This window comes from Uloborus diversus, chromosome 4, assembly GCF_026930045.1.
Source record: "Uloborus diversus isolate 005 chromosome 4, Udiv.v.3.1, whole genome shotgun sequence".
Taxonomy (NCBI): domain Eukaryota; kingdom Metazoa; phylum Arthropoda; class Arachnida; order Araneae; family Uloboridae; genus Uloborus; species Uloborus diversus.
The window spans coordinates 97,957,432-98,029,520 of NC_072734.1; the positions used below are offsets into that span (position 1 = coordinate 97,957,432).

A 72,089-nucleotide genomic window follows, 5' to 3' on the forward strand; every position below is an offset into this window, starting at 1 on the left:
TCGGTTACGAGATCGAACTCGATAACGGGTGGATCTATGTTCTACATGGGGTCTTCTATCACCCCCTGCATTCACAAGCAGGGGGGAACTATGACGCAAGTTGCGCCATCAAAAATTTTTGGGTTTTTTTAAATATTTTTTTTTTTATTTTATTTATTTAAATTTATTAATTGATTTATTTTTAATTTAAATTATATATTTTATTTATTCTGTTTATATTTTATTTCATTTATTTATTTAGTGTACGTATGTCATTAGCGTAGCATAGAACTTTTCAAATAAAATAACAAAAATAATTAAAAATAAATAAATAAAAAAATATTTAAAAAAAATAAATAAAATAAAAATTAATTTAAAAATTAAAAAAATAAATTAAATAAAAAATATTTTTAATAAATAATGAAATAAAAAAGAGAGCTAAAAATAAAAAAGGGAAAGTTGGTTGAGAGAAATTTAGGGGGGGGGGAATTTGCGCCATTGAATTCGGGGGGGGGAGGATGGGCACCCCCTGTTCACAAGGATGCAGTTACTTACCGCCAGGAATATTTAATTTCCATCAAATTGAAAAATGTCGCTCTGTTAAACTTACAACCATATTATATTCTCAACTTCGTTAGAAAAACGCTTTCTAAGCAAAATTCTCCAGATCTTTCCTTAGATATAAGATTATGGATTGTGATGGATCGCCTCGTTTACGAGCTTTTGAGTCACAATTTCTTTCTAGTGACCGATAAGAGCTTCAATTTCGCTTTACAATGCTATTTGTTTTTGAATTTTGTTTCGTCTTCGATTGTTACCCAAACGTTTGGTCTCCAGTTTTGACCAAAATTTCCTTCCATGTGCTGATTATGTTATTGACTACAATCTTTGCGAATGCAACTTGAGTATGGAAAATTAATTATGACATTTTCGAGATAAAAGCATCAGCCGGTTATGATGTATCGCATAATTACTCTTCTGAGTACATGCCTAGATGATTCTAATCAATAAATAATCGCAAGTTATTGAATCATTGGAATTCATTTCGCCTTTGAAAACGTTTTCCATGAAAACAAGGGCGCTCCGAACTTAAATTTTTTGGTAAGACGAAAATCCTCAACTTGAAGAATGGAATTCCAAATTTCGTCGAATTATGATAATTTTACCGAATTATCAGACAAAATTTTATGAAAACGGAATTTTTTTGAAAGGTCCCGTGACCTCCCAAGAACTTCCCGTCTTTCTACGTTATCTTGATTATTATTTTTTATATACATATAAAATCGTTTATGAGTTAATATCGGCCAAAGTGCCAATTTGATCATGGAAATTTTCGATTTTTAAGGACGCGCAGAAATTAAAGTTAATAGGGAAATTTAACTACACATCAGTAACGTATTTTTTTTTTAATTAGGGGAAGGTCAAACTGAACATTTAACACCATTTTAGCGGGGGGGGGGGGTGTATTCGACTGTTACAGATCTGATGCAAATGTTACAGATCTGACAAACATAACAAATTTTTATACTTAATGGGCATGATACATTACCTGTGCAATTTATATGATGTATAGCAATTTATGTAATTTTTGCATAAATTTTAATGTATACTGATAGCCATTGAATTATACTATCATAAAATCTCACGTCAAAAATTTCAATTTAAAAATGCTTTTTAAAACTGAAATTATTAATAATAGATTCAGGAAGAAAGAACTCATAAGTTAATAGGTAAAAAAAGGGAAAAAAAGAAAAGAAAAATTATTTAAACAAGCTTAGCAAACAAAACTGTTCAAGACAGTCAGAGTTTGGGGAGGGGGGGGGGGGTATTTGCACAAGTTAACAGATATACTTTTTAAAAACTAAATTATAGTTTTTGTGGCTGTAGTTGCGAACAAAGGTCTGAATATTATGTAAAAGAAAAGAGGGTGAAAAAACGGAAATGATTTTGTTAGAGAACTCAAATTTTTTGGTAAAAAATCATGTTATGTTTCAGAAGCCTATTTTAAGAAATTAAATTACTTTTCAATTATGAGGTAGTCAACAAACTCATTCACAAGGAAAGAATAATAAAAAGCATCGGTAACGCACGCATCAGTTCAATAACAAATGGTTTCTACTTATATGCTACCGACATGACGAATTTTCCGAATTTTTGTACGTTGAACATGACTCATTAAAGATTCGAAAATTTAAACGCGTTTTTATTTTCATGGTAGAAAATATATTTTCAATTATGCAAAAATAGTTTGAGAAATCAATTTATTTTTCATTTTAATTTGCTCTTCCGACGTAATCCTTCATTCGTACTTCTCAACAGATAAGTAAAGACTGAAAAATTCTTACCTGTTATACAACTGAAGTGAAAACTTTCTATTGGAACTAAAACGTCACCCATAAGGCTTCATCCGCGCAATCCATTGGAGCAAAATAGATGTTTTTTTTACAAAAAAATAACCATCCCGGAAATGTGCACCCCAGACACGATATAAAAATTTGGGACAAGCATAAATTGCTTTTTTTTTTAATCGACGTAAATTCATTTTTTCTAAAGCACGGAATGCAGTTCTCATAGATAAACATAAAATACGTTACTTAATTCTGTATTTGTTTCTGCTACAATGTTTTATAATGCACAGGATTTTTTTTTCTTTTCTTTTCTTTTTTTTTGAAACTTACTATTTGAACGTGGGATGGTTACCGACATGATTTTGGTGCAACAAAAACAGTTACAGTGTCATATATTAAAGTAAAACCGCAAAATTTTGTCATCATGGAAAGCATGTGGAACAAAGTTTACTTTATGAAAAAAAAAAAAAAAAAAAACTTTTTTTTTTTGGGGGGGGGGATAATTTAGGAACTAAATTTAGCACTTCTGATATTCAATATGTAATCCAGCATTTTATAAAAAGTAGAAAAATAACATTCTTTTCATAACACAAATTGCTTCAAACGTATTTGATTTATTCCCCAAATTTTGTGACTTTTCAAATTTGATGCAAGTCCACATTTTTTAATAGCTAAGCATACCTGCTTTATTCTAAAAATAATAATCCATTAACTTCGGATTTAAACTTTAGGTAAATCATGATGAGGGAGTTTTACAGCTTTTAACAGCTATAATTTCGTTGTTCTCGTGGTCTACACCATCTCGTACCACAGTTACTTTTAACGCGCCACTCATTCGATCAAACTCATAGGCTGTCCAGCTTACCGTCTCATGTAATCCCAGATGTGCTCGATTAAATCAAAGAATCGCACAGGCCAGAGAAGATGATAATGGGGAAGAAGAAATCCCTTGACACTCTTGTTGTGTGACCTACTTTTGTCCTGTTAAAAAATGGCTCCTGGTAGCCTCGTCAAGAGTGCCAATATATGTGATTGAAGTATGACACAAACGTACTAATAGGTTGCCATAGTGCTGTGGATTTATATTAGGGGTGAGCTAGTTTCGTATACCATAGCACCCCCATAATGTCACTCAGGTCTGGGTGCGGTGCGCTGCTGAATCACAAATGCACTCTTTGGGTGTCGATGTCACCTCTACTTGGAGCTGTGTCAAATTCGACAAGATTGGACTGTAAACGAATGGATCCAGACAATCATTAGCGAAGAATCTATAGTGCATTCTGCGGACAGTGACAGTAAGCAAATATAGTGACACTTGGCGATACCGTTGTCTGCTTGGCACTGGGGTGTTGAAAACTTAACCAATCAGTTAAGCGAAATGTTCATGAACAGAATCGCCAATCCAATAAGTAATTCATGAAAGCGGCAATGTTGGCGCCAAACAGCAACCCTCTTTGTTTACTTCTGCTATCACTTCTCCACGAATGAACTATAGATCAAATTTGGACAATGATGATAATTGTGTACGCTTGTGGAGGAGAACCCCTTGTAAACAAAGAGCTTTTCAATTTTTTTTTAGTTTATTAGTCCTTTTTGGCGCTGGCCTTATTAGAGACCCCTATTCCTAAGAAGGTCTATTTGCTTTTTCTTATTTTTTTTATGAGTCATTTCATGAACGTACAAAGATTGCTGCCAATTGAACCATAAACGAACTCTATATTAGTCCCTCAACCTAAGGTTGACCTTATTTGGGAGACTTTGCTTAGTGGACTATAATAGCATTTATACTTTATTTGCTGTAAAATGAAGACACACTGGAGCAGCGGCGAACGGAAACAAACCATTTTAGGTAGGAGCAGGGCCGTGCCGTCCCTATGTGCAAGGTCGTGCGCTGCACGACGGCGGAAGAGCCGAATAAGCACCGAGCTCTGTTAGGGTAAATTTATGATATTGAGGTAAAACATAAATTTCTTTTAAAAAGTTCTTGAATTAAAATTTTTTAATAATTACTACTAATTGGTATGCCCCTTCTCCCCTCCCGACCCTATTTCTTTTCTTTTAAATTATTATTTTTATTTTTCCTAGTTTTTCTAAGATTAAGAAAGTTTTATAAATGCTACTCCTCCGAATCTCCCTCCCCTCCCCACACCTCGGTATTACGGAGCATCTCAAATTTCGATTCCAAAATCAATTTCGCAAAATTTCCAGGAAAGGTCCCGATTACCAAACAACATCGCTTGAAACTGATTTCGAAAATCACCTAAAATTGCATTTTTGGAGCTTTAATTTCGAAAAATTGCTGACCCTAATGTTACTAAACGTGGTCTTACAATCGCGTTTTTTGGACTTCAATTTCAGAAAATATTCGGGCAAGGACTTCTGAAACGCTTTTCTTTAATATTGCAGAAATTTGAACTTAAGAAAAATTTAAGTGGAATATTTTCTCAACCTCTCTTTTTAATATCATAGATTTAATATCATAGAATCAAGCTTATGTTTTTAGGACTTAAATTTTGAAAAAAAATCCAGGGGAGATCTCCACACTCCTCTTCCCGTAAAAATCTTCAAAGTTATCTACAACTGCGTTTTTGGAAGTTAAATTTCGAAAAATTGAAGGGGAGAGGAAAAATTTATTTATTTCTATTAAAAAAAAGAGAGAAAAAAAACGATCTGGGAGATTTTCAGAGTTACATCCCTTATTCTAACTTTGATAAATATGACCTAGTCGCGTTTTAAGGCTTCAACTTCTGCAAAATTCCGCGGAGCCCTCGTACCCTTTCCCCTCACCAAAGACCGTCTAAAAATGCGTTTTTAAAAGTACAAGTTTCAAAAATTTTCCGGAGAGAACGGCCGGACCTGTCTTTTTAAAGGAGACTTTTTTTTTACAATGCGCTCCCCTAAAACGTTTTTCTAGTTGCGCCACTGCTCCTGTTGTCATATTTTGACAGGCATAAAATTTTTATCAATTATTTATCCCTTAGAAATTAGATATTTAAAGTGGTGTTTTAACTTGATATTTAAAATACTTTCTTTTTCCAAAACGCATTTTTAGCACATCAAAGGAGCTGTGAACTCGAAATAATTTCGAGGTATAACGAGTAAAAAATTACACCATATTTCAAATTTAACCATTCAAACAAATATTTTTAAAATAATTTAAATGTCAAACGCATTCTTTTTAATTTTATATTTGTCTACAAAACCTCACTGCAGGTGTTCACTATATTTTCTCCGAAAGCCAGTGTATAAAGGCTCTCAGGGGCTTCCGTGGCTCTGTGGTAGAAGCTTCGTCTTCTAAGCTGCAGGTCGTGGGTTCGATTCCCGCCGGTACTCTGGGTGTTATTTTCTTCTCTTGTGTTGTAAACCTTTCCTGAGTGTCTCCGGAGGCAAGGCGCTTGGCACGCAGTCCTCTATGTATATAAAGCTGTTCAGTTTCTAAATAAATAAAGGCGCTCAAAAGACATTTGCCTGACGATGCCGATCAGGCTTGGCGCGAGCCAGCGTAGGAGGGACTGAGTTCAAAATTCGTCCGGCATGAAATTTCACGTTCGCAAAATTAAACAATCAGTTTGCTCCTATCTAAATCCGGCACTGCCAGGTTTCCCCTTCCGACGACCCGGCAATGAAAATATTACCCCCCCCCCCTCCCCAATAGTGCATTGTACTATTGGCTTCACCCTTCCCACGACATTTTACATTCACTTCACTTCACTCTCCGGGGGACCACTGTACTTATCACTAAGTGATTTAACCAGTTTAGGACCCCCGGAGCTTTATTTTAAACATTCAACATATACATTTCAAAATACAACATATAACAATGCACACATACAAACAAACATGATCACATGTCTTAAAAAGGATATCGTTTTACGTGCTATTAATAAAAATTAGTAGCATCGTATTTAGATCCGTTATTCCGAATTTTTCCGGGGAGGAGGGGTGAGACTTGCCTATTCTGATCTCTCCCTCCCTTCCTAAATGACGGGCCTGACCGTATTGAAACCAAGTGTACAAAGAGAACTCAAAGGATTATTTCAGCTCCTATGACTTATTTCTACATTGCGAAGATAAATTTTACATGATCTTGGAAAACCTCCATTGTTTTACAAACCTAATTTCAAGCCAAAATTAATTCTTATGCATCGGGTTTTCGTTGTTGCTTGTAGTTTTTTTTTTACATTTTAGTTTGGGTATCTGATTTCAATTTCTTGCTAAATATTTAAAAAAATTAAAAAAAACTCTCTTAACCTTAGCACAGATTGGCATATGTCTGGAAGTTCCAGCAAAAATATTCATTGTAATTATGAAAATATTTGATTTGAGGAAATAAAATATCGTTCAATGTTAAAATACAATTTTTTCATAAGCAAATATTTTTTGAAAAACAACTGCCTATCCTAACGTAAGGTGGAAAACCCAAAATACAGGTGGGGGTGGGGAAAACAGCAGGGACCCCGGCCAAATACCCTTGCGGGAATCAAGGCCTGTTGACAAGTGTCTTGTAAAGTCACCGAATGCTGCTATGCTTTCCGAGATCACATTCCTCGCAACCTGCTGTCGAATATCTGCGATTTGGAAGCCCAGCAACCTCCACCAGATGTCGCTAGCCATCAAGCCCACTTTCCCATCAAACTCCACCTCGTTCGATGCTGCGCCCCCATTGGCCGACGACTTGCCAACGAACACAACTGCCGGCGCCAGTCCTCCCATGTCCAGGCGCCTTGCTCGGAGGGGGGTGCAGGCTGGAACGATCATCGCCTCCTTTTTTGTTCGAAGAGTCAGGAGTTCCCTCCCAAGTAGTTTAGTAGGAATTGCCAACCGCCTGTTTACAGTTGATGTATTCCAGTTCGTTTTTTTCTGTTGCCAGAGTAAGCTACGTTCTAGGTGTGTGTGTTCGATGTTCTGTGAAACGAGATAGAATTCGACATCGAACTCGTGTTCCCAGATTAGATGCTCTGAAGAATCGTAGGCGGTAAAAGTGAGTTTCATATTTTGCTCTTCTCTCAATACTATTCTTCTTTTCTCTATCTTTTTCTTTTTGGTGGACGCTCATAAAAGCCGATACTAGATATCGTAATTACAGTAAATTCAAGACTACACTTAAAAATTCTTTTCATCATGTTTGGTTATTTTTATTACTCGACAGCGAACAGCAGATACTAACTTGTTGTTATTCATCAACATTGTAAGAGTTGTTGCTAACGACCGAGTTTTTGATTATTCATTTTCTGGAAGGGGGGGGGGGGCGAGAGAAGTGCCCCACATGTCAAATACCCTCCAGGGAGTACTCACATATTCTGATGTTTGCTATTTATGAACTTCGTTTTTTTTTTGGAGGGGGGGGGGGGGGAGATTTATTTATCTCTGCGATCAATCTTATATTTTAATTTTAAAATTATATTTGCATAGACAGGATCTGATTTCTGACAAAGAAATACAGGAAAACTTATACTTCGTTAACAGTCTGAAATCGATCTACTTTGTTAAAGTTTATTGGATGGAAATAATAAACTAAAGGAATTGACAGCTGATCCCACGCGAATTCCCATGAAAAGAAGCCTATTTTTAAAGCAAATGTGATTTATTTCAGACCTTTTTCACTGCAATTAGGAAATTTCTCATGAGTCTCCTTTGATGTGCTTGTAATCACACATGTTTGAATAATCATCCCCCCAAGTTGATGAGTAGCATTGGCAATTAATGGAATAGTATTTAACTTATAGTTTAATTGTAGTAAAGTTTGTTACTGCAGATATTTTCTTTTCCATTTTCCCAAAAGTTCAAAATGACTTTTACAATTTTCTTATTAACTCAAAAATTGTTTGTATTGCAGCAGATATTTATTGTAATATCTAATTTATTTTTCTGTTAACCAATTTTAAATACTTAAATTTATTGAATAATTTGTTTTTACATACTTATGGTTTAATTAGTAAGATAATGGTAGAAATCTTATCTGACCGAGTAATAATATGATGAAGTAATTTTAGCTACTTGACGACAATACAGTAATACCTTTGCGGTCTAGTCATGGAACCGGTCCATTGACGGCAACCTTCCCCTATTTTTAAAATGTTAAGCACTTGACATATTTGATAATTATACATCTTTCTGTGTATTTTCTGTTGTTTATTATACATCTTTCTGTGTTTTTATGTTCTCTCCACTGTGAAAAAAAATATTAAAAAAAAAACGAAACGTTCCTGGAAGTAATGGGCAGATACTGTACCTAGTTTCTGCTAGAAAAATATCTGGCAAAAAACAGGAGAGTTTCCAGTAATCATATTGAAATAAACCTGGAATCATTCTGCTGAATTCAGGGACATTCCCAGACACAGCCAATCTTGTTTCTGAAATAGATCAAGAATCTTCAGACAAAACATAGACATGTGTATTGCAATAGCTAGGCACCTTCCTGATTTACCTACCAGGAAAGCTCTTAAAGCAAATATGGCCGCAGCTAAGGCAGCATTGCAGGTTAATACTGAACAACATATTTGCCTTCAATTCTATATCAAAGATGCAATATCCATTGACTGCACTTCGCCCTTATTTTGGGACCAGTCAATCTGGAACGGCCGTAACTGCACTGTAAAAAGAAAAATCAGATTCATCCCTCAAAAATAATAGGCAGTGATGTGCCCAAGATCTGCCAGTAACATATCTGTCAAAACACAGAAAAGTTTCCAGCTAAAAGTCAGAAACCTTCTTGAAATAAGCCTGGAATCTTTCTGAAGAATTCAAAAACCTTCCCAATAGCAGCCCAAGGCAGTCACGTGTTTGGAATAAATCAGAAAACCTACAGAGTGATAGCTTGGCACCATCCCTATGTACCAGGAAAGATCCTGAAAGATTTTAGCTATAGTACGACAAAAGCTAATGCATATTTGCAGGCACACCTCATTTGCCTGCAATTCTTGCAAAGCTACTTGACCTACCCAGAGACTGGACGAAACGTATTTTTACGTTCTTAGAATGAATTGGAATAAAAAAAAGTTTATGCTTTTCGAATAAATCAAGAATTTTCCAAAAAAAAAAAACCGCTTTTGGGCAATTTCACGGTGTCGGACGTAAGAATTGCACGAAATTCACTTTAAAAAACCAACACATTTGTTGGTTAACAATTTTGAAACAGATCAAAATATTTTTTTAAATACTTACTACTGTATGTAGAACTTTTTAGCATAAAAATAATTTCTGATACAAAATTTTATTTTACGAAAAAAAATATTTAACTCATGGTGTCGGACGTATGAGCTGAATCTGAAAAATGAGACTAGCAAAACTAAAATCTAAGATTCAGGTCAATGACTTAATCTGCAACAATGAAACTACTTTTATGTCAAAAAGCAATGATGAAGTATTAATATTTCATAAATATTTTTTTAATTTTAGAGGTATTAATTGCCAAAATAGCGACTTCGGTATTGGTGTTGGACATAATATGTACAAAATTACCATGGTGTCGGACGTAAACAAAAGTGTTTAAAACCTATTTAAATTACTTTTAATTTTGCTTTAAACCTTGAGTAATATGTTAATGACAATAAATGAGATGTTTAGATAATTACAACATTAAATATCAAATATTTTTCATAAATTTTGATTATCAGCCACTTCTAATTGGGATAGGTGGAAAAAAATTCTTAAAAATATTTTATTTTGTATAGAAAATTTTATCTTCCTCTTTTCGCCATTTAAAAAGTGCCCTTCTGTCCTATACATCACAGATATTTAAATCGTTTCACCATTTAACAGAGGAATGCATCCTGGGTAATGCATCCAGACTCATAGTTAACCGCAACCCAGTTGTGTACTTTAAGTTGTGCAAAATCTTCAAATTCTTCCAATGCATCCTTGTCGGATAATTCTTTAGAACAACCATCCTAAGTGTTTTTGAGGAAGAAGTGTCTGAGATAGTAATTTTATTCAATTAAATTGCTTCGACTCCAAGTGCATGCAGTACTACAAGGGTTTTCTCAAATATTGTTACAATGTTGCTGAATTATGCATGGTCTCTTCTGATGATATGTAAACTTTAAGTTCACTGCCGATTAATGAAGAAGCCACAGATGCATAATTCTTGTGGCATACTGCTCAACACTATTCCAGCTTGTCTAGTACAATGAACCTTTGGTTGCAGTGGTGGTCTGATTTGGTTGAGACCCCTCACCCCCCACCCCGCCTCATTTTAATTCCAGCTTTTACATTATGCCTCTTTTTTTTGTTATCTTACCAACTATGCTGTCTACAGCCCCTTCCCCAGGGAACAAACACTGCAAAGAAATTCCGGATTAATTTTGTGTTGAATTTCTGCTCAAATAAATGTAAATTTTGTTAATAGGTATAGCTTTGCTTAAATTGTAAGTTGGGTATATCTGAGAAAACTTGTATATTTTTAGTTCTTGAGTATTTAGTTTTAAGATATTCCACAAGGTAACTTATAAATTTATGCACAGCGACTTTAGTATGATCCAAAGTATCAAAAATTACTTCAAAATTTTGAAAGAATTCTTTGGAAATTCCCGCATGGGATGTGAAGATCGTGACTTGGGCATGGCATGTGCCCAGTTTGCCAGATTGGACTTTGTTCTGCTGTAAAATTGTTGCATTTTGATATGCTTTAAATAAAGAAAAAACAATTTCCTTATAAAACTATTCCTTATAAGTTCAGTGCTTCTAGGGGAAAAAAATACGTAACAAATTGGACCAGTTGTGGTTAATCAATTATCAGTTTAATGATTTAAAAAATGTTTTAAAGTAAGAGTACCTATTAATAAAGACATTTTAATGACTAAAGTATAAAGAAATGTTATTATTGCTGTCCTCTATCCCTTCTATTTTAAATCAAAGAAAATTCTGTAATCAGAACAAGGTAATAAATTTAAAAACCTGGGTGTCGGACGTAATTATTTTTTTACGTTCGACACCATAAAATAACAAAAAACTATTTATTTGAATTTCGCTTGGATTGCACATTTTCAATAGTAACTGATGTTCTGATTTGCAGGTAAAATGTTTTGTAAAATATCCCATCCTAATTTATACAGCACGAACTTTTAGGCAATATAGTGTCGGACGTAATTTTATCAAAGTGCCTGTTATAAATAAGCTTTTAAAGACAAAAATATTTTGTTTAGGTTTCAATTTTTGTACTACATTTGTTCTAAAGTGTTGTGGCAGGAATCTGAATCAGTTACAATTTGAAAAATATTGAAACTATAGTTTGAAATACCAATTCCAACAAGATATTAAAAAATCCATCATGGCAGCATGTCGAAAATACCTTTGTTCAAAGACTTCATAACCTTTTGTGGTAATTTTATTTATTTTCATATAATTCAACTCATAAGCTTCAAAATGATACCTAATTTGTGAGAAAAAAAGGATTTTGAAAAATTGGTCATCAGTTCTCCATTTCCGTGGAATTGCCCTTTTTGGAAAAAAAACAAAAAAAACTTCACACTTTTCAGATTTACCAGCAAAGCCTGCCAAAGCATTTTGAAAATATGGCTAAAGCTAAGGCAGAATTGCAATCTAATGCCAAACAGCTTATTTGCCTGGAATTCTTGCAAAATTGCTATATCAAGAGACTACACTTCCTTCGCCCTCATTTCGGGTTCAATCAATTTAGACGGAACATGATTGAATTAAAAGTGAAACAATTTGAAGAACGCTGAGTATATTTTGGCACTGGTAGCTAAAATTATTTTTTTGCGGCAGGGAAGTCTGCCATCATGCAACTTGTAACAATTCAGGAAACTCTTTTGCAGATATACTTGCATTCCCAAGAAACTGGTGAAATCCCGGAACGTTGCCCGGAAGTGACGTTTCGGATTTGTCTTACCATGTGATGCATCAAGTAACCATTTTTTAAAAATGTTTTTCGATACTTCACACTTTTTGATTGAAAGGAGGGTTGACGCGTAAATGATAAGAGCTTGTGACCCATTGAAGAAAACATTGGTGAAAAATTATAAATAATATTGATTTGATCAGTGGCGCACACAGGAATTTTGCAAGGGGAGTGTCCAAAGTCGAAAGGCTCACTCTTATATCATACCCCAATACGCCGTCAAACATATTGATATGATTTTATCGATTCCCGAGAACGAAAAACAGCAAAAAATAAACTATGGACAAAATATTTTACATTATTTAATGAAATAACTTTAATAGGTAACCACAGAGCAAAATAGTTTGCACTTCACTTTTCATCATTAACAAGAAGTTCCGTCTAGAACTAGACGAGCCTACTTTCCCGTATACCCATACTACTTTCTAGTACCTGATCAATATTCTCAAAAATAGCTAAAATCGCAAATTGTTTCAAACATATTTCTTTTAATATTTTAAGCTGATTTCTAGGAATAAAATATTCCTTACTTTTCTTCAAAAAAACGAACAAATAAAATAGCAGCACCTTTTAAACAAAGCAGCTAATACACTTCTTTCCATTAAAAAATTTTTTTAACAGCTTTCAAAACGAAAAAATAATAATAAGTTCATTAAAATAAATACATCATATAGCAAAAAATCGTTTCTTTTTCCCCTGTTGCCGAAAATAATTTTTTAAACGAATTAATGCACTTACCAAAATAAAAAAAAAACAATAAAATGTCAACTTAAAGAAATAATTTTCATTGTCAAAAAAAAAAAAATCGTCTGCGCATATTTTTCGAGTTTATTCACCGAAAACTAAATACCTAAATTAAAACTTTAGCGTGAAAATAAAAACAAATCATATCAACAATAATTATTTCACAGTTAAAACCACAGCAGCGGAGTCGGAGTCGGAGTCAATCTCATTTTGGGATAAAAGAATCGGAGTCGAATATCCAAGAATCGGAGTCAGTCATTTGTCCTCCGTGTATAAATGTTTGCCAAAGCTACGAAGACAGAGTCGAAGTCGGGGAGTCGGAGTCCGATTAATTGTCGGGAACAGGAGTCAGAGTCGGTGTCAGGTCCCCCTAAATTCTCGGAGTCGGAGTCGGGAGTAGGTCGTCAAGAGCTATTTCCAACAAAGTTTGTTTGAAGTAAATCCGCCTTCAAGTACGGAATCTACATTGACTTTCAGTTTCCCCGTAGGCGCTAATGTTAAGGGATTTGAACTGTTCAAAATTGAACGGAAAATTGTTCAAATCAAAAATATATCTTATATACAAGTTTTTTATCAAAAGCTTTTTCCTACAAAGTTTGTTTGAAGCAAATTCGCCTCACAGTTCGGAATTGCTTTGAATTTCCCCGTAGGCGCTAATGTTAAGTTTTTTTGAACTGTTCAAAATTGAACAAAAAATAGTTCAAATCAAAAAGTGAAATATGGGAATGAGGTGTCCTCGCCGAGATCTTTCGAACAAAAAAAAGTTTGTTCGAATCGGACTATTCATTCAAAAGTTATTAGGGGGGGACAGACAGACAGACCGACAGACAGACAGACCGACAGACAGACCGACAGACATTTTTCCCCATCTCAATACCCTACTTTCCAATTTTTAATTTTTCAATATTTATTTAATTATTTTATTTATTTTTGACTTTTTTTTGTTTTTCACGATATTTTTAAGATGCATTAAGCCTTCTTTCATGCTTTTTTCTTCTTTTTCTGACTTTTACTGGGAAAGTAGGCTAAAAATGGATTCAAGTTCATAGAATCTTATTTAAATCTGTAATTATAAAACTAAAAACATGATTATTAGTGTAATCTTTACTAACAATAAAGCTGAAAGTCTCTCTGTCCGGATCTCTCTCTGTGTCAGGATCTCTGTCACTCGCATAGCGCCTAATAGATCGTTCGGCCAATTTTCATGAAATTTGGCACAGAATTAATTTATAGTATGGGGGGGGGGGTGCACCTCAACGCGATTTTTAGAAAATTCAATTTTGTTCTTTTCTATTCCAATTTTAAGAACATTTTCCCGAGCAAAATGATCATAAGATGGACGAGTAAATTACCAAGTTATCATAACGTGGAACCGTAACATGGGCAAGCCAATTGGTGAGAAATACACCATACATTATTTGTAAATATATTAGGCGAACCAAAAGACCTTTTAAGTTTCCACCACGGGCAAAGCCGTGCGGGTACCACTAGTCATTTATAATAGCCATTCTACTATTATATACAATATTTTTAAAACTCTTTTTACATGAGGATTTTATTTTTTCACTTACTAGAACTAAAATTATTGCTAGCATTGTTTGAAACTATTCTACGTACAAAATACATATAATTTTAATCAATCGGGGGAAAAAGCAAGACTTATGGGAGGGGTCCGGACCCCTCCCTTGTGTGCGCCACTGGATTTGATTATTCCTATTAACTCGTAAAGGGCTGGCTGCTGACTAAAACAGTTCCAAAGTACTGAAGAATGATGATTTAGAGAAGCTTTATTTCGTTTAACAAAGTCACTATACGAAGTGTGAGACTATAGAACTCACAGGAAGGGAAGGACATAAAAATAGCATCTTAAATTAGAAATTACTGAAAGAGTAACAAATTAAAGTAGCATTAATTTTTGAATGAAAGCACAATTCAAACTGAAAAATACATTTGCAAAAGTAAGTGAAAAAAGGTTAAAATAAAATGAAGAAAACAGTAAAAAGTTATGACAAACTGAAAGTTATTCAGCTTGGTGACATTCGATTTTTAAATGAAATTGAAAATTTTAATCTCCATTCTGTACTGTTATTGTTGACATTTAAGAAAAGATATTTGTATAAATGGGTAAATAATTTTAGAGCACAATATGCTATCAAGAATCGGCAAAACGTATATATATACGTTTAGGGGCCATTCATTAATTACGTAAGGATGATTTTAACAATTTTTAACCCCCTCCCCCCATGTAAGGGTACGTAATATTTTTCAAACCCCTCCCTCTTACTTTTACGTAAGATTCTATTTCGTTTCTCAAATAATAAAATTACGAATCTTACATCACTGAAATCGAAATTAAATTCACTATTATTAAATTAAACCCTTTTGTGTAAAGAAATATTAAAACTTGCAATACATAGTGCGATTCTTTTATTACATTTCAGACTATTCATTCTTTGTAAAAGAAATAAAAGGGCGCAAATGAAATATAATCCCTGTCAAACCATTTGGCCGCGCGATTTCTAATGTAAAATATCGACTTGGAAAATATTACATAAGAATGGGTTTGAATCCCCCCCCCCCAAGTAAGGGTATGTAGGGATTTTTTCTTTCAACCCCCTCCCCCTCGGGACCTTTACGTAATTATTGAATGGCCCCTTAATGCTATTATCAAATTTCAGAAAGGGTAGAGGTTATATAAAACTTCAAACTTTAGAAGCAAAACTTTCAAACTGTGATATTGAGGAAAAAAAAAACAACTTTCTCTCGAATTCAGTGCAATTACATGTAAAAATGGGTTATTCATCGACCTTGCAGTTTTTTATATTTTTTTTAACGAAAATTGAAGAAAAACTGGTTTTTGGCGTAATAGAGAATTTCTGACCACAATGGTCTGGCATATGTGCAATAGTAATAACTGAAGGGAAAAAAATTGGGAGTTAATGTGCGCAAATTCACAATTTAAACTGTTCGGAAACTTATTTAAAAATCATTACATTTCATTTTACCAGTCCATTAAATTGTTCCTTCCTCCTGAATCTCAAAATTGCTGACATCATATGTCACATTTTTGTTTGATTTTTACCGTAGAAATTTCCTGTTACCTCTTACCTGTTTATTGCTTTTCTTTTCAATCTTTTTTTCCTCCCCTTTCTTTCTTTTTGCTTTTACTTTCTTTTTCACCTTTTTTTCTTTTCTTTTTAGTTTTGATGTTATATTTTCCAATTTTACTCGAAACAAAGTTAAAAATGTTTTAGCAACCTCTTCGGTCCTGAGGTCTACATGTACATTTATTTATCTCTGCCTCCTAAATCATTTTTTTTTTTTTATTGTGTTATCTTTTTTAAAACCTGAAAGACGTTTTAAAACAGCAGCTGACAGAACCAAGCCAGTGTTGCCAGATGGTCAAATCAGGATTTCTCCAATTCCGTTCCAACTTTTCCCCAGAAAGCGATGTTTTCTATCAAAATTCCCCAAATTCAAAAATTATTTTTCCACTAATATTTTCATAAAAGGAATCTACTTCCTCTAATATTTTTGTCCCTTGAAAAAAATTTTTCCCCCAAATAGTCAAATTTTCTTACAAAATTCCCCAACTTTTTTTTTCTTCCCATTTTCGCTTTTTTTTTTTTTTTTTTGTCTTTATCTTTCTTTACTAATAATAAAGCTGAAAGCCTCTCTGTCTAGATATCTCTCTGTCTGTCAGGATCTCTGTGACGCGCATAGTGCCTAGACTGTTCGGCCAATTTTTATGAAATATAGCAGAGAATTAGTTTGTAAAATAGAAGTGTGCACCTTTAAGCGATTTTTCGAAAATTCGATTTTATTCTTTTTCTATTCCAATTTTAAGAACATTTTCCCGAGCAAAATTGTCATAAGATGGACGAGTAAATTACCAAGTTATCAGAACGTGGAACCGTAACGTGGGCAAGCCGTTTGGCGAGAAATTCATCAATCATTATTTGTAAATATACAGGGGAACCAAAAGCCTTTTTCATTTTCTACTACGGGCAAAGCCGTGCGAGTGCCACTAGTCATAAATAGAAGCGCCTGACCGTGAAATAAGAAATAGCCAAATATTTTTTTTTCTACTCGCATTTATTACTCTGTTTCTGTATGTACATTTAAACTATGATTTTTGTATATATTTATCCAAGGACGTTCTTCATCACTTATTTTTACCCGTTTCACTTATCAACTAGTTACTCACGCAGAACATTAATGTGAATTCCGTAGCACAATATTCCACATAATGTGAAATGCAAATTCCATAAAGGTGAGCAAAGCTAAACCAACGCTGTTTGATACAAACAATGTAACTACTACTTCTTGACACGAATTTAAATACGAAAAAAATTCTTTTTTTCTCAAGGTTTTTTTTTCCCCCAGCTTTTTCCCAAGAAAAAAAAAATTTCCCCAAAGAATTCCCCTCAAAATCCATTTCCCCAAAATTTCCCCAGAGAGCACCAGATTTCGCCAAAATGGGAAAATTTTCCCCAATCTGGCAACACTGAACCAAGCTGCATTTATTTATGAAATGATTAATGACGCAGCGAAAATTACCTTCTGGACGGGGTTCTTTTGATAAAAACACTCCTCACATGTGAAAAAACTACTGTATTAGGATCGGCTATAGTGTTAAAACCAAGGCCTCTGGGAGCGTTTTAACCCCCCAAAACCAACGCTTCGCAGCGTCACTGAATCTTTCCTTTCATTTCTTTTAATCCCTTGGATTTTGAATTAGTTGCTTTCAATGGTCAATATTTTCAAAATACCTGCTTGAACTTTTTTGAAATTATTTCTTTCGAAGCATTAAAAATTTAACTGTCACACACACAGGGGCGTCCAGAACTTAAATTTTTGGGATGGTGAAGATTCTCCATTTTCCGAATGGTTCTCCAAATTTCGCCGAACGATGATGTCTTTGCCGATTCGACGGACAAAATTTGCTGAATAAAGAAATCTTGGAGATCAAAGTGATCTCACTTGACCTCTTATCGAGGCGCCACTAATCACATAGTTTATTTTCAGTAACACACTCAGGGTCCGACAATGATTTTCGAATGGGACACGAAATTTATTCCCCCCCCCCCCTTCCCTTTTCGCTTATTCTATATGGTAAAACAATAAAATATTTTGATACTTCACTGTAAAAACGATTCAGAAACGTTCCTGGAAAATGGCAGGCAGTTGATGTGCCCAATTTCTGGCAGTAACATATCTCGCAAGAAACAGGAACATTTTCTGCTGAAAATCAGTAACCTTCCTGAAAAATCCAGAAATCTTCCCCATTTAAAGCCAGTCTTTTCTCCGGAACTTCAGAGTAAAATTAGGGGGGAGTAATATAACAGCTTGGCACCTTCCTGATTAATCAAGACAGTTGCAAGAGTAGTATTGCAAAAATGGCCACAGTGAAGCCAGAATTGCAAGTATGAATCATCTCGCTGGATTGCAATTCTTGCAAAGCTACGTAGTCCAAAGACTAATTCGCTCCCCTGTGGAGCTTAATCGATCTGGACGAGCCGTAATCGAGCTGAAGCCGATAATCGTTATAAATACTCTCAGTTGATCTTTAAACTGGGAGCTAAAAATAGTTTTTACAACAGAGAGAAGTCTGCATTCGGACAACGTGCAGCAATTCAGGAAAATCTTTGACAATGATACTGGATATTTCCAGGAAGTGGATTAAAAACCATTGAAATCTCGAAATGTTACGCGGAAATACTCAGGAACGTTTAGGAATTTTTTTACAGTGTTGCGTATTAACACAGCCATGTTACGTTTGGCGGAACCTTTTATTACAATCATACAGCATGAAAAGTAGAAGTGATATCACAGTTAAACACTATGATATAACATAAGACGTCGTCGAAATTTGCCCGTTGCAGTTAGCCGTAAATATAAAAATTATCTATGATTTCATTTTTAATAGTTAATTAAAATACTAAACTTGACGTGGTTTTTGAATTTGCGAAAGAGATGGTGCACCTTTTTAAGGTGAACTTTTTTCTAGATTTAATATTTGCATCTTGCTATAATGCGATATGAAAAAGGTCCAATAAAGAACTTTACCTACATATTTGATGCCCCTTAAATGTTGGTGCTCTGAGCCCGTGCTCCACTTACTCATGTCTTAATCTGGCCTTGAATCACTACATCATTGTTTTTGAAGCACATCTAAAAATTGACTCAACTGCTTGTAGCTTAAATATACTGGTCACTTATTCACCCTTACCAGGCATTATTCTTTTATATTTAAAACGGATTGTTATAGAACTAGGCAATTAGTGATTCATTTATGCTGTATATAACTAGGAAAGCTGAAATCTAGCGCCAATAAAAGAGCTATATTTCTTCATTGTGTTTAGTATTTACAACTTATAATTAGTTTTTATGGCACTTAACATATTTTTTCCATTGTTTCGAGCGGACCTCTGAATATTAATTAACTTCTTTTACTTCTTCCTGGAATGCCACTCAAACGAAAAAATAACAAGTAAAATATCAGTTTAATTGACAAAGAAATGCACAACGACCAATATTATTTTATATGGAAAATTATTTTATTTATGATCAGTATTGTGAAGATAAATAAAATTAATTATTGTTTAAAAATAGCGAAACTGCTTTTTTTTTAAAAAAATTTATGAGTTTTTTTGCTTGATTGCTCATATATGAAACCACTTCATATTTTTAACAATGATTAACTAATTAACGAACATTATTTTTGTCTGTTTAAGGCTTTCACGGCCGGCGTCAATATGAGGAGATAACATTTTCGGGCTTATTGGCCGTGGTCTAATTGGAGTATAGTTCTACTCCAATTAGACCACGGCCAATAAGCCCGGAAATGTTATCTCCTCATATTATTTTTGTCATTCGAACCCTTATTTTTAGAGTGAAATAAGTATTTCGAAATATGAATCAAACTGTTTAAAGTGTAAAGTCAATAACACTATTACAAGCTTTTGAAAAATGAAAATTATTATATCATTTAAGATTACACAATAGGATGGTTCAAAAAAACTTTCTTTCACTCAAAGTCTAGACCATGCCCTATATTTTTTAGACTTACCAGTGGCGCAACGACGTCGGGGGGGGGGGGAGGCAAAACACCCCCCAAAGCAATTGGTTTTAACATAAATGCAAATTCTAATACTGTAGTTTATGCATATGAAAGAGCTGTTTTGATCCAAAAAAAAAAACCACACAAAGGGTAATTTTGATCAAAAAATCCCCTTCAGATGATATTTTTGATAAAAACTTAAAACTCCTCCAGAAGGTATTTTTCATGAAAAAAAAACCCCTCCAAGAGGTATTTCTGGCTGCGCTAGTGAGACTTACTAATAGTATTATGCTGTATTGGGCTGCTTTGTGCATCTTTGGGCTTGTGGTTTATAGTATTCTAATTTTTTCCTCTTTAATACGTTTTCAATATTTATATATATGTATATATAATATATATATATATATATATATATATATATATATATATATATATATATATATATATATATATATATATATATGTATATATATATATATATATATATATATATATATATATATATATATATATATATATATATATATATATATATATATATATATATATATATATATATATATTTGAATCACCCTCTTATACAACCGAAACAAAGAATTAAAAAAAAATAATTTTGAATAAGAATGTATTATATTTAAAAAAAAAAGAGTTTGAAAGAATTGCACAGGTTTTAAAATATAAAAATATATATTAAATCATCCATTCGTTCGTTAATCTATGATTTAAAAAAGAAGTTTCGACAAAACATCAAGTACAACTTATATGCAGAAGCCAATTTAAAAAATAAAGCTTTTTTTTTTTTTTGCATTTAAAAACATTCTTTTTAGTTACAAATGGAACTGGAATTAGTTCCTTTGGTTGTGTTGTGAATTTCCTTTCATAACTCTACCAAGTGTTACATTAAGAAGTTTTTATGTACTAAAGTTATTGGCAACATTTTTAAAGTAAAATATTTTTAAATGAACATTTCGGAGAAAATTGTCATTAAATACTCATTGATCAAAACTTATTAATATTTATATTTATGCGTTACGAATATTGCAGTAAATATCTCCTGTCCTGTCCTAAACCAGTTTCGGACAGTCCAAAACCCAACCCTGTGTTAAAAACCTAAGAGAAACGAATTGAAGAATTGAATTTGAACAAATATCAAACTCTAAAAAGGATTTTATCAAAAAATTAATCAAAAATAAAAGATTTCGCAGTTCATTCTTTTGGGAGAATTAATTCAACAAAATTAAGAGAAAATAAAGTTAAATTGTTTAGAGAAACAAACTGGGAAATAAAATCAGTTGCCTCAATGCAATTTAGCCCACTTTACACTGCACCGATAAACAGCTTATTAACTGCCGATTTTGATATAAACATTCACAGAATTACGGCGGAATACCTTCCAGCTCAGCGCCTTGACTGGGAATAGTTAAGAGAATTTAAACTCATGATGGCAATTTATCGCTAAAATAAGTCGAAGCAATTTAGTACAAATTTGCATAAGGAATGGAGCAAGGGATAATGTTTTGGGTTTAACGATTTGTTTGGTATAAAACTGTTTCAATTCTGGTTTCAAGATCAAAAAAATCATTAGGCACTTGAAAATACGTTGCGGATGTCACAAGCAACCCCTTCCCCCGCTCTCCCCTCAGGCATAAAAATATTTGAAATTTTTAAAAGCATCTTCTGACTTCTGAAATCATATAAATTGAAAAATAAAAAATGTTCTGCTCTCTTAAAATATTTTCCGAAATAAGAAAATAATATCATATCTAGAACAAGGTTTGAAAATATCATATTTTCGAAAATATCCGATATTTTGATATATATCCGATAGTTTTAATCAGCACGAACTAGTCTTAAAAAAAGTAAATGCATCCTAAAAAATACTTTTTATTTGCTTACATTATTACAATATGTAGACTTAAAATTAAGATTTTATTCATGATTTATATGTAATATTTCATTTTAAATTTTTATCAATATTAATGAAGTTAATTTAGCATTAGGGCCACTCCACGAAAATGTCAACCCTTTGTCCCGCGCGTGACGGTTTATATATTTCATTAAAAAGTAATACTTTTAAAAGGTAATGACGAAATGTTATGCTTACGAAATCATGCATAAGTTTGTAATTTGTTAAGCAGAAAAAATTTGTTCATTAATATTTTAAAGTATTATTTTTAATGAAATATATATGTGGTGTAACGTGCAGGACAAAATGACCGTTTTCTGTGGAATTGCCCATTAACTTTTTTTGCTAATTTTTCCTCTGTTATCTACTTTTATAGTTATATGTTGATTCAGAAATAAAAAAATATGCATTAATCCGTCATACTCATAGGACATTTTCTTTTTTCTAAACAACGTTTATTATTTAATTAGACACTTTTAATATGAAAATTGTTACATGACTAATAATTTAAAGAATATAAAATACAAGTAAAAGAGGAATATTACTTTGTTCTATTAATAATTGTATTAATACACCATAAAAATATAATACATAACTGGTTATTTTTAATAATAAATAAACAATATTACTATGATTAATAGAATTTTTATATTGAAAATACCGTAGTTGAAAAAATAAATATCGAATACATCAAAATATCATGATATTTTCAAAATTAATATCGGATATATGTCGTGATATATATCATGATATATATCGACTGACATATATACACTGTAAAAAAAATTCGGAAACATTTCTGAGTATATCGTGCAGCTGTGGTTCATGAAAGTTTCAAAAACGTTTCTGAGTATTTCGGAATCCTCTTTCTGTAATGTCCAGAAACGTGTCTGAGTATTTCGGAATCCTCTTTCTGTAATTTTCAGAAACGTTTCTGAGTATTTCGGAATCCTCTTTCTGTAATGTCCAGAACGTGTCTGAGTATTTCGGAATCCTCTTTCTGTAATTTTTAGAAACGTTTCTGAATATTTCTGAATCCTCTTTCCGTAATTTCCAGAAATGTTTCTGAGTATTCTGTGCAGCTGTGGTTCATGAAAGTTTCGAAAACGTTTCCGAGTATTTCGGAATTCTCCAAACAATTTTCAAAAACGTTTCCGAGAATTTCGGAATCCTTTTTCCGTGATTTTTTCTAAAATATAATTCTTTATTATAGTATTGCATACCATATCAGTTTCAATTCTTTCATATCTAAGAGCAATAATACAAGCAATTTTAGAATCATTCGTGGATTTTTTTTTTTTTTTTTTGGAATTTCTAATGACAAATAGCATGGTTAACAGCATAACATATGCACAGTTATAAATTTTTGAAAAATTATGAAATAATCTAGTAGTTTCATTCCTAATCACAAAATCGTCGGGGAATTGGAGTGGGGGTACCTTCTGAAAAGTGGGGATTGTTTGTTAAACAATCTTAAACTTCAGTTTTTCTCTCAATATTTTCAAGACAAAACTATCAACATATTGTATTTTTAATGCAGAACTTAAAAACATATCTTGTATCAAACTTGACAGCTTTTATCTTCGGATAAAATTTGACAGGACTTACCTACCCTTCGCGTTCCTAAATTCGTTCACCTCAAGTCAATTTCTCTGACGAACAAAGTGTACCGAAAAGTACCAACAGAGAAATTGATGAATTTAAATATGACACCAAGTCCCCCTGCTGGAACCATTCGGGTTGATTCTTCTGTTCTTGCCCTTTTCCATCTCATCACAAATATAAATACTTATTCAAAATAGGTTACTGATTTTATTTTTACAGTGTGCGCAAAATGCATTATATGTTTTATTTATTAAAACATTGAACTCTATTACATGATTATTCCATTTCATATATACAAGAATACCCCCCCCCCCCCACCATAAGAGTGATGGTGCACCCATAAAATGCTATGAAGCGCCCCCCCCCCCTTGAAAAAGCAACATCATATACATTATAAATCAAAGTATCATATAAATTATAAGTCAAATACTTTAATATGGTGTAAAAATACAAAATTATTTTATTAAGTCTTTTTTTTTTTTTTTTTGCTTTTGGTAAAATTGAGGCTCGTAAAACGAAAAAAATGAAGACACTTTTAAATACATATATGTATCTATTTGTTAAATAAATTAATACACATTTAACTAATTTAAAGCGTTTCGCTAATGCAAATATTTAAAGAGATATCGTCATTTAGATAATACTGAAGCACTATGTTCCTAATTACAAGAGATAGTTTTTTTTTTTTTACTTCATGGGGCATTCCAAGGTATTTTTGACATTTATGTAGGGTCCGTAACGTGACCTTTTTTGCCATAACTTTTTAATTTACTGTTTGATTAGCATATTATTTTATTTTGATCTTTTCCTACCAACACACCAGCTCAAATTAAAATAATTTGCAAATCTAACGGTAAATTAAAAAGTTATGGCAAAAAAAGGTCATGTTACGGACTCTACATAATGTCCAAAATACCGTGGAATGCCCCTCATACAATCTAGCTACACTGTTTACAAGAGAATGAAAACATGCAACCTTAAAGACGAACTATCAAACCTGACAATTTGCATATTATAACATTTAATTCATAATGCTTGATACATGAATGTTCAGCCAAATATTAACTGAGATTGACACATAAAAACAAAGTACACAATAACACTTATTTAAATTTTTTTTATAATCTTCAATTCATAAATTTTACAGAATAAAACTAGACACACTTGCACTTTAAATATGTGTTCTATATAATGTAAAATATTTTCAAATTGCAATAGTTCACAACAAAAAAATAATACTGAAGAAAATAGTTTTTCTTTAACGAGATTTATATGAACTAAATCTCTTTAAAGTAATAGAGTTGCAAAGCGACTTACCTATTCGTCGGTGGTGGTCTTTTGCAGGCTTTGGTCACCAAAAAGGTGATTTTTATGACAGAATAAAATTCTGCCAACAAAAATTACCCATTTGGTATAGAAAGAAGAAAAGTATCCAAGAAAAAAGTGAATTACCTACACAAGTTATGCGAAGCAATGAATTTAGATGGCGTCCTCTCGGCAGTTATTTGGTTTTTAATTTCAGTTTGTATTCCTTCCGCGAGCATGCGTCGAGAATTTGCACTTCGTACTTAAAAATAAGTGACATAGCTTCAAATTCAATCTCATGACGATACATATGCAAGAAAATATAAGACTTTAAAATTATCTTCAGTGAATTCATGCGAGGAACAAAACTTCTACTAATCCCCTTGATGAGTGTTACTTCGCATACATGAGTCAGCACTTGTTTTCATTGCGTGCTTTCGAAAGTTTCAGTTTAGTTTTGCTGCTGGACTATAAAATTGCCGTGAGAGCTGCGCATGCGTCGACTCTTACTTTCTTGCTAAACGGGAAACGTTTTTGATTATAGCAGAAAACTGCGGAGGGCGTACGAATCTGTATATTACGGAAAACTTTTTTGTATATTCAGAGAGTTTTCCGAGATTTTTTACAGTGTAGGCGAACCCTGATCTAGAATATCATGAATCTGTAGGTCAGAAACAACTTAAAATCTTCGAAATTCAGGGGATGGATGGGGGGGGGGGACGCTCTGTTGTCATTTGAAGAGAAACATTTTCATAGGTCATCACATTTGGAATGCCTTGTTTAAGAGCTCAGCCCCTACAAACATTTAATGCAAATTTTGGCATGTAAATCTAGATAAAACTCTATCTAACCAACTGCTAGTGCCATCGTTGTATTTCTGCGATCTTCGAAGTGATTTTTTCATCGATGTACAATAATTATATCAAAAATAATCTTGTTAAATAAACGAACTTTTTTTTCTCGGCGATCATTTTTTGCAGCTGCTAACAATCTTTCCGGTTTCTCCGTGGTTTGATGTATTCCTTGATTATACGAGTGCATACAATTAAATTCAAAACGTACAAAAGTCACTTCTGTAACACTTTTTTCTTCTTGTTGTAACATGTGTAGTTCATTTTTCTCTTCGAATATTAGCAATGCTCTTCACGTACGATGGGGACATTATTTCTAAATGTAATTACACGATTTTACGTTGCACTTGCATTGTTAGAAAAGAATTTATATATCCGATAAGTGCAAGTGATATCGATGATAATTATAAGTTTGATTGGAAATGCATGTACAAAAGTTTAGATTTATGTTAACTATTATCATTTGGGGAACATGCAGTGTTCTTATTCTTCCTATTATTATTACAACTTGTTATTGATGATGTGTTCAAAGCTATTTTTCTTCGTTGCTTAAAGATTTAGTACACTTTTCTTGTGTAAACAAGAAACTAATATGTCTTAAAAGATTTATTATATATGTCGTCATTAGATGTGTCTTCAAAGACATTTGTTGATCCGAGTTGAATGCGTGCCCTATAAGAAAAGATCTATATAACTGAACAAATAAAATGAGAATAAGTTGACTTTTGTTACTTATCATTGATTTTATTTCTTAAATCGTTTAACTTTTTTTATTGGCTTAATTTGGTGAAATCTTCTTTAAATTTCAGTGCGAATAAACACAAAACACATGCAAATGAAATTTTACGACTATGTTAAGTTGATCATTTCCTTCTCATTTTAGTTTTTATTTGTAACTGTTAGTAACTTTTATTATCTCATAATAGTTTTTATTTGATAATTAAAAATATTTTTGATAAAATGTAGGCGTAAATAAAAAATGAATGAAGAATTAAATAGATAATGCAGCAGCAAATGAATAAAATCAATCAATCAATGTAGGATAAAAATTATTTAGTGAATAAAATAGTGAATGATAAAGAAAATAATTGAATGAATGAATAAATAAATAAATTTTTAAGTTACGTAATGTAAATAAATTAAGTAATAAATGAAATGAGTACGTAAGTGATATAATAAATTATTAAATAAGTAAATGAAATAACTTAGTTCACTTTGCCCTGCATCCACTTCACTAATTGAGGCAGTGAAAAACAAAGGGATGTGAGTGGCAAAATTAAAAATTCGGAGATAACCAGTTCAATCATAAGTGAACCTCTCCTCTGTCTTGGGGCAAGAGATAGTACTAGTAGTCCTGGTAGGTGCTGTTATACAGCATGTTTTAGAAAAACTTTTCAATAAAAGCCTACCAAGCACCGCAACTTTAAACGCGTTCTACTCAAAATTTGAAAACGTCCACTTACATCCCTTTGCTTCTCATTGCCTCAATTGTACAAAATATTTCAAATCAAAATAAGCCTAGTATTAAATAAATAAATGAATACTGCACTGAATATTAGTTAGCCTTAAGTAGCATTTAAAATGATAAGATCAAGAATTGTATCATTTTACAATTACAAAAATAATGTTTGACGGTTCTACAAAACATAACAATATGAGTATCATTTTTTGAAAATTGCATGTACACTATCATATGCTTTGATCTTCAGAGGTAACTTCTTCCTGACTGGAATAGACTATGTGAGGTTAACCTACATATGGTTAAAATATTGCTAGATAGGTAGTGCTAAAAACAGAGTAAATATTTCACCATTTCACTTTGCTCCGCAGTCCCCGATATCAGTTTTCAAATAAATTTACTACCAAAATATTTTATATCTTGGAATTTTAAGTAATTATTTTTCTTTATTTCAACAGGTTTCTACTAATACTCAGCCGATGACCCTGGATTCTCCATTCTTGCCACCTTCAGGGATGGCCTTCCATCCCCATTTCTACAACTACGGCTTGCCACCGACTGAACCTTATCCGCCACCGCCGGGCCTTACTTCTTTCATGGATTACCGGACTAACTCATTTTTGACCCCAGCGTCCTCCTATCCATTTTTCGGACATTCCTTAATGTACCCGCCGCCGCCGTCCTGTTTCGGCGGCAAGGAATTCTCAACCGCCGGCTACCGAGCTGTTCCCGACGCTGAAGAAGACGACGGGGTCAAAGATAATCCCGAAGTGACTCTGGAATCGAAAGAACTCTGGGATCGATTCCACGCATTGGGGACAGAGATGGTCATCACCAAGTCAGGAAGGTAGATCGATATTCGTATTTAGTTCTCATTTTAGACCTATTGTGTCCAGGGCCGACGAGAGTCCAAGTTAGCTTAGTGCACTGAGGTATTAGGAGTACCTTGTTAGTTATTCCTACATCCATGGCATTGTTGGAAACTTGTGGTCAGGCCTTTTGAGGGTCCCGGCTCGGAATATAAGTGTATAAATTTTATAATTTTTATAGGGGGGGGGTAGTGACCAAACTGACAAGGGCTCTGACAAAACTTGCGTCATCCCTGATTGTATATCATAATCAGAGTCCGACAAAACCCGGGCAAACAATAAAATACCTTTGCAGCTAGATATTAAGCTATATAACACGGGAAATAAATTTGCTGGCGCCAAAAAATTTCTTCAGGTTCTTAAGATTTTACAGTTTATGTCAGACCCTAATGATAGTGTAAGGAGATGTTGAAACTGAAAAACGTGCGAGTCCAACCCCAACCTACTTTTCTCTCTAAAGCGCTTATACAAACAAACAAGTGTAATAGTAAAATTTGACTAAGTAGTTTGCGATAGGAAAAATCGGGTTGATGAAGTTTTGTTCAAGCAAGTTGCTTGTGTAAGCATCAGGATTATGGAAGTATGTTTATGCAGAATTGTCCTTAAAGAACTTAAGTTTACTTGTACAAGCTTACTTGCTTAAGTACAGACTTCAGCATATGATGGCACTAAGTTTGTGCAAGTTGACTTCAGCGTATGATGGCACCTTTCAATCACGTTAATAAATAGAAGAAATCGAATTAAATTATCCGACTGTTAGTTAAAGCTCAAGTTAAAATATCAAACGGTTGAAATGGTTGTTGAGCAACCACCCATAAAGCTAGAAGAAACCACAATAGTGGAATATTTACTCATAGGACACATAGTCTAGGAAAAATCAGTTTTGCCAAAGACATCTACGGGCAGGAGGTTCTGAGAAAGTAAGGAGCTGCAGTGGAAGGAATTTTGAGTGAAAAGTTGAACGTGGGCCTGAGATCATCTGAAGTAGATATTAATTGTTTACTTCCGGTTATTAATTTTATAATAAATGCAAGGGTTTAGTTCTCTTAAAACTAAGAAACCATCAGAACCGCTTATCCTGAGAACTCAAAGTTTCTCGAAAAGCAGAATTGAAGATAAAGGATAAAAAGACAACAAAGGAAACGAAAAGGAGAACTTATCTTCTTTGGGCAACATAGCAACAAAAGAATCGAGTTCCACCAGGTTTGAAGAATCAGTGAAAGAATATCCCGTAATGTTTCTGTAGATTCTGGGAGAAAAAAGAGTAAATTATATCACTTTACTAAGGGTACATCTTTATTCACTGCGGGTATTTCCGAATCAATGGTACAGATCCGTAGATATTCTGAAACTGATTCCGGAAAAGAAGAAGTTCAGAAAAGGAAAAGGAAGGGAGATAATGGATGAAAGGTTGATGGGTGGTATTTTGTTACTCATTATCAAATTTAAGAACTTTTTGCAAGAAGACTCTGTGACACAGATTAACACAGAGGCTATTTACAGCTGCCGTAATCTTTCAGCAAGATGGATAAAATGCACCCCATTTTTAGAAGGGGCATCGTCGTTTCCGGGAATGTTTGTGGGGTTGGGGAAATCTATGTGAAGGTCGAGAGATAAGAAAGTATCGAAATTCGTCTGTCTTCGGTTGGAAAAGGAGGTCGTTTGCTGAAAATAGTTAGGGTGTTCTTGTTGAACTCTTGAAGTTTGTGTTGCAAAAGAGCTTTAGGGTTTGTACTGAAAACGTTATTTAAAAGAAGAATAATAATACCATATCTAGTTTGTATGCATAAATTATGTTTTTTCTTTCGGCGAGCCAAGGAAAGACCCTCTTTGATCTCATGCCAAACTTTTTATTCTGTTTTATAATCCCAGTGTGAATAAAATAATCTTTGATAATAAGTTGATCTGACTGAATTTGGGGGTCTTAATACAGTGGTTCCCAAACTTTTCCTACTCACGGCCTCCTTTGAAGAATTAGAATTTTCCCACTGCACCCTTGGCTATCTCTACATGTATATTGGTACCGTGAACACTTCGCGGTATCTCTTGCCAGTGGCTCTCCGAACTTAAATTTTTGGGAGGGCAGAAATTCTCAATTTGCCGAATGGAACTCCAAATCTCGCCGAATGATGATCATTTTGCCGAAGAGAACACCATTTTTACTGTATTGTCAAGCAAAATTTTACGAGTAAGTGAAATTTTTGGAGGTCACAGTGACCTCCCATCGAGCTTCCCACCCCCGCCTATTGCCTTTCCCTGTAGCATCCCAGGGTGCCGCGACACCCGCTTTGGGAGCCTCTTTCTTAAGACAATAATCTGTTAAATTGTGTTACGTTAAATCTAAATTTATTATTGTTAAGAGTTCCTTTAATTCCTTGTAGGAAATGCTGTGCGATCTTAGGTATAAACGATGATTTATGAAATTTTGTGTTTAAAAAAAAAGTCATCAATTTATGGTTGTAACAATTGTTATATTTTTATTTATTTGTTTTTCCTCTTTCTTCGTAATTAAGTAAAAGTAGTGAAATAAATTATATATTTTTAAAAAACTGCAAAAACTACACCCACATTGCATTCATTGATTTCTATTTCTTAGAGCCGGGGAGGGGACAGTTGCCTTCTCCCCCTTCCCTCCTCTCCTTTTTTCTTCTTAATTTGAGAGCTTTTTTATTCATTATTGCATTTTATTCTAAATTGTTTTTTTTTCTTTTCATTTGCGATTTTAATATTTTTTTCTGCGATTCAGTTAAACTTCATTCTATAATGAAAATAATTCTCGAGTAAATTATGCCCAAAAGTCTCACCTAAAATATCAATTAGTCAGGATAAAAAATTAATTGACTTGAAATAATGACTCTGAAATAATTTGATTTCGGCCAGTCACATAATAGATTTTAGACGACGTTTTTTCGATATTAAAGAAATAAGAATTAAGAACAGAAAGGCTAATTGAAATGTTTTATAAATAGGATGCTTACGCAAAATGAAAAAACAGCGCGTGTAAATTTTGCCATTTTGAGCAAATTTAACTTATTTTTATTTTATTTAACACTCAAAAAATTTTCCTCCTTATGCGTTGTTGTTTTTTAAAGGCTCTTAGCGTTTTTTTAATTATGTAAAATGGTTCAAATAATCATGCCGCGAGTGTAAAATAGATTATCTTTAAAAAGCGACTCCATTGAGGTTCTCTATTAGAAACTCGTGATTATTTGCTCAAAATTCAAGAGCAAATCAAAATAACAGACTAATGGCGTCATCTAGCGACGAAACTAGAAATGATTGAATGATTCTTAACAGAGAATTTCCGCTCTTATCTGAAGTCTGAAGAATGAGATTTGAATATTTTTAACCTAACCTGCAGACCCGCCATTTCATTCATGAAGGTCTTTAGAAGTAATTGCCCCCCCCCCCCCCCACTCAGCTTTGAGAAATTTATGATTAAAGATTTTGGAAAGTTAACAATTCACGTATAAGTGGGTTTAGTTTTTGTAATTTTTGATGTATTTTGCATTGAATTTGTACTTTGTCCTCACTAGTGATAGTGGAAGGGTTCGAAATGATGGGCCTGCTAACTTTAGGACAGACCCGTCATTTAAGGGGTCAGGAGGGAGCCAGTGCTCCTCCAGGCTGTGAAAAATCCATGTAATTTACAAAGATGTGGCTCTGGTTCTGCCGCTTATTATTTTTTATAATATGCATTAAGAATACATAAAATTCTTTGCCCTCCCCTCCCTCCTCCCCATAAAATTCCGAAACAACAGGCCTGCATAAGAACATTTAGTTTAGATTTCCTTTCAAATTCATATAATTCCCCTCTTTTTAAAGTATTAAAAAAGAAAAAAAAATCGAAATTGTGTTTTTAGTAACTAATCAATAACTTATTGAAATAAATAATAGATTCAATCAGTGTAGTCTTTAGGTCAACTAATGCATATAATTGCTTTCGGAAATGCCACAATCAGTTCAAATGTTAAAATCTAATATCATCATTGATAAACAAGCCCATATGTTGTTGAGGAATTCAGAAACAAAACTTTTAACTTGTTATTGTAAAGATGTAGGACGCTTTATTCTTTCAGGAATCCTCATATGTATAGTAACCAACTCACTGATCGAGTAAGACTGACGTCACCAACAATGAAACTCGCACCATAGCATGATAATTCGATAATATATTTTTTTGATAATAATGTTTGACTTGCAGCGAATGCTTTACTTTGACAAGGCTGAACTGGATCCGGTAACTTAACTGTTTTTCTGATGATAAGACTGTCATTTTAGGAGAATGAAGAAACGAAAAAGGGGTCAACAATGAACGCTATCTACTGGAGTTAAGGGTTAATCCACTGTAGTTAGGGTTAAAATTTCAACTATCAAAATATCATCAAACAGCACAATTGCTTCGTTCAAATGAAGAAGCAATTTTCACCCGTCATACCTTGAAGAGCAACTTTCTAGTGTATAATAAAACCCTCATATTTAATTTTGAATTTATTTGTTTCAGACGAATGTTCCCTGCTTTCAAAGTCCGAGTCAGTGGTCTGGACAAGAAAGCCAAGTACATTCTCCTGATGGATATTGTGGCTGCAGACGACTGTCGGTACAAATTCCACAACAGCAGGTGGGTTGTGGCCGGCAAAGCTGACCCCGAGATGCCCAAGAGGATGTACATCCATCCCGACAGTCCTTCTACGGGCGAACAGTGGATGCAGAAAATTGTGTCCTTCCACAAACTAAAGATCACAAACAACATATCCAATAAACATAGTCATGTAAGTATTTGATGAATTTTTCATTATGAACTAACCGAAATACAGCAAAATAGCATTACAAAAAGTAAGAAATAGTGAAAGATAATTAGAAAACTATTTCTACGAAACAAAATTTTAAGAGTATTTTTCAATTCAATTCACTTCAATGTTATTTCAAACAAGGGATTTTTTTACAAAAAATTATTTCACATTGTGACAGATAAATTACAGAAACATCAACATATTTTAACTATCTATTCGAAACCCCTTGATTGAGCAGATAGGCTGTTTGTTCCTCCAGCCTGGCTAGCTTCCACTACTCTGAAAGGAACCATATTTAGGGCCAGTTTATAACGCAAGATTATAATAAATAATAAATAAATAAATAATGATCCAAGAAAACATTGAAAATAATAATAATAATAACAATAAAGTATGTCGAAATTTATAACATAAACATAATTAAGGTACACTTTAAAAATATGCTATTTTATCCTAAATTATTTGCAGTAGAACTCAGTATAAAACTTTTTTTTGCCTTTTTTTTAAAACAAATTTCTACTTTTTTTGCTTTCTAAACAGTTAGTAATGGAGTTCTATAATCTTAGTTCATAAGAGTTAATGCCATTAAATAGCAGATTTGTTTCTGCACTAATAGGTAAAATAGTCACACGGTTTCTAGTAGGATCATCATGAACCATTAGTTCATGAAGTATTAAGTATGAAAACAAATTTGCTGAACGGAAATACATTAGTTTCTGCGATAATGTTTAATGCAAGCAAGTCTGGCAGATAAACGGAGTATCTACAAATTTTTAGTTTTTCACTAAGTTTAGTTTTATTGTCTAAACACGCTTATTTTCTTCCGCTGAAATAAAGCATGAAAATAACTTGAAATTTCAATGTTTTACTGGTGTTTGTTGGAAAATCAAAATGCAGTCGCTATGAATTGAACTAACCATAATAATAATGCATCTACTATTGAATGCACTTTTTTTTCCAATGAATAAATCGATTGCTTTTTTGAAAACCATATACAATTGTACATATTTTGTTTGTTTGTTTTTTTTTTTTTTTTTTTTTTTGAAAGTATATTTTAGATTTGTCTTCTAATTTAAAGGAATTATACTAAAAACATGTGGATATTTTAAAATATAACGTCATTATGAACAGTTAGTATAACTTTAGCGTGCTAACTGTAGAAAATCAAAATACATGCTTCGCAATGTTAAAAACTGCACATTAAACGTTTTCTACGACAAAACAACAATTATAATATGAATAGGAAATTTCTTTTCCTTTCTCAGAAAAAAAATCGCCCCGTTTTTAAAATTTGTAATTTATTTACTATAAATAATTTTATCTTTTTTTAAAAACTACTTAAAATTCTAACTTTGTTTTCTTTTCCTTCCAGACAATTTTAAATTCTATGCATAAATATCAACCGAGGTTTCACGTTGTCCGTGCAGACGACATCACAAGGCTACCATTTAAAAAATTTCGAACGTTCACGTTCGAGGAGGCTGACTTCATTGCTGTCACGGCATATCAAAACCAAAAGGTAAGTCCCAATAAGTTGTCTAGTCACTTCAAAATATTTCGTCTTGAAAATTATTCTACTGAGTTAGTTTGTAAATAAGATTACGTCCATTCTACAATGACAACAAGAAATATGTTAAACGACTGCTAAAAATAGGTCTTAAAGTCAGATTTAAAGTAGAGAATAAGTATTTAGAAATTTAGCAAGTACGGTAGAGCCCCGATAATTCCAGGGTGGCGACAGATCAGGGAGATCAGGGAAAAGTCAGGGAACTTTATTAATCAGGGAAAAATCAGGGAAATAACAGGGAATTTTGAAAAAATAACAAAAAATCAGGGAAAATTGATTTTTATGAAGATTTTTTTTTTTTTTTTTGCTTTACAAAATTAAGTACTCTAAATTCCCTACGCATTTTCCGGCAATTAACTGCTCAAAAAAAAAAAAGTAAAATTAATGAGGTGCGATTATACACTGCCGCATATTTGTGCATCTTTTTTCCTCAACGTCAAAGTATTGAATCTTACTTATTAACCGCAGGATGAACTTCCTAAGATTGCTTCTGTCTCTGTTAGGTTGTTTATTTTACCTAACTTCAAATTTCCTTTTACGCTTTCAATGCTACGTAAAATAAACAACCATACAGGCACAGAGGAAGCCTTCATTAATGCCTTAGCTCCTTTGCCTTTATTCCATTGTCTCGAAGTAAATAAGTACTGTAATCACGATTTCAAGAAGAAATCATTGGTTTTTGAATTAATACTATAAAAGATTAAAAGTTATTACTTCTTCGCGTTTTTAATTTAATTGCTAAAATTGAACTTTGAATAAAAAAAACTTTGTTTTTTGCCGTTATACTATTTGTTGTCACCGCAAATTATAAAGGTTTTCTTTTCTTCAGATTTAAGTAATTCTTTAATTTTATAAGCAAGTTTTTTTTATACATATATGTTTTGAAATTAACTAATTCCTTTTTTTTTTCTTCTTTTTCTTGCATTTCGAAGTTGTTTGTTACAAAAGCAATCTATTTTTTTTGTTACATACTAAAATCATTTAAAATAGAGTTAACTTGTGTACTTAAGAAAATATCTTTATTTTTTTATTGTTAAAATGCTGTATTCATTCATTAAAACCTATGTTCTTGATTAGAGAAAAGCTCCCTATGAATGGATGTCAAATGGTTTCATCTGTTTTGCATAAATATGTCAATTAGTTATATAAGAATAACTACATTACTTCTATTCTTTCACTATTACTTGTTATTCTTGCAACAATTATTATACTGTTTGAAAACTTAGTTCAAAATAATTTCAATTACTTTTTAGATCTATCATAAATACACGTATGTTTTTAAGAGTAATTTTAATAGTTTCTTAAAATTCCTGTGTTAAGTGGTTTCTGGAAGTAAAATACTTTTTTTTTAAATTTTTTATAATCTTTCCCTAGTATAAAAATTTAATATACTGTTTTGTAGGTCCCCTCCCCCCCCCCAAAAAAAATTGTCTCGTTTTTTTTTTTTTTTTGCCATTTTATTAAAAAAGTAGCATTTTTTCAAAATATATCTTTAGTTCAACAACTTTACACAACTTAAAACGTTCAAAATACTGCATTTTATACAAACATACAATGGATTTCAAGTAGAGCAAAGAAAGAAAACCATTATCATTGGTAACGGAAATCAGGGAAAAGCCAGGGAACTTTTTTTCACAGTTCCTGTCGCCACCCTGAATAATTCGGATTAATTGGGATCCGACCCTATCCCGAATATCGAAAATCCGGATTATCTGGAGAATGAAAAGCATAAATTAAAATAAAACATACTTACTGAAAATCTCCTTTATGCGAAGATTAACCCTCTCGCGGGCAAGACCGTGTTACGTCGTTCTTTGAGTTTCATTTTCTCTGCAATACAACTTTTGAATCAATTTTTTTCCCTTTCGAGGAAAACAAATTGGTTTAAAAGTTGCATTGCCAAAAAAAGGGAATTCAATCAAGCACATAACACGGTCTTGCCCGTGAGAAGGTTAAATAAATTAATGTTATGGAAATTTGACGATCGCTCCTCATAGTAAAAAAAAAAAATCGATCAATCCGGATTATCCGCAGATCCAGACCAACGGGGTCCGAATTTGCGGGGTTCTACTGTACTAAGTGCTAAATAATGTTCAAAAAGCAAAATTTGAACAGAAACTACTAAAATAATTTTCAGTTGCGAAAATGCATTAAATAAGGTTCTATTTGAAAGTTCCCGATTGATGACAATTAGAGAAATTACATAAAATTATGTTTTGTGTGTTGTTTTATCTCTCAATATTTTCTTCACAAGATATTAGATGAATACATTTTAAAAGTTTTACAAAAAAGTTTTTTCTTTTCTCGTTAGATAACAAAGTTGAAGATTGATAACAATCCTTTTGCCAAAGGGTTTCGAGAATCCGGAGGATGCAAAAGAGTGAAAAGGTAAATTGATTTATATTTTTTTCAGTTCACCACATCAGAAGACGTATTAGACAGTTACCCCCCTTCCACCCCACGAAATGTACCCTCTAATTAAAAAGATAATAATTTGATAAGATAAGATGTTTTGGCTGTTATACTTGTAAATTTTTTAGCAATAAAAATGAAGATGACTATTCAAAAATTGATAAACCGATTATTGTATACTTACGCCAAATTTTGCATGAATACAGTTAACCAAGTATACCCTGTACTCAGGGCTTGATTACTGAATGGGCCAACCCTTCCATGGCCTAATTTCCCGATTTTTAAAAAAACCCCAACTGGCTGCTTTTTTTTTTTCTTCTTTCTTTTGTCCCGTAGCTAAAATGGTAAGATTCGATTTTAGGCGGGCCCGAAAAAAAGTTTGGCCTTGAACCTCTTTATAACTTAATCGGGCCCTGTCTGTTATCTCATCAAGCGTGGAGTTAAATTATTTTTGGTAACGAATAGAAGGAATTTAATTCTTTTTAAAAGGTCAGTATTGAATTTATTCCTGTAAATGAAGATAAGGAATCTTGCGCGCATGAAATACAGTGGATTGGATTGGTTTATCTTCATCCTTGTTACCGACAATATACGTATGTAACATTAACCACCTTTATTTTAAGTTATTGTACTGCGAACAACTCATTGTAGCTCGAAATTTAACTGTAGTCGTTGAGTTATCTGTAAAAATAAACTCTCTTCATAAATCACATGTAGTCCTTTTTGAGTTAACCAATAAACACAATAGTGCGCAATAGTAACGAAAAGCTAAAAACGATGCCAAAGTGAGTGACTAGCATTCGTATAAAACCAGAAGGACAAGGAAGAAACGAAGCTTCATTGTCATTTTTTAACAATTTATTCAGTTTCTTTTGGGCCAAATGAAGGATAAGGAGCTTAATTCAGAAACCATTTTGCGTAGACACGTGATGCACTAATTTCGCTCTACTTCCAAGCGAAACAATTTTATTAAATCAGAATTCTATCTTTAAATTTCGTTTGTTACAGAAAATTTTGCGTTTTTTTACCGTGTTGCCATAAATATTGTTCCAAAAGTAGAACCAATTAAGCGTTTGTCGCTTTCAAACGTACACTAATTTCTTTAGAAAGTTTCTATTCGGAAAATTTTAAATTCATATAAACGCAATTCAAAAGCATGGTTGCGTTTCTGTACAAAATGTTTCTTTTATAATTTCAGGAAAGCTACAGACGATTTTTTCTTTGAAAAAGAAGACGACAAACTCTCAGAAGACGGCAAATGGCCAACTTCAGAAACCGAACGGTCCACACCAGGGAAGGATTCCTCAGATGAACCAAAGTCGGAACCTTGTGAAGTTTCTTCCACTTTCCAAACCACCCCAACCAAATCTAGTGCAAAAGAACCAAGTACAACGAACTCCCCTTTAATTTGCCAAACGGGCAGATTGTGTTCATCAGGTTGCAATAGTTATTTAGAACGCTGTTTAGCGGATCACCAAATAAACAATCCAGACAGCAAGAGGTTGCATTTCAGTCCTCATACCAATCCGTATGCACTATCTTGTTGCACATCTCCTTCAGAATACCAGACTGCTGCAGACCAAGACACCTTGAGGACTAGTCTCGGGGATTCATCATTTCCCTCTTCATCTTTATTTCACGGTTCACCATTTTCACCTTCTAGTGCATTCATCAACAGCAGATTACCACTTAAGCCTAGCCCTGTGATTGGAATCCCAACAAATGGTTATCACTTATTTAACACAATACCCGACCCTTCGGTCTTGTTACAGAATGAAGATTATAGAAGGGCACTCTTATCATCTGCTTTAGCACAGCACAGGTATTTTCCTTACTTCTGCCGATGACAGTGGCAGAGCACTGACACCTTTTGATGTGATTCTCTTTTGTGAAAAGCAGTGCTGTAGTTGGGAAGAAATGTTTGGGGGAACGCACCCTATACATTTTAAATGGCATAGGTGAGAAATTTTCGTGGGCAAAGAACAGGTCGGTTTAGATTACTTATGCCCACTTAAATTCAAAAAGCGGATATTTATTTTATTTTTTTTTAAAAAAATATGGTTTGAAACCAATGTACTTGAAATTTGCATTACTTTTTCAATAGGAAACCAAATATTTCGCAGAACGGTGCCTCCCCCCTCCCCTTCCCCAACCACAGCACTGATGAGAAGGAAGTAATAATATTGTAGATAAAACATGACTTTTTTGTTTGTTTATTGATGTTTGAATATGTTAGATAATTGTAAATAAAAATAAAAGTTTTATCTGTTTCTAAATTTTTCCTTTGAGTATCTCTTGTAATCAAACTGCGACTAAGATGTTCTCAATGTTTACTACAACTCAATTTGAAAAATTGAAAAGATTAACGTTTTTTTTTTTTATTTTTTAGTTTGACATTTTAAAGCATAGAAATTATTCAGATAACTTATTGTTTAGGGTACGATCCTTTATGTCTCACTTTTTGAATGCCCTACTCATATTTTAATAGTGTTATTGGATCTATTGGCATGAAATTGAAGAAAAACTGAAAGTTTCTTACAGTTATCAAAAATTAGGAAATAGTAAATATAGAAACTATTTAAAAGGGATTATTAACCTTGTTCAAAGTTATTCTGCCAAGAGTAACTTTGAACTATTCAAGAAATGTAATGTCAAACAAATTTACAAAAAAATAAATAAATAAATAAATTTATTTGAATTTTGACCTCTTGAATTCAAATTATGTTTTTCGCAATCACGAGTGTGTGTGTGTGTGTGTGTGTATATGTAGGCATTTGTGTTTATGTGTGTGTGGGGAGTATGTGTGTGTAGGCATGTGTGTTTGTGTCTGTGTGCAGGTATGAGTGTGTGGGTAGTTATGTGTATGAGTGTTTGTGTGTGGTGGGGAATATGTATGTGTTCAGGCATGAGTGTGTGGGTAGTTGTGTGTAGATGTCTGTATGTATGCGTGTGTGTATGTATGTGTTTGAGTATGTGTATGTGTGTAGGTGTATGTATTTGTGTGTGTAGTTGTGTATGTATGCGCGCGTGTGTAGCATATGGATGCAACCTGGAGACGGTTTTCGCGATAGGAGCAGCATCGTGAGGAGCCGGTCGACGGTGATGCTGCAGAGGGTGCTGGCGGGAAAATAAAATGATAGCACATCAAAACAGTCAAGTGAGAACAATAAGCAATCGTGATTGCTCAAAAAAGTACAAGTTTGAATCAGAAAAAATAAAACAACGAAATGAATGAGATTTCTTATTTTAGTTTCATAATAAGTATCACAAGAGTTCTGCTATTATTGTAATGCAAAGGACATTACCAGAATGGGGTTAAATAAGCTACCATAGACTTCTTATTTTTATTATTACTCATTATAAGAATGAAATTTTAATATTTTTAGGATGCAGCCAAATACATAAAGCATTTGAGAAAAATCTGATAATAGAAAAAAAAAAGTGTACAACATACATATTGATAACACTTATGAATGTGCTTGATGGCATTTATACATGTATATTATTTCTTTTGTATATCATTCATTAATATACTTGCCCGAAGATTTGAGCTCATTACTTATTGTTGAATGGAAACAATTGTATAAGCAAACTGAAAACAAGAACTACAAAACATTTGATTAGTGGCTCCTGTTTTTGCAACTACACTTAACTTTTCAACGGAACTACAAAATATAGGGGAGAGTGCACCAAAGCTGGTAGGTTAACGAAGAACGCTCGAAAGTTGTACTTTTTGGATTTTTATCGCAACAATTTCGGTTTTCATTCCTAGCAAGGTTCTTGAACTTCAAAATACAAAGTCGTTTTTGCGTTATCTCAAACCCAATATTTATTTATTATCAAACATTACAAACAATTGAAAAACCTGCTTTGCCCTACCAGTAGATCTAAAGCGGGTAAGCTTAACTGTGATTCGGTACATTTGCCAATCAAATACGAAGTTATAAATGATTAAATTAAATAGTTAGCTAACTGCCATTATATAAAAAAAAGATTAAAAAAATTATGCTTATCCAATTTAAATTGTAAATCTAAGTCACCACATTTGTTTATAAAACATAAAGAATTAACTTATTAAATTAATAGACTAACTTATTGCCATCCTAAAAAACAACTTTTTAAAGTTATACTTAACCTATTGAAATAGAAAATCTAAGTCAGACGTGTGTCCAGAAAATAAAAATATATGATTAAATCTTATACTCGCTTTGCTATACCCGTTTTGCCCGAAGGCACTTTTTAATTTCAATAATTATAACCTTAAATTTAAAAAAGCAACAAACGAAATGACCATCGTAGTTTGTAGGAGGATGGTGTCAGAAAAACGTAATATTATTCATATTTTAGAAAAATAAACTGGCCTTCGACTAATCACAAGTTCCATACCTTCATTTTTTTTTTAATAGATATGTATCATTTTCTTATTTCAAGCCTGGTTACGTCATGCCGCTTCACTGTGACTAATTGAAACTCGGGGGTGTTCGGATAAACACGACATGCGCATACATCGCAGCTTGCACACCATGCAGCAGCATACGAATGCCTACTCGCTTTGGGCCACCCTCCCCTAATTAGAAGTGCTCAGAAGGATCGCTGTGAACTTGTAATTACACGAAGTTAGAGGAAAAAATAATCAAAAGATGCGTAACATAACTTCAAAAATTCTTTTCTTTCTTGGGGGGGGGGGGGATTACCAAATAGGCAATGTAGGCAGTAGCCTAGGGGCCCCGGAGAAATATCAAAGTTGCAAATACAAAAAAAAAGTTATATTTTCTTCAAAAAAAATGGGGGGGGGGGTGCTCTTTCCTTGTTTGTATTCAATAAAAATATATGTGCTTGCGCGTTGGGTGTGAAAAATTTAGACGCTACAGACCCATGCCCCTGTTTTCTGACCTCGCGATGGCTCTAGGGGGCCCCATCACTTCTAATGCCTAAGGGCCTCCGACTCCTTGATCCGGCCCTGGGGGGGGGGGGCAGCCAGATCTACATTCTTTCTGTTCGGAATAAAGATTTTTCGTATTATCCTACGTTTCTTTAAATTTAGAAGTTTTTCTTCAGGGGAGATTGTCGTTTGCAATGATAACTTCCCCTAATTTCCCTATTAGAACGAATTATTGTCGTTTCTTAAAGGGATTTTTATTACTACTTGTGGTAAGCTTATATGTTACGTTAAAGGGGGTATGCACTCATTTTACTTAAAGAAAATGATATTTTATTTATTTATTTATTTTTTGATTCAAGGGACTTCTTTTATACTCTTACCATGAGCATTTTGTCTTGTGTGGGTACATATGGTGTGAAATACTTTGGTAGAAAAATGGAAAGTAAATATTTATTACAGGCAGGGACATGCACAAGGGGGAGGGGGGAGAAGGGACACCTGTTAGCCCGACCCTGAAAGGGGCCCAATATTTTTAAAACTAGGGGTGAAATAGAAAGATAAACAATATGGAGGGGGCCTCGGAAAAGTCATTTTTGACGGGCCCCCAAAATTTCAGGGCACGCCCATGATTACAGGAAAAATAACTAATGTGCAGAAATATTTTTAACTCCTCTTCAAACGTATTGAAAATCAAGAATTTAGTCAAGAATTTTTTTATTCTTTGAAATTTAAACAGAAGTTTTAACATCGCAGAAAGAATATAAATGAATAAAAAATGCAATAGGAGTTAAAAAAATATCACATTTGATTTTTTTTTAAATTTAAAACATTAAACATTCTAAATAATAGTGCAAACCTTCTCCTACCACCACCTCCCATTTCATCCACCTTAGAAAGTTCGTGTTTTTTAATCTAGTTCAACACTATTATAATCTTCATATACTTCACTCCTTAAAAAAATGTTAACAAGTATTTTCACATCTTGGGGAGGAAAAAAAAAAAAAAACCTTCATAGAGCTGCATCTTGAAACTGAAACATCGAGTAGTGAGAAAATGTGGTTTCCCTGCATTGACACTGCGCTGGTGGAGAAACAACTTTTACAGAGTCAAATTAGTCCAGCGGTTCCCAACCTTTTCCCCCTTGCAAACCCCTTCCAAACTCCGAAAGAAGTTGGCGAACCCCTTGGGTACTAGATAATAATAACAAGCAAAAAAAAAAAAAAATCACCAAATCAGAATAAGTCAATTAAAGAATAATCTTTAAAATAGCTTTTAGGGAACTGTCTCGGATTAACTAAATGAACTTCTTTTCTTGCAGTAAAATGAGAAAGATCTCTGTGTTTAAGTCTTTTTGAAAAAGATTACGAGCCTAGCTGTTTGATAAAAATATACTGCCTACATTAATCGTTTGATTGCTGAAGAATTTTCAAAAAAGCATTTAATCTAATTTTTACACAAAAAAAAAGGTAATTTTTAACAAAACAAATATTTTAAAGCTTACTTACTTCAAGAGAAATTTTCTACACAAACTTCACAAATTCCTTATTTACATATAACGCAAATTAAAACGCAAGGTTCAATTCCGTGAATCTTCTTTTACTGCGTACACCTCACACTGCCAAACTTTCACCCATGAACATTTTCTATAGTAATTAATTTTTCATACTTCCTGTAGTATTTTTGGATAGCTAGCCATTCTTTCTCTTTTTTGACAATAAAGCTCGAAGTAAATTTTAGTCTGTGTAGTGTGAAAATTATATCAACAAACAACAGCGTGATCTCACTTCTATGCATTTTTGACTCAACACAAGAGAAGAGCGACAGCTCTTCGTCGGACTCAAATGGTGAAGAAACTAAACTTCAAAATATTTTAGATGCTCGCATGCGCTCCATGTAATGCTTTCATCAAGCTTAATTAATCTTTCCGATCAAAAGCTTCTGAGGAAACGAACGCTTGCAAATTTTTTTTACCTGAGGATATTGTATTCATAATTAAAGCTTTTTCAGCAAAACTGCAGGGCTATCCTTCTCAATGGAAGCGCTAAAACCGGCGGTTTGCAATGACAGACTAAATTATTTAAATGTAAATTATGTCAGGAAGTACGCAAATATTTTCATGCTAAGAGTATCGAATGTACGAGAGACAAATGAAGGAAAGATGATCACAATTTGCTTGAAACCTCTTGAACATGAGACTTAATCAGAAACGGGCATGTTAAAACTCCGCTATTACAGTATTTTTTTCGCGAAACCCCTGAAAACATCTCACCAACTCCCAAGGGTCCGCTAACCGCCGGTTGGGAACCGCTGAATTAGCCAACTGTTAAGTGTTCTTATTAATTTCCGGCCGTTTTCAAGTTATTTATTTGTACGCTTCAAGCATCCCTACTTCTTTCAAGCGGCGTCACTGACTTAGTGCCCAGTATTTTACAAGATTAATACAAAATTTCGATTCGCTTCGAATAAAGTTTCTCTAGAACTTCGATTCTCAACCGGTGGTCCGGCAACGGTCCTCAGAACAATTTGACCGGTCCGCAATTTTTGCTTGTCCACGTTAAAAAGATTTATTTTCTCAAAAACAGAAAAGAAAACACTATAATAAGAACAACATCCAATACGACATCCCATCTTTTACACGAGTTTTCTCAGTAATTTTCGTTGCTTTCTATTATTTTTCAGCAATGTGTTTATTACTTAGGTATGGTAGTTACAATAAATACTTATCTTGTTTTGAAATTTTTTTTTTGTAATATTTCTTTAACACAAAGTAAAGTTTCACTTTGTATTCATATTAATTCATTTATTATTATTTTATAACAAAGGGGGGAAAAACACTCAATCGTTAACAACAATTTTTCAGCAGTGTTTAATCCCCGAGGCGAAAGTTTTTTTTTTTTTTTTTTTGGAAAACAGAAAAGGGAGGGAGGTGCCTCTCACCGGTCCGTAAAAAAAAAAAAAAAAAAAAAAAAAAAAAAAAAAAATTTAATTCAGTTCAGTTCTGAGATAGCATAACTTTTTATATACATGCCTTGCTTTCTGCTCGCAGCGAATTTTAGCGTTGACAACCAGGAAAATTTTCACTCCAATCAAGTCCTCACTTACACAAATTTTCAGCCTTTATAAAGAGTACAAAATAAAAAATAAACTTGATTGTTAACCAGCTCATAGAAATTTGTACTACGTTCACGGAACAGATAGACCAGATGTAAATAAAGAAAAAGGCCATTGCACGGCGTGAACTACATGTTTGGCGTGGACAAACACAAAACAGTGCAAAACAGACGACGAATACATTGGTTAACTTTTTTTTTATTGCGGAGAAAATCCCTAAAAGTGAAACCTTCTGGCAGCCCAGTTGTTTACTTTTGGTTTATCTTTTCACTTAACAGATTATACAGCATGAAGTATTTCGTTTAATATTTTACGCATTACATATAGATTAGATGCTCCATATCGGCTTCATACTCATCAACAGGACCAGGACGTTGATACCCTAAAACTTTCATTTCCCCAACGTTTAATTTTTTAAAATGTCCGATTTTTAAAATAAGGCATAGTGTTTTTATGACGTCACAAATGATGTACCTCGGCGCACCCGTCTCCCGCGTTTCCACGTTATGATTATCAAGAAGCGAATTAAATATTGCGCTCTACGCTTGCTATCAACCATATCGTTGCTAACACATGTGAGTAAAGAAGCGAATTAAATATCGTGGTCTGCGGATGGCATCAGTAAAAAAATTTAAAATTTCGGAAACGATCCTATTCATGAAACTAACAGTAAAATATAAATTACTAGCCATTCCACTGTATCTCCAGGTGCGCATTCTGTGAAAACCAATGAATTCGACACAAAACTTGAAGAATTGAAAACTAAGTCGTTTATTCGTAACATCATTTATTCAAACAGAGTTAAACGTCAGAAATAAGTAGACATACATTTTGGCAAAACAATTTTATGTTATTTGCCTGTAGTACAAATGTGTGGATTTCAGTCTATATACAAAATGTACAACATTATAAGTACAATAAAGTGCAGATTTGCAAAGGCAAAAAGAAAAGGAAGCTAAGCATATAAAATGAGCTTGGCAATCATAAGAATTATCTTCCATAAAAATTTCGGAATACAAGCACCGTAAAAAATTGATTATGGAAGACACGTTTTTATTCAATTAAAATAAAGTGATACAAGTTGAAAGCACTAAAATGATAATGGAATTAATATCAAATATAATCTTATAATCTAAATGACTTGTTTCCACGATACTCATTTTTAAATGTTCAAGTAATTAATAGTAATTTCTATACAGATGAAGATAAGACTTGGGCACAATAAATGCAAAATTTAAATTAAAAAAAAAATGCAATGAAAATGAGAGAACTGTATTACAGTGATTTGAAATAAAGATTCATAACAATTTTTTTAAATATTGATAACGCGTAGAAACATTTTCTCCAACATTTAGGGATATATTCATTTCTAGAGTGTGGCTCTGGTAACTTGATTCTTAACCTTGGACGATCTGAAGTCTGGATTGAAAGAAGAGAAAGTCTCAGATTAGGGTATAACGTCAATAACTGTTATTGCAATGCAAACAAAGTCTTCTTGGCCTTGTTTAAATCAATGGAATCGTTTCCAGCTGTCGGCAACTATCAGGATCACGGAGAGCCTAAAACTGGATCGACAAAAATGTTTTGCAAGTATAAATTACACAAATAAATTACTTAAAGATATTTTTCAGTAGACAACAATATCTTTATGCATCATCTTTTCTAGTATTTTACCTGTAGTCTGACTGATTTAAGTTTTTAATGCTTAGGGCCAAGAGCGCAATATAAGGTTTTTTTTTTTTTTTTGAACAACAGAAAAAAAAAAAACCATAAGTATCCGACCGGTTTAGTATTAAGTTCTTTATTTTACAAAATATTGGATACGAATGATTTATAAGTTTTACTTTTTTCTGTTATACAGGCATCAGAATCTTAATTTTAGCAACAAAAAAAGTTAGTGTTTAAAAAATAGCCGTAATTTGGTTCTTAAAACACTGTACACTTCAATATTATACTTTGCTCAATCCATTTGATCGGGTATTACATTTTCACATGTACATTTGCACTCAATTCCTGGAATTTTAAACTTTGCCTTTTACTTTCTATTTATTTGGTTAAAAGGAAGCTTTACGTATCATTTTTGAAAAATCAACTTACTAAAAAAAAAAATTCTGCACATGGGAAAGAATGATTTGTACGTGTTGCGGGCGTTACTTTACCAGCAACATGGTACGAATTATTATAATTTAAGTATATTAAATATTTTTTAGAAAGTTGACACTTTATATAATGATACGTAAATGTTCCTCATACTCAAATGTATAGAAATTGAAAACTCAAGTTTACCCCTTAAGTCAGTGGTTCCTAACGTTTTTAATGTCGCGACCCCTTTTTTAATAACTGAACAACTCGCGATCCCCAAATATATATATATATATATATATATATATATATATATATATATATATATATATATATATATATATATATATATATATATATGTATATATATATATATATGTATGTATACACACATGTATGTGCGTGTGAGCTCATATGTATGTACACACATGTATGTGCCCTAGGCAGCTGCCTACTATGCCTATTGGGAAATAGGGGGGGGGGGTGAATTTGAGATCCTAAAAACACAACTATAGGCCATCTTGAAGCAATCAGAAGCTCCAATGTTTGCAGGTTTCAAACTCTTGTTCTAATAATTCAAAATTGTAGACAAGTCTCAAAAATGACAACTATCAATTGAACGAAACATATAACAAAGATAATTATAACCATAAGTAGGGTTCTTGCCAGGGGCGGCAAACAGGGGGAGCAAGAGGGGGCGGCTGCACCCCCAAATATTTTGCGCAAAATATTAAGAAATCGGGAAATTCAATTCACATAACGCGCGAATCAGTTATCATATGCAATAATTTTAAAAAAATAATCTGCAGACGATCTTTAGTAAAAGTTGATGAAATTCGAGACCTGTCCAGACACGAGCAACTGTTTTTCGCTATTAGGGTAATAACTTAGAAATTCATGAATCATTTTCAGAACTTCCAGAATAAAAAACAGATGGAGAAGAAGTTTGTTTCAACTGAAGAAGAAATTTCCTCATATGGGTTAAATGCCTCATACTTTTAAGTTCAGAGTTAAGATGATGCTTCTGCTTCTAATGTGAAAGGGCAGTGCACAGGTGTGACTGGCCCGATTTTTACGAGAAGTTCCTTGGTATTTTGAGTTCATTGTTGCGCTTATATTTTAAATGTACGTTTAGTTAGGGAGTGAACATTGATTCCTTCTGTTAAGAGGCATATTTGAGCAATTCAATACATTGTATACTTTCATGGAGTAATAGTATACAATGAAAGTATACAATGTATACTTTCATTGTATACTATTACTCCAGTAATACAATGGACTCTATTACTGGAGTAATACAGTCCATTGTATTACTGGAATAATTAATAGCGTGTCTTTTGTAAGAAAAGTTGTTGGGTTTACTTTTGTATTTCTTTAACTGAGAGGTACAAAATGGTATTCAAAACTTAAAGCTAGAACTCTTGATTGAGCTCCTATTAAGAGTTTCTTGTTAATTTGGAATTATTAGAGCCATTTTAAAAAATATTTAAAAAAGTGTCAAAAATTCACACGATGATGCAAAGTCCTACGTTTGGCTCAATATTTTGTATCAAATAATAGATTCATTCAGTTTCTAATGAAATTAACACATGATTTAGTGATAAATCTAAGTTCAATATTATATGTGCAGGTTATTGAACAAGATAAATAAAATATTTCAGTTACATGTAAAAGTTGTTGAACGAAGGAAAAGAATTGTTTTGTGAAGAGCCAGTGTATTTCAATGATGAAAAATGAAGACTAGAGCACAAATTTTAAACTTGCGTGGTTTTTTTAAACAGAAAATTTTTAAAGATGCATTTTCTAACATAACTTTGTAGCTTCAATTATTTTTCACCGATTCCAATCAACTCAGCTAACTGTGAAAGATCATTTTCGTGTCTCAGAAGGTTAGAGATTTTTTTTTCTTTTGGTGCATGATGGGACAAGCAAGACTTTCATCTTCAGCTATACTGCCAAGAGCATGCCACTGGACATGGACGGAATATAGTACCAAGATTTCCTTTTTTCTGGATTCCAAAAATCGAACATTAAAAATTTACTTTAGAAACGGCAGTATCAAGATCTTTTCTGTTACAGTTTACTATAAAATAAATTAAAAGCGTGGAAATTAAAATTTGAATTTCTTTAATGACCTTACTTAAAAAAAAAATGTACTGGCATTTTATTCCATATTGAGAAAATTCATGTTTAAAAAACTCGACCCCCCAAATGAAATGTTGAAATGCCGCCCCTGGTTCTTGCTGGTATAAAGGGCCAGCGGCTCCCTTCGTAATTCAACATCAAATCAAATTGAATCCAAAAACTGAACCTGAATTGAGATTCTTTCAATTTAAACTTAGGTTTGCCATAAAACTGGCGAGATTTTAAATCGCCAAAAGGAACTAAGGAAACTTAAAAGGAGATTTAACACATCTTGTAAACGTTATAAAAAAAGGTTTGGATTCAAAGCATCCGGAATTTTTTCGGAATTAAAGTTGAAGAAACGAAATTTTAGACGAGTTTGAATGATGTGGAGAAGAGAGGATTAGGGGTACTCCCAAGAAAATATTTCGGAATTTAAGTCCAAAAAACAGAATAGTAGGCAATGTTTGTAGACTCACAAACGGGAATATTTTTGAAATTTAAATCCTAAAAACAAAATTTCATACGATCTTAAATTACTTGAAAAGTAAAGGCACTCCTCTGGAATTTTTTTCGAAATTAAAATTCTAAAATTCCATTTCTTTGCTATTTCTGATGAAGTTACGGAACTGGATGAGGTTCGGGACTCTTCACCGAAAATTTTTCCAAATGAAGTCCTAACTACGGAATTATAGGATATCTTTCAGAATAAGGGTCGGGGTTTAGAGAATCCCTCACAGAAATTATTCTAAATTAAAGCTATAAACGAAATTTTAGATGATGTTAAAGAGAGGAGCATTCAAGACTCTTTTGCAGAAATTTGTAGAGATTGAAGTCCCTAAACTAAAATTTTAAATAATCGGAAAGGACGTTGGGGGTCAGGTTGTTTGGTATGGGTTGCTGCACTCCCATAGTCCCTTTTCTGGATTTGCTACTGCGCTCGAGTACTGATGTTACTCAAAAATGATGCTATTTTTTCTCCCTTTGTATTTTGATTCTTAAACTATGCAATGATACATTTTTGAATACAGGGATAATGTCGCGACCCACTAAGAAATGCTTCACCCTGCCTTAGGGAACCCCTGCTGCCTTAAGTGTTTAGTTGAAAAAAAAAAAAAAAAAACCACTTTGAAATATGTTCTTTGGCTTCATTCAAGCATCAGTTCAAATCATGAGCAAAATACTTTAAAAAATCATAGTTTAATTTTGGTATGTTATGGTTAAATAACTACTTGGCAACATCAGGCTTTCCTGGAAAAAAAAAAAACTTACAATATAAGAATTGTAAAACTGTCTTACTATTTAATTAGAAGTAAAACTTTATTTGTTAAAGAATTAAAAGAAGTAGGAGTCGTCAAACCCACCAAACTGGAAAAAAAAAAAAAAAAAAAAAAAACTACATCTGCAAATGCTGGAGGGAAAAAAAAGTCTATTTTTGTTTTCCATCAGATTGGTGCATTACCATTTAAAATTATCTTAATAACACCTTCGGTGAGTATTTTCTTTGTTATCGGAAACTAGACTTTGAATTTGTTCTTTTTTTTATTTTGCAAGACTAAATTAAGTATGTTGCCAAATGGCAACACAATGCATTTAAGGGTTAAATGTTCCTAAATATAGTGCAGATATATGTGCAAAAATGTCACAACTAATCAAATAGACTGAACAACTCCTGAGCTAATGGTCCTTAAGCCTCAGCAAATCGAAAATCTACTTATCAGAGTCAGACTATAGTCAGACGTGACTAATTTTCTATATATTTTTTTAATGACAAAAGAAATTATACTATCAACCATAAAAATAAAAATCCAACCAAAAAACTCCATTATTTGTTGACATCAATTTGAACTGCATTCTGAAAATATTAAATTATCATGCCCATAAATCCATTATTGATGAGAAGAAACAGATTATTTTACTTGATTTAAAAATTAAAGTTAGGACAACTCCATTAACAAGAAAATGTAATGAATAAAAAAAGAAAAAACTGAAATTTTTTTAAAAATTTTATACAATTTTTTGAAAATATGTTAAAGGTTATATATACCTCTACAAGATTTTTTTTTTTTCTACATTGCTAGGAATAATTTGAAAGACAAACAATGCTAATGAATAAAAATAACTGAAGGCTTTTAAGCTCATAATATTCTCTAAATGTCTAATTTTCATTTAGAGAATAAAACAATTTTTAAAAGAAATATTCTATAAAAAATCATCTACTGCCAGGAAATTATCATTTCAGCTATAAATAGAGAACAACGAATAAAATTATAAATTAAAATGAATATGTATCACAATTACAAATCCAGAAAATAAGATCTTTCAAGCAATTATTTATCTCTAATGCAAGCAAAAATAAATCATGCGGGGAGAGGGGGGAGAAAAAGAAACAAAGAAAATCCTTACAATCTTGCGTTAAAATTCATAGGTGGTTACATTAATAAATAAAAAATGAGCAGTAGCAGAGAAGGTATAAAAAGATGTCAATGTTCAGGCAGAATTTTTTTTTTTTAAATCTAAGCGTTTAAAGATGTTGATTTTTCATTATATGGCAAGCTGACTTGGACCGTGTAGCATCTAGTATTTAAAAAAAAATTAAGCGTATTTACCTTTTTTTCTTTCAATATCGCCACAATATATAAGGACCATATCTTTCTCTGAATGCAATTATATCTTTCTTTTGAACATTAGAAATAAATGATGCAAAAAAGGGCTAATTAGAATTATAAAGGTTTCGTTTAAAACATACTCATATAAAGAGCAAATAATCATAATGCTTTACAATAATTTTTGATTAACGTTAAAATAAATCTTAAATACTTCTTCTATCTTCTCTAATCTCTATACTTTCTATACTAATCTCTTCAAAGAAGAAAAAAACAAAACATGCCCAAGATTTAAAAATGCATTATCATCAGTAGAGAGTACTTCTGCCAATAGTTGGGGCAAACTTAATCTGGCAGCATTATGATGCCCCAACTATAGAAGATTTACCCAAATTCGTAACGTACAAACATCTGAAGGATATTAACTATTTTGTTCATTTTTGATTCAAGTTTAATTTCATATCCTAATCACTTTTTCCCCTCAAAACTAAGCAATTAATCTTAAAATTATGAAAATGACAAGACATGGAAGAAAATACATTTTTAAAAATACTATTCTGTTAATAAATGATAAATATTTTGAATAGATATTAGCTTCAGAAATTAGACAAGAGTTACGAAGTTCAAAAAATAAATGAATAAATAAATAGAATTTAAAAGGTCTGACAGCTGCAGTTTATCAGAATCTACTAAATTATTTCGTGGTATGAAACAATTTTAAAATTTCGAAGTTACATCAGTAAACCTACCGTCAGGGCCAGATTTAGGGGAGGGCAGGCGGGGCTACTGCCCCGGGGCCTCCACAAAAAAGGGGTCCCCCACAATAAAATTTTTACAAAATATCCTAACTTTCACGGGTCAAAAATATCGAATACAGTAAAACCTCTCCTAATGGACACCCCTCAAAGGTGGACAATTTTTTATTCCCCAGTTCCAATGCAAATAACATTATTAAACCCCTGTCCTGCGGACACCTTTCTATTGCGGACAAAAAAAATTTGTCCCGTTAGTGTCCGCATTAGAGGGATTTTACTGTATATACATATAAGCAAAATATTCGAATATATATCAAAGTATCGGATATTTTCAGAAATATGATGATCTTTTCGAACCCTGATTAGGGGGTCTTCACTCCTTTGTTCACACACTTCCAAATCCGGCCCCTGCCCACTGCAAGAGGTTAGGATTAGTACAATGAATTTTACAATTTTTTGCAATAAATCAATAATGTACATATAAACAAGAACACATTCGCTAACATTTTTGGCCAAGAAAGTGATGGTCACTTTTTAAGGACATCGAGTAAGTGACTATTACTATCCTTAACTCAGAACACAAATAACTGGGTTTAACCATCAAGAAATGACACCACAAATCTTAATCCCCAAAACTTGGACACAAACCTTGAAAATAGGGAAATTTTCTCAAAATTTGGAGAGAAGCCTTAAAGAGAGGGAAGTTTTCTCAAAACTTGGGCACAAGACTTGAGGAGAGTAAATTTTCTCAAAACTTGGGCACAAGCTATAAAAAGAGGGAACTCTTCTCAAAATTTGGACACAAGACTCAAGGAGAGGGAAATTTGCTCAAAACTTGGACACAAGTATTAAGAACAGAGACATTTTCCCAAAACTTGGAGACAAGCCCAAAGATGAGGGAAATTTTCTCCACTCTCCTGAGTGGATAGTAATTGCTTATAACCACTTATAGGGATTTCGGGAAAGTTTCAACAAACATGTACCTTGCATGTACTTAGTGAGTCTTTTATGGTCTCTGGCATCTCAACCTTGATCCTCTGACACTGAATTTGATGTCCTTACAAGGCTCTTCTCCCTCACAGCTCTAATAATTTAACCTGACTAGTTTCAAAAGACAATATTTCAAAACTATAGTTTTGGTCTTCGTAACTTTTGCCTGAACATCAATGTTATGTACAAGGGGTATACCAAAAGAAAAGTCTTTTTTTAAAGCATAATTTTCGTTTGACCCTCATAACAATAGCGATTACAACACAATTAATCACAATAAGAAAGCAAGTCATAAACATATATATTTGAATTTGAAATAGTAAAAGGAGTACAAACTGGAAATCTATTTTTCAACATAAAGATCAACACAAGTAAAATACAAAGCACATTGAAAAACATTTGTACTTTTTTCAATAATATCAACTATCACAGTGAGCACTTTACAGATGTGAGCATAAAACATGGTTAACTTTGATGAATGTTTTAAATGTGTATGTGAGTGTGTGAGCAATTACTTTGACATTGCAAAATCTCTTCAAGGCCTCCAGCTCAGTTACTTCCTATTTCGGGCTGATGAGTGCTAAAAAGCACAAAACTGCAGTCCTCAGATGGAATAACTGAGCTGGCGGTGTATTTTATGCCCCTCTTCAAGGTGCTTTTGAAAACTTTATTGTTAGTATGGATACAATAGTTTTACTTTCATATTCATATTGAAATTTCATCAAAGGTTTAGAAAAAACTCAGAAGATTAAGGAAAAGAAGATTAAATTTCAAATATTTCAGAATGTGGATGGATTTCTAAAGCATCTTGCACATGCACCTCATATTCATTCTACAGCCCAATAAACATTAAAATGGTAGAACAGTACTAGCCTAGCTTCTCTATCTAACCTGCTCTTATGTAAACAAAAGTGTGAAAAAGATACATGTAACTTGCAGTTTTGAAACTCTAACCATTAATATAGCCTTAAATTTAAACTGACGTGTCCTCATTTCCATAGGTCATGCTGGGGATTAAACCCGGGTTGGCTTGTTGAAAGACAGCGACCTTAACAAGTTGACGACATGGGACTGTTATGTTTTGTCCTTGGTAAATATGATATGAGCTGATGAGTCAGGAGTGCCTCCAAAGACAAACTCCTTCCAAGTACCAAGACTCCAAAAAAAGGTACTATTACTGAACCCTCTGAAATTCCCCACCCTCCCCACTCATGAGCAACACTGGATAGGTCATAATTTAAGTTTTAAGTTCAATGCTCCTTCCACTTTAGATTTCTTAGAGTGTAAAGTTGAAGAAAAAATATTTTACAGTTTGCTTAATATCATAGTACTTATCATAACAACAGACATTGTAAGAAGTAAGGGTTGTTGCTCCAACAGGTGCAGATCTAGAGGAGGGGTTGTAGGGGTAATGAACCCCCACCCCCACCCCCTAAGTGACCAAAGATGACCTAAAACTCGGTTTTAGAGATTTCTATTTTGAAAATTTTGTCTGTGACGCCCCATTTTTGCCGTCCCCTTCCGGAAATGACCCCCACCAAAACCAGAAGCTGGATCCGCCCTTGTGCTTCAAATAGGGTTCACACAAAAGAATCATTCAAGGTGGGATTTTTCTTCATGACCAAAATGTTTAATGGGACTTTTTTGAGAACTGCATGCAGATAAATTTATGTTGAGTGGGATTTTGGAAAACAATGTGGGAATCCAACAATCCCACATCCTAGTGCAAACCTTCAAATGTAGGTTGAGAGTACCTTTACAGAAACCTTACCACCTAGTAAGTCATCCCAACATGTCAAATTAGGAATAACAAATTGTGTAGATGCTAGTATGAAACATCTTGCACTTTTCTTTTTATATCAAATGCTGCTGCATTACATAGTTTTCAAAAATTATCATTTTGATCAGAGAGGTTATCGGCCATTTGAAATAAATTTGGCTTACCTTGGATATCAATTAACAGGCAAATTTTCTACAATGCAAAACTCAAAAAAAAAAAAAAAATAAAAATAAAAAAAAAATAAAAATAAAAAAAAAAAAAATAAAAAATCATAATAATAATAATAATAAATAAATAAAATATAATAATAATAACAATAACTCAGTCATTCTAATGCACATCAAACATTTTTGAACGCAAATAAATCATGGCTTTAGCAATATGACAGAAAATATTTAAACCACAAAGTAAAATATAAATACTGAGCAAAATGATATTTTATAATTTTTAAAACGAGGATGATTTGTTTAAGATCATATTTTTATCATAATAAATTAAAAGAACTACAGTGAAATGTTTAAAAAAAATATATTTTCTAAACTAAGAACATAAAATACATGCTAAAAATATAGATTTATGTGCATTTCATATATTTACAGCAAATAAACATATTTACTTCAATAAATATTCTACTGACACTACTTACTTTAAGCTAGACTACAAGAACAAACAATTTGTTTTACAAGATCACTAAAGTGAGTCACTAAATGCACATTTACATGTGGTGGATATTTTCTTGTTTTTACAAGATTATGTTATCACATAAACATGCTGATATCACACAAAATATATGAAAATTTACACAAACCAAATCTAAATTTGATAAGTGTTGAATATATAATAAAAAGTTATAGTTTAAATTTAGTTCAAAAATGATCTTGTATTCTTTTTATAAAAAATCTAGTTATGGAATTGGATAGTATTTATAAAAAGTTTTTCTTTAATGGTACTCAAATTGAACTTTACCCCTACTTTTAATCAAGAGCCATTATTTTTTTTATTCTCATTACATTTTTATTTAAGAAATCAAATTTGAATGATTAAATTATGACTAAAATGTTGCAATGACAAATAAATATATACTCTAAATAACATGGGCGCCCATATACGAAATTGTAAGGGGGTGTCAGATTTTTTAACCATGGTTTAGCAGGATATTTTCCCCGTGGAAGCCGATTTCAGGACATATTAGAGTCATTAAAATTTGACATTTTTAATAACTTATTCATTAATGGCTGGAGAAGAAATGGTTTTACATTTATGCAAAGAAAAAAGTACTAAAAGTAAGGAAGTTCTAATTTCCAAGGGGGGGGGGAAGGGCTCAAGCCCCACTTGCCCCCATATATGGGCGCCCTTGCTAAATAATAAACAATCAGAACTACAGAGAAAAACTAACTTTAAAAAATTTAATAAACAAGTTAAATAAATTAATAAACAAGTCAGAAGTTTTGTTTTCAATTTTTTTCAATCAAACCTATGAAGTATAAATTGAAAACAATAGAAGCATCATTTAACAATTCTTTTGTTTTTCAATACATTGAACAAAATAGATTTTCAATGCATAATCAAACATGCTTTTGAATAAGATGTTCTGCATAAAACTCATTTGCTATAGATAAAGCATTTGAACAAAATAATGAATCCATAATAATGCACCTACCACATTGATCTTTATGCATTATAAATAATATACTTGATACACTGAAAATAAATGAAAATATTTTTAATGATGAAGTTTGACAAGAGCTATACAGTATCAAATTTCCTATAATTGCAATTCAGTTTGTTGATATAAATACTTTTATAGAGTTATAATTACAAACGATTGCAGGAAAATGTCAAAAAACAACAAAAGAAAAAATTCTGATAATTCAAACAGTGATTTAGCAAATAATTGAATGCTAATTATTTTGAGGTATTTTTTAAACTTGTTTTGCACATAATATAAATGATACAGCCAAGACAAAATTGCATAACACATAATCATGCATAACATTCATAAAACTGCTATTTATTTAAATACAGTAAAACCTCTATTAACCAAAGTGGTTGGGACTGGACCCCCTATGGTAAATCGAAAACTCCGGGGTTAAAGAGGGAGCTTTAAACTGGTCACCAGAAGATCACACCATTTTAACATACACACATGTGCAAAATAATTACTGCATGTGATTTTTAACTACAAGCTACTTTTATTTAAAAACAATAAATGTTCAGTAAATACGTAAATCAGAAAAAACAATGAAAATTAAAAAGATATATTATACATGCTTTAAGTATGTACTTTATATTAAAGGCAGAAAAAGATCAGATGTTGAAGGTGAATTTAATTTTTGGCAAAGGAGGGGGGAAAGAGACGAACTCACATGTTGACCTTGAAGGGATATTAAGCTATAATCCATAGGTTACATTTCTTAACAAGGTGTTAAAATGTATCTTTGTAATTTTATTAACTTACATACATAGTTTTAAAAAACTTTAAAAAAAACCCTTGCTGATTTGATCCCTTTTAAATTATGACATTTCAAAAGATAGAATTATTTATAATGTTTCAAACGTTTACTGGTGGGTTTGGGGGGGGGGGGGGGGAAGCAAGAATGCCAGAAATAGCATAAAGAAAATAATGGAATGCATCACGAACACAGTGCCTGCAGCAGGACTTGTCGCCATCCGGTGACCTCAAAATCATGTTGTTCTTTTACTTGAAAATAAAAATATTGAAACCGACTTTGGTTAAACAAGGTTTCAGTTAAAAGAGTTTCCAATAAATGAAGTACTAATGTATCGTATACATTATGATAAACAAAGCAAACATAGACATTTCAATTAAATTTAAAATATCAAAACTTAAACCTCAAAAATGTTGATAATAATGATTTTTTGAGAACCTTCTCCTTATAAACATGAGCTCATATTTACTATACACAAACTAGTTTTTATGATACTTACATACAAATTTCATATTGCACAAAATACACTCAACAATATTATCTATGAATAATATTAAAATCTCCCAGAATGATTTAAGCATTTTTTGTTAGCTTTAGGTCTCCGTTCATGAATCACATGTTTTTTTATTTTTTAGTATCTTTGTACAATTATGTAATTTAAAACTTATAATCAGAAAAAAAAATATAATGGTGAATAAGATGGAATATTATAAAAAGGTATAAAAAATGCAAAAAAATAAAAAAAAATAAGTAAAACCAGTCCAAGGCTACAGGAAATTATAGCAAGAAAATAATCAGGTATAGATTTTAGTTCAAATTATATGAAGCAAAATTAAACCTTACAATAAAAAATCCTTATTTTTAACAATAAACTTTCACAATCATATTTCCATCACGAATTCCTACTCAATATTTAATTATCAATTTCATCAATTAAATCTCAAATCTTATGTGGATTTCAGACCCTTGCTGATTTTAGGTCAGCAATTATTAAGAGTTTGCTGTAATTATTTAGTTACAAAAAAAAAAAAAGAAAACGTAAGAAGTATACAAATCTTGAAAAATATTTTTCCTTATAACATTTGCTCTTTGAAAAGTAGAACAAATAGAAGAAAAGTTGATTTGCAAAATACAGTAAATAAGTTATTACTAATGACTTTAAGAGGGTATGATACAATTATTTAAAATTTTTCTTTTAAATATCACAGATAATCTTTAAAAAAAATGTGAAATCATAAACATTGTACCTTTTGTAATAGTTAACAACTACCATTTTTTGAGTGCAAAATTTAATTTCTTCATTCAATATCAAATTGCATAACAGTAATACTTTAATACTGCAAGTATTTGTTTTACATTCAATGCACCTGACGAAGTTATAAACAAAGTTTTCAGGCACACTTTATATTTTTGATACAAAATTGGAGCTTTTAAAAAGAACAATTTATTGTAATGTGCAAGCACATATAGAATGTATGTGTGTTACGTATAGAAAAGAGTTTCTTAATGCAATATAAATTACAAAAGATTCCTAATTTGGCTTTTAGATTTCAAGCTTTTTAAATGAACCAAGAAAAATGCATTTTAGAAAATAGCAGAATTTTTATTTCTAAAAATCTTAGCATAAATTAAAATTTTGTCAGTTTTTCAAATTTTTAAAATAAATAATTAATTACGGAAGTATGTTATTAGTTTGACAATAATAGTTTGTAACTTTTTGGTTCCATTAATTAGCAATGAACTTTTTAACATTCAATGAAAAGGCTTTTTTATTTTATTTGTTTACAACTTCAAGTGAAGAAATTTTTAAAACCGGGGTTAAAAAATTCACAATACTCTTTCTCCTTATAAACATTTTACTGCCAGGATCATTATCCAAGGAAATGGTATGGGAACAAGGAATAAATTCTACACAATTTAACAAGGACAAAAAGAAGAAATGAGATAATAAAAATTTTAAAATATGAATTAAAATTAATAATAATTAAAATAACAATGATTTTTACTTTTGAAAGCGAATTTACAATCCATTTTCACTAAGTTAAAAAAAAAGGAAGCATTAATTGCCGACTGCCTTGTCTAGTGACCAGAGAAGTCTGATTGCAGATGGGGAGGTTTCGGGTTTGAATCCTGACTCAGGCATGGATGTACTTTCTCTCATCTGTCCTTGTCCTGTCTTTGTGTGAATGCGTTGTTATGCTGTGATTGGTTGCCTACCCTTCAAACGGGTTCTTGTGGCATGTGTGTACTGTAGAAGTCGAACTTCACACCAAATCACGTTACAGCTTGATAAATAAAGCAGCACACTCCAAATTGCCAGCCCAGCTGGCACAAAACAACAATAACAAAAGCATTAATTACATTAAAGCAAATTTTGAAACTTGCTTATTTTCCGAAGCTAATTAAAAGTTTTAATTTTGAATACATTCAATGATTCTTTTCACTTTGCTTCTCCTCATTATGAACTACTTCATAAAAGCTTGTAGTTAAAATATGAAATGACAAAATTCAATGCATGTTTTTCCAAAATTTTTACCCTGAGGTTACTACTTGTTTTCTTGAGCAACATACGAGATTCTTGTTAAGGTGTCAGACTATTCAAATGCTTGATATATGATGAAAATGATGCAATTTTTGCTAAAAAACATGCACATACATTTTGCAGCAAATTCAACGACTTTTAATACTTGATTTAGGACTGTCCATAAATAATATCATTTTTTTTTTTCAACATTCTTGATCCCCTCTCCCCCCACATTAAAGGTCACATTATTTTTCATAAACATATCAATAAAAAAAAAATCTTATGATGTCAACTTGTTACCCCCCTCTTTCCGTTGTTACAATTTCACGAGCCACCCCTCTCCCCTCAAAGATTGACGTTACTTATGGACAAACCCTTAGTTAGAAATAGAATTCATAGAGACAGTAAAATATGCAAATTGGCATTTAATAGTTAAGAGTTAAATTGAGGCTGCAAAATTATTATAAAAAAGAGAGAGATTATTGTACATTAGTGATGCATAATTTTTTACAAAAAAATGTGAGCTTTTTCTTCCACTTTTTATGGTAATTACTGTAGTATGGTAATTACTGGTAATAGAATTAGGCAGGAATAAAAGGAGAAAATATGTCTGATAAACATGTATTCATGATTCATGATATTCATGATTATTAAAATGTGTCAATGTCAATGCATACAGTTAGAATTTTTACACTGGACTCGATAAATAAAAGAAGAATTGCAATATTTTGGTTCCTTGTTTTGGTCCCAATGAACATTTCAATTGCACTCCAAAATATAATGCATGCTGTTATACAACCAGTCAGAGACTAGTAAATGAAAATTACAAACATTGAACAATGAAAGTTTCCTTAGTTTTAAGTCATTAGTTATTTAATGAAAAATGCGTTTCAAACTGCAGAGATTTAGCTGATACTGAATCAATATGATGACTGATATATTTACAAGAACGCTGGAAGAATAAAATTCTATATAGAAGAATATAAATTAAAAATAGATTTCCTTCAGCATTACTTTAAATTGTAGGAGAAAGAAAACTGTGGTTCGCTGAAAATTGTTTTAATATGGTACAATGTTTATTGAGCAAAAAGTTTAGCAATGGACCCTGAATCGCCATCTCTTGAAGTTCTTTGGAAATTCTTTAAGCAGGGTAAAATGTCTCGTTGTTTGTAGTAAAGCTGTTCAAGTTGAAATGTCATGTTTCACGACATATCTAAGAAATAAAAATAAAGTATTAGTTGATATTAAATAAAAAGAGCATAAAAATATTAATATCAATAGCATAAAACAACACATATCTAAATATATTATGCAGGGCTTTACAAGAACAATGATTCAACAATCTTATGCTCCTAGTATCAGTGCTCAGGAGAGGGGGTTAAAGTTGCAAGAATACTCTATGCTGCATTCACAGAAAAGATTAACCAGAAGTAAACAAACAGGTTACCAGAAGGTTTGTCACTATGCCACTGTTGGAGATATTTCTGGAAAAAAAAGTATTCCAATAGTATTTTCATTAGTCATCTGTTTGGCATCAATTTGGTCCAAGCTAAACATGATTGATGTCACCAAATGTGCATTTCTTAGCTTACATCTTTCTTGTAAAGGCAGTAGAGACAGACATTTCAAAATAGAAAGGGAGAGTGTTTCAAATTTAGTTTTAAGGTAAATACGATTTTTGTAAAGAAACCACATATAATATAAAATGCACACTCTCAGCTTTATTTACACACATTGAGCTAAGAAGTTTAAAATTTGCATAAAGTTTAAATAACTAGACTTCATCTCAGGCACTAATAATTTAAAAAGTTTAATGATAAAGAAAATTATGTTCATATTTATATGCATCTGAGTGCATAATAAAACATTAGCAGAAGAGCAGTTATTTCAATTATTTGAATCAACCAAAAGCAGTTTAGTTGGCAAATTCAGATTTGCATACCATGTGGAAGTTTATTCAAAATTAGATCTTATTAATTTTGCAAGAAACATGTAAAACCTAAGGCACAGAATACAGTTTAGTGTTTAATATCACTATTTCATTGTTTCATAAAATTAGAATATGTCTGTCCTCTTTTGTTATGAATAATTGATGGTAAATTCAATATTCATACATAGTTCTGAAAGAGAAATGAGGTTAAGCATGCATGTTGTCATATGAGGCCCCTAGTTTCAAAACCAGATACTTGTAGAAAACCAAATTTTACAGGAGACGTAAAAGTCCGGTTTAGAAACTGAGGCAGACCTTCCCGCCCCATTTCAAGGGGGAAAGAAGCGGTTTTTGAACCTAATATTGAGCAGGCAAATAGGCCTTATGATTCTCTACAAGATTAACAAAAAAAAAAAAAAAAAAGAAAATCGAATTTTTTGCAAGTATCCGGTTTTGAAACTAGGGGCCTCATATATCTGTACCTCAGAGACAGATGGACGTAAATCACATTATAGAAATTTTACATGGAAGAGGAAAAAGTTGCAAGTGCATGCAAAGGATGTGATGCACGCTCTTTTGACCCCGGTAAAAAATTGAGAAGAATCTTTTTTCAAAAATTACATTCACATGGCTCGATGCGGAATAAGCTCACAATGCATTAATAAACAGAAAATTGCAATTTCGGAATTTACGTAGTCTGGCTCAGAGGCACAGATTTTTAACAGCCTTAAAAGATATACATAAGATCTCATTGATGATAAATACAAAAATTGATTTGTAGATTTTTCATTACAGTACTTACAGTAATACAACCATAAATTAAGAGACATTCATGAGGCAGAACATTTTGTTTGTAACAGAAAAGTATAAAGAGACTTCCCCAAATACAGTACATTCATAACCATAAAATGAGAAGTGTATGAAAAAAAGTTTCACCACTAGAAGTTATAATATAAGAGGCATTTCATTACAATTTAAGTATCAAAAGAAATGTTAGAGGAAGAGAGATAGTTACTTTTGAAAATAATCGAATGTTAGGAAGAATCTGGTGATTCTCTACTTGATGGAAAGACCAAGGTGTGATCCATACAATTATGCAATGATGTACCAGCTTCATAAACATGGCCAACAGAACCAGAATGAGAACTACTTGAGCTCAACTCTTCACAACTTTCTTGAAAATCTATATATAATAAAGGTTTTTCATTAAAATAATAACTAAGCAACTATAATAATATCTTTCATAAAATCTTTCCTACCTCAAAAATCGAATTTCTTGAGATATCACACAACACACTTTTACCAAAAGTAAAATAAAAATAAAAATTATGAGTTTTTCAGCAAGTCTTGTTCTTGTAAACATTTTATCTACTTCTGTTCAACTTTTTTGTGATGGAATACTTTTGTTTAAGAACTTACTTTGAGACATAGCTGAAGGGAAAGAAATTGTCCATGAGGACAAACAATTGTGTCCCTAAGTCTAAGTTCTCTAGAAAAAACTAAACAAAAAGTTAATGTAATTTTTAGCTCGCATTTTTAATTATAACTTAAACTGTTTATAGGTTTAAAATCGAGTTTCACAATCATTTCTAATGCTTAAAAAAAACTTGCTTACCCAGAAATAACTTCTGAAAGCACTATTCTAATTATTTTGAAGTTTTAATTGAAAATTAATACAGTAAATCGAAGGGCCCTCCTGATGTCCTAAATACCGAACTGTAATCTATTTTTGGCTATGTCTGGGACTCAGCAAATGTTTGCTGTTGAAGGTCCAAAAATGTAATTCTTGACGATTTGCTACAATGTTAGGTGAGCGAGGCGGCGGGTGGGGCCTTGGAAGAGATGTCCTGGAAATTTCTGAAATTGAAGTCTATAAAATGAAATTTTAGTTGATCCTTATGATTGGGGAGGGGTACCTTAGTATGCAGAGTTCTTTGATTAAGGCCCCTAAAATCTGGCGGCCTTAGGAACAGCTTTGTGTGTGTGACAACCTCCTGCCTCTTCTCCCAACTGTAAGCTGCCAGAACTTAAGAGAAATTCGGGGAGAAAATCCTTAATTTTAGCTTTGTTCCAATGAAAACAGTGCTCTCCCCACTGTATTTTCCCCTCAAAAAGCAGACTAGTTGTAAGCAGTGGTTGGAAGTAGCGCACTACAAGTAACGACACTACTGTAGTAGCTACATTTTTTAGTAGTTTGTAATGTAGCACACTACTTTTTGAAAAAAGTAGAGTAGTGAGTGGTTTGATACAAAAAAAGTAGTTTGTAGTGATTTCTGGAAACTACATTTGAGTAACTTAGAATTCCCTCGGTAAAATTAAAATTCCTAGTGCGATTTCACATCAAAGAGAGCCCAGGTGCCTACATCTGATGGAAACTGGGCGTGCAAATTATCCGTGGCATTGACATTCGTGCCTTAATGGTGGCAGATGAAAGACTGGATGCCATATCAGGGGATCTCACTAGTTCTGTTAAGGGCTAAATAGCCTAAAACGCAGCCCCCATTACACAAAAAAAAAAAAAAAAAAAAACAAATTTTCAAGTAAATTTAAAATAAAAAAATAATAATAAAAAAATAAATAAATAAAATAAATAAATAAAAACGAGTTTTCATTTGAATCTGACAGGTGCAAGTCTTACACGAGTAAAACTTGCACCAATCAGATTCGTAAGACTGAAAAATACGAGCTGACCTCTTACATATTATTTTGACGTTATACATTCTGTTTGATGCCATTAGCTTGTTTGGCATTGAACTTTCACATATCCTGAATTTTCGCCTTGAATAGAGCATGGCTCAGAAATTAAACAATAAGCGATAACTGCCAATTTAGAACCGAGTGTTTTTTTTTTCAGGAAGCAGAGAATGTTCCACGTATGAAAATTTTAGATGTCAATGAGATGATTGTGCCAAATTCCATCTAATTTGGAAGCTACTGCAAATGCTATAGAAGAGGATGCCCTGCCAGCTAACAATAAATATTACAGCGCTATAGACTCATATGATAACAGAATTCAATTTCGGGCAAAATGTCATTAAATTGAATGTAACAATGCAAAAACTATTCAACTCAAAAATAATGAACACAAAGTTCCATCTAATGTTTTGTAAAAAATGCTTCAAGTTAAAATACACACATCATCCATCCATTAAGTTTCATTCTCCAGCAAAACACGTGCGAAATGTTCAAAGAAATGCAGGTATGACTCACAATATGAATCAGCCATTGAAATAGACTTGAAAACTTCTGTAGGGCACAGTATTACTTTTTAACTTAATAAAACATTCGTTTGCTTGCATCATCAACAGGATAAAAATTCAAATATTTCATGATACAAATTCATATATTAAATATTCAAATATCAATACAATGATAGTGACTTTTTGATCATCCAATCAGCAATCCAATGACATTGAAACGCCATTTAGGGATGGTTTTATAGGAGAGGAAGTGGGAATAGTTACCTTCCAGAAGTTGGAAGCTTGTTTATTTTCTTCAAATTTTAATAAAGCAAGAAAGTATAGATCAAAGTAAGAACAAATATAAATCAACAATAAATTAATTACTTCAATATATATTTAAAAGAAATAAGATAAAATAAGGTACAGCTACCACCCTCAACCTAATAAGCTATAAGAAAATAGACCTATTCAAATCAAATTCCTTTTATGTATGCAAGCTCTTGGCTAGGACACTTTATTCTCATGTTTCTTTTTTCATTGGATAAGCTCTTTATTCCAATTTGAGCAATGAAACAAAAAAATGTTAAAATTACACCTTACATAGAAATTTGAATCCAACATAAAACCTTGTCAAACAGGAGAATTTGCTTTGAATAAACTTCAGCGTTTTGTACAATGTACAAAAATGTACAAAAAATGTTGTACAATGTATAAAAAATGACGTTTTGATCAATTACATTAATATTTTTTATAATTCAAAAACTTTTTACGGGCATTTTAGTGAGTATTTTAGGAATACGCCCCTCTCGCAATTATGGGCGAAATAAATTAATTTTTACTCATAAAACGTCTGAAACTAATTATACTCATAAAACTTCTGAATCTGATAAACCGCCATTGTAAACATAAACAATATATGCACGGTACATACACACCTCTGCTTTCACAGTTTCCCTCACAGTGCAAAGAATCAAATTTGCAGTCAATCATTGCATCAGCTAAACTATCTTTCAACTGCTGCTCTTTTCCTTTATTTTCATCCAAACTCTGGCAGTTTTCAGGCCAGCTTCCACAAACTTCTAGCATATTTGGCAACTGTTCAAAGCTCCCTATGAAAATAAGTTTCCAAAAAACAATGCATTTAGTTTGAAATGACGAGTTTCCTCAGACATGGTTAGAATTTGATAAAATAACAGCTGCCTTCATACTATATTTTAAAGTAATAATATTAATATTAGTAAAAAAAATGTTTGAGAAACATCATCAATAAGCCAGAAATAAACAAAGTTTTCCACTAACAATTCTTAAAATCTCTTGATGTTTGGCACAATATTTAAAAAAAAATCTAATTTTGTATGGTTTTGGAATGAACTATTTTATTCTAACATTTTAATTGGTACTTAAAATTAACATAAAAAAAATTCCATTTGTAGGTCATTATATTTCAACTAGCACTCATTTCAAAATAACTTTAAGATATTTATCATAAGTAATCACTAATACATTCATTTATCTTATACATTTTAAGGGTTTTTTTTTTTTTTTTTTTTTGTTTTTTTGTTCCTTCAGACTCAGAAAAATATTGAAATAAAAATATTCAATCATATTCAGTTAGGAAAAATAACAAAGAAAACCGAAATTCATTTGCTTAACATAAGAGTTAAGGTTTCAAAAAATAATGACTAAATAATAAAAACAAAACTAATTTTATATAGTTTTGTGATGTATTATTTCATTATATACAAAACTTTGATTTACACTCAAAAATCAAGATATAAACTTTACTATGTATGTCAATTATTTCTATTTACAGCTAGCGCTCGTTTCAAAAGAACTTTAGAATTCTTATCATAAGTAATTTCATTCGTTTTAGAAATGCAACTCATCAATGCTATGCATTTTTAAGTATTTCAAGAAAAAAGAACTTTTATATTCCTCAACCATTCATCAAATCCATCAACCATTCATTTCAAAAGCTTTTTTCCTTTGAGCGGCAGATTTAGAAATTGGTAAATTAAATCTTTGTTTTTCTTGAAATTATTATTACCATCTTAAATAAATTATATATTTAATAAGTAAACACAATAACATTACATGTCATTCTTCCTATTTATTACTAATTTTTATAAAATTCATTGTTTGAAATTATTGAATGATTTCTGACATTAACTTTCAACCAGGACAATTCTCATTCATTATTACATTTTAAAATACTTCTGAAGTAATTGTTAACTCGAGGATGTCTGCGGGTGTACTATATGAGGTAGCAGAAAAGCAAATAGTAAGTGTTAAGAAAAAAAAAGTTCCTTTCTTCAATGGAATCTAACACGATAATTTCTAAATAAATGAACAATGAAGCTACATTTGAACATCCAGATCAGTACTTTTATTGATCATACTTTTATAAATGAATTAAATTACCTTTACAAAAAAATCTAAGAAAAGAATTTTTACAAATAACTTTAATTTATTTACTTGTATCAGAAAAAAAATGCAAAATCAAGACTTGAAAAATAGTTTAGTATGAACCTGAACATAGGATCACGTATGGTCCTAACATGAAAGAAGCTAGAAGGTACATAGAATGAGGGCCAAGGATAAGAAAAGTCAGATTAAGCTTATTTTTATAACTTGGAAAAACTAGCAGATGGAATGATTTGGCAAGAGGACCCTGTAAGAAATGTGGTGAACATGGAAAAATTGATTGATAAAATAATTTAGGTGCTTGTTAATGAAAATGGGAGAGGGCGGGGGAGATTATATGTTTGGGGATCTAAAAGTGCTGTATCTGACCGAGTACATTAAAAACCATTTACAATGAAATAAAGTGAAAGGAAAAATAAAGCAGATTGAAGTCTACCAGAACTGGCTTCTATAAACAAGAGTGATCCAGGAGATCCAGACGTTGCCTGATGACTTCCTGGCATAGCAACTGGATTTGAGCGTGCAGGTCTATTTCAAAAATAAAAAAAGAATGTGTAAATACATAATGAATATTTAATAATGCAGCTTTACCATACCGCAAATAAGACTTTTCAGAACCGCAAAAAGTACTTGTTTCTCAAACCCTTATTTTAAGAGAGGTAGATTAAGGGGCCCCCAAACCTGTAAATCCGCCCCTGCTGGAGAAGCTTTGATTCAAAAAGCTGCACCAATCCATGCTCAACATTTGGAAGCAAGTATACGACACATTAGAGTAAATTAAAGTAGGCAATTTTTTATAGAATGGTTCATCACTGAAAAAAAGTCTTAAATACTTAACTTTTGTTGAAAAAAAAAATTAATAAACAAAACCAAATATTAAAGTCTAAAAACAAATCTCTAAAAATGCTATAATTATGAAGTTGAATGAATCAATACTGTCTTAAGATACTTGTCCTTTTTAATGATTGGAAGTTAATGATATGCACAATATAAAACTACTAGAACTGATGCCTGTAAAAAATTTAGCATGTTCAGGGAAATAAACCAGTTTCTGTTTCAATTAAAAGAGTTAAAAGTAATAGCTCTAATACTAAAACATGGAAAATATATGTAAAATAAAAGTTCCTGTCTCACCTTAAACTTTGAACTTCGAGCTCTTCTGTAAAAATATCTGCTGCAGGTGTACTATAAGTTTCAGAACTTTGGGAAAACAATGCTGATGAGTTTGATGATAAAACTGTCGTATTTGAAGAATGTTGAAAGGTTTGAAAGGAAAACTGAGGGCCCATCCAGAGGCGTCTGTGAGGTCCGGCATGAGTGATAATTTCAACCTGAAAACAGAAAAACATATTGGATAACACAATTCATAGTTTCGTGCTGAAGGATGTATGATTATCTTCATGACACCCCAAATGTCTGAATTTCAATTTAACTACATACAGGCCCGTCATTTGGGGGGAGGGGGGGGGGCAATTGACCCCTCTGGATTTTCACAACATAATGCAATTATGCATTTTTGCTTGTATTTTGATGTTTTTCTCCTTTGAAATGAACTGAATTCACACCCTTTGCTTCCCCCCCCCCTCCGTTGAAAAGCTTTGAAAATACGGACGAGCCTACATAAGTCATCTTACTGCAGTTTATTCACAACAAAGTACCATTGTTTTTTTTATGACAAATTTTGCTTTAGACGTTTATTGTTTTGAGGTGAAATTATTTCCAAAACTACAATTTTAATTTTGTGTTCTGTATCTTGAAGTTTTGTTATAATGAACATAGATTAGTCAAATGTCAATCATATCGATCAATAATTTGCTCTTTATCGGTCATGAGTTCTACCAACTCTTTTGTTCAGCTTTAATGTTAACATAAACAGTTAACACTGAAACCTTTTTTGTGCCAGGGTGGGGGGAGGGGGGAGTTCAAATTCTCATGTTTTAGAAGTTTTCAAAATGCTCCCCCCCTCAAAAAAAATCCAGCTAACAGGTCTTCTCCATTCATCAAATTTCTTCTTTCGCAGTTTATGATATCATTTTAGTCAATGACGTAGAACAGGGGTTTTCAAACTTTTAGGCTCTGCAGTCCCTTTGATGACTGACATGAGGTCACCCCCCCCTCTCCCTCTTTACATGCTTAATACAAGCAATCTAATTGGAAACTGGAGCTGATATGGATAGCTGAAAACAAGTAAATAAGGAAAAATCTAGATAGTTTCACACACAAAATTTAACTCAATTGTTCAAAGCTTTATTTTCAACAGCTTATTACTAGAACATATGAAATCCAAGATGAAAAGAAGTATATACAATTTTTTGAGGTAATTTAGAATCCAAGTGAGGTTGGAGTACACATTAGTCACTTTCACAACATTAATGAGAAGGTTGATTTTCTTTTATCTGATATATACCCTCATAGGTTGAGAACCGCTGATGTAGAAGATAAATAATAAAAAAAAATATTGCATGAAATGTATATTCAAACTGTTTGCAGTTTAGAAGATAATATATTGATCAACATTATGAAGACATCCAAAATGCAAAATTCTTTTTTAGTTATTGGAATAATTAGTTTTTTAAGTACACTGCTGTGCTGTAAGTTTTGCATTCAATTTTGTTCAAATTTATTCACTTCCTCAGTAGAGTAACGAAAATGAAACGGCCGAGCACTGGGTTTCTATGGGCGATTACTGGAGTATTTTCTCGTATTAACAATAGCTTGCTTTTTAGAATAAAAATAGTTTTACTTTAGAAATAAGTTAGTGAATCATTATCAGAAAGGTACAGCCTAAAGGTTTACATTGTTTTTGCTGTTGTATTGATAGCAGAAATTTATAGGTTAGCAAAAATATCGAAAATATCTGATAGTTTGATATATATGGGTCATTCTTCAAAAAGTGTAACTTTTCTGTCACATGGCTTTTACAGTAAAAATTTCAAAGAATAATTCATTTAACAAAGATTTTTAATTTCATCAAAAATATATCTATTTAAACCTGCCAACAATTTTCTAGTAATAATTTTTATTTTAGTAAATTTTTGGATCACAACATGTGAATTCTCACCTCTGTGGCATGGCACACACCTGGTGTGACTGTTTATGTAGCTTAATAACTTGTTTAATTAAAAGTATATACCTATTTATTTATTATTCCTTTCACATGTGTATCAAATACTAAGTATATTTAATTTTTTAATATTGTGTTTTAGTTCATTTTAGTAGACAAGGAGTCATGTCACACAATAAATTTTCACCCCCGTTTCCTAAACATAAAAAGTCATTCCTCATTAACACGTGGCAGTAATAACATCAAATTTCATTTTCCATGACACAAGGGAGTCATCTTGTTTATTTTTAGCCATAGTTGAAGTTGTGAGATTTTTGTCAAAAAACAAGAAGATAGATTTTGCTTTAAAAACTTAGTGTGGTTCTTCTGACTTCTCACCTCTGTGAACCTGAATTTCAGGAATGTAAGTTAATGTAAAAAAAGAGGTGAACATGTTTTCATATGCTTAGCATGTGCAGATTGTAGCAACGAAGAAAAAAAAAGATCCCTGAGAAATGTATCTATTAGGCCTATTTTAATGGAAAATTTCTCACTTCCGTGGATCTCACCTCCATGACAGACCTTATGAATGTCAGTATTTCTGAGGTGAAAATAAATGATGGAGGGAAATACATTAATAATAGGCTTTCTACGAGAATTATAAATTGCTAGTATACCCTCAAATTTACTAAATGCTATTTTTAACATACATTTGAAACTACTAATTAAGCCGTTCTTTAATTAAGAGAGCCTAATATTATATTCCCACTAATTGTTAAAATAGCTGATTGTTTGCACAATCAACAAAATTACTACTTTAATATTAAATTGGCCTCGATTTTTAAACATTAAAAGTTTTTTTTTTTTTTTTTTCTGTCAACATGTTATTTTTTAATTTTTTATTATTTATGAGTAAAATAATTGGAACTTAGCAGGGCCATCGTTTATGGTTACTTCTAGTAGGTAACACTTTCATGTAAGAATGAAAAAAAAAGAAAACAAAAGGCTTTCAAATTGAAAAATATTTGCATTCAAAAGTTACGTTTTCTGGAGAATAACCCATATCCGATATTTTCAATCAACACAAAATAAAGTCTTCAAACTAGTAAATGCATCCTCAAATCACCGTTTATTTTCTTACATTATTATTACTATATGTAAGCTAAAAATTTTGGTTTCTTTCATTATTTATATCTAATATTTCATTTTACATTTTTGTCAATTTTAATGAAGTTAATGTAGCATTAGCTGTTTTCAGACATGTGACCCAAATACGATGAAAAATACTGAAATTGAATGGCTGTGTGAACTAACACAACACTGTTAGTAAATTTTACTACAACTGAAAGCTTTCCCATGTATTTTTGTGTCTATATAAGAGATAATTTTAATTGGATGCATGAAATTAAATGGATCATGTTGAATTTAACTTCCAATGCCTCTTCT

The 72,089-nt window shown here is 32.3% G+C and overlaps 2 protein-coding genes across 2 annotated transcripts in view; one reads left to right on the plus strand and one right to left on the minus strand.

Moving 5' to 3' along the window:
* Positions 1 to 7,216: 7,216 nt before the first annotated feature.
* LOC129220084 (T-box protein 2-like) lies at positions 7,217 to 38,803 on the plus strand. Its single transcript, XM_054854423.1, has 6 exons — positions 7,217 to 7,308; positions 27,578 to 27,966; positions 32,493 to 32,760; positions 34,154 to 34,300; positions 36,660 to 36,736; positions 37,959 to 38,803. The coding sequence occupies exons 2-6, from the start codon at positions 27,599 to 27,601 to the stop codon at positions 38,605 to 38,607; spliced, it is 1,509 nt and encodes a 502-aa protein (XP_054710398.1). The 5' UTR covers positions 7,217 to 7,308; positions 27,578 to 27,598; the 3' UTR covers positions 38,608 to 38,803.
* A 22,371-nt stretch (positions 38,804 to 61,174) lies between these two features.
* The window catches only part of LOC129220718 (BCAS3 microtubule associated cell migration factor-like), a 38,790-nt gene continuing 27,875 nt past the window's right edge, over positions 61,175 to 72,089 (minus strand). The window contains exons 16-20 of the mRNA XM_054855148.1: positions 68,735 to 68,931; positions 68,037 to 68,128; positions 66,112 to 66,285; positions 63,010 to 63,177; positions 61,175 to 61,277 (exon numbers count right to left, since the gene is read on the minus strand). Of these exons, the coding sequence (XP_054711123.1) occupies positions 63,029 to 63,177; positions 66,112 to 66,285; positions 68,037 to 68,128; positions 68,735 to 68,931 (612 nt within the window). The 3' untranslated portion in view covers positions 61,175 to 61,277; positions 63,010 to 63,028. The remainder of the gene's footprint in view (positions 61,278 to 63,009; positions 63,178 to 66,111; positions 66,286 to 68,036; positions 68,129 to 68,734; positions 68,932 to 72,089) is intronic.

Coding starts and splice junctions, on each gene's coding strand:
- LOC129220084 (XM_054854423.1), top strand. CDS start 27,599: ATGACCCTGGATTCTCCATTCTTGCCACCTTCAGGGATGGCCTTCCAT. Junction 27,967..32,492: donor GTCATCACCAAGTCAGGAAG/GTAGATCGATAT, acceptor TATTTGTTTCAG/ACGAATGTTCCCTGCTTTCA. Junction 36,737..37,958: donor GGATGCAAAAGAGTGAAAAG/GTAAATTGATTT, acceptor TTATAATTTCAG/GAAAGCTACAGACGATTTTT.